The 72089-nt window shown below is 38.3% G+C and overlaps 4 protein-coding genes and 2 pseudogenes across 4 annotated transcripts; 2 read left to right on the forward strand and 4 right to left on the reverse strand.

Annotated features, from left to right (window-relative positions):
* Positions 1-5801: 5801 nt before the first annotated feature.
* Positions 5802-11378, forward strand: LOC113355508 (protein FAR1-RELATED SEQUENCE 11-like). Its single transcript, XM_026598379.1, has 6 exons — positions 5802-5961; positions 7632-8387; positions 8522-8762; positions 8982-9425; positions 10003-10319; positions 10795-11378. Exons 2-6 carry the CDS (start codon positions 7672-7674, stop codon positions 11066-11068), a joined length of 1992 nt encoding a protein of 663 aa, XP_026454164.1. The 5' UTR covers positions 5802-5961; positions 7632-7671; the 3' UTR covers positions 11069-11378.
* Positions 11379-12033: 655 nt separating this feature from the next.
* On the reverse strand, positions 12034-14987 carry LOC113355507 (annotated as a pseudogene).
* Positions 14988-14992: 5 nt separating this feature from the next.
* On the forward strand, positions 14993-23006 carry LOC113359136. Its single transcript, XM_026602815.1, has 14 exons — positions 14993-17237; positions 17330-17449; positions 17549-17766; positions 17842-18052; positions 18169-18406; positions 18485-18635; positions 18720-18990; positions 19714-21066; positions 21163-21282; positions 21414-21631; positions 21720-21930; positions 22048-22285; positions 22370-22520; positions 22604-23006. Exons 1-14 carry the CDS (start codon positions 15734-15736, stop codon positions 22880-22882), a joined length of 5283 nt encoding a protein of 1760 aa, XP_026458600.1. The 5' UTR covers positions 14993-15733; the 3' UTR covers positions 22883-23006.
* Positions 23007-23244: 238 nt separating this feature from the next.
* On the reverse strand, positions 23245-27075 carry LOC113359137 (annotated as a pseudogene).
* A 428-nt stretch (positions 27076-27503) lies between these two features.
* On the reverse strand, positions 27504-27926 carry LOC113359138. Its single transcript, XM_026602816.1, has one exon. The coding sequence runs from the start codon at positions 27924-27926 to the stop codon at positions 27504-27506; it is 423 nt and encodes a 140-aa protein (XP_026458601.1).
* Positions 27927-66072: 38146 nt separating this feature from the next.
* Positions 66073-71350, reverse strand: LOC113355510. Its single transcript, XM_026598380.1, has 2 exons — positions 70337-71350; positions 66073-66500 (listed from the first exon to the last, which is right to left on the reverse strand). The coding sequence occupies exons 1-2, from the start codon at positions 71204-71206 to the stop codon at positions 66369-66371; spliced, it is 1002 nt and encodes a 333-aa protein (XP_026454165.1). The 5' UTR covers positions 71207-71350; the 3' UTR covers positions 66073-66368.
* Between the last annotated feature and the right edge of the window lie 739 nt (positions 71351-72089).

A 72089-nucleotide genomic window follows, 5' to 3' on the forward strand; every position in this document is an offset into this window, starting at 1 on the left:
ACATTGGCTATTAATTTTGAAATAATTTATGTATACTAGTATGCGTGGCCCGCATTACTTATAGTCATGAAGAAATTGTCGCTTTAAATAGAGATTCAAAATATATTTTGGCAGCTAGTTGGTTTTATCGGGAAACGAAAGTTAGTATTTCTTTTTTTTGAGATAAAGATTTTTGTTTCATTTTCTTTCCTCACTCGAAATTACGACTTTGCAACATTGTTAAATTAATATTGAAACAGATTATGCATGATAATATGATATGTTATTTGAGTTCTTTCTTTCTTCTTGGTTTGAGGTTTGAAAACAATCATCAAAGTGAGTTAAGCTAAAACACGTATTGTTTGGGAGAGAACACAACTATAAGAGGAGAACACGAACTTGAATAGAAGAAGTTCTATTGATATAACTTGTGTGTGCAATTGATCTTTACAAGATACATATATATATATATATATACTAACTCTTCCTTGAACTCCAAGATAGGATGAATTCCAAAACTAGAACAATTTCCTAAAATACAAAAGACTTCCAAACCTAGAATAGTTTCCTAAAAATACAAAATACTTCCTTAACAAGATATACGTGTTTTAGGCAACACACGTATTGTATGCCTTAACAACCTCCCGCAAGCGTAACGGGTGATCTTGAACCGTTAGCTTGAACCTTAATAGAGAAAACCGATCTTTAGACAAAGCTTTTGTAAAAATTTCGGCAATTTGATCCTTAGAAGATATAAACCGAACATCAAGAAGTTTCAAAGCAACCTGATCACGCACAAAATGGTAATCAATATCAATGTGTTTCGTCCTTGCATGAAATATAGGATTAACAGTAAGATATGTGGCACCAAGATTATCACACCATAGAACTGGAGGTGATTGAGTAGAAACACGAAGTTCGGATAGAAGTGATTGAATCCACATAATTTCAGCAGTAGCAATAGCAAGACCTCTATATTATGCTTCAGTACTAGAACGTGACACGGTTTTCTGTTTACGATCACTCCAAGATATAATATTACCACCCAAGAATACACAATAACCACTGGTTGAACGACGATCTTCAAGAGAACCAGCCCAATCGGAATCAGTATATGCGCTAAAGGATAACTGTAGAGAAGAAGACGGCCGAAGAAGAATACCAAACGTAGATGTTTCTTTAAGATAACGAAGTATACGCTTTACTAAGCCCCAGTGAAACTCAGTGGGTGCATGCATAAATTGACAAACCTTATTAACAGCATATGCTAGATCTGGACGAGTAAAAGTCAAATATTGTAAAACTCCAACAATACTACGGTATTCAGTAGCATCAGTCAACAAGGTACTGTGATCAGAAGACATGTCCCCAGAAGTACTAAGTTGGAGTGTGAATAGGCTTAACACCATCCATTTTCGCACGAATAAGGAGATCATGAGCATACCTTTGTTGAGAGAGAAACAAACCAGAGGATGTACGAACTGCTTCAATGCCAAGAAAGTAAGACAAGAAGCCAAGATCTTTGATTGCGAATTCTTGTTGTAGACGATCAATGATAGACTTAATACTTGTAGAGTTAGAACCTGTAACAATAATATCATCCACATAGACTAGTAAATAGATAGTACCAAGAGAGACGTTATAGAGAAATAAGGACGAGTCACTCTTCGAAGTGACAAAACCAATTTGCAACAAAAAGGTACAAGGCTGTGATACCACGCACGGGGAGCTTGTTTGAGACCATAAAGAGAACGATGCAACTTGCAGACATGCGTAGGAAAACGATAATCTACGTAGCCCGGTGGCTGTTTCATATACACCTCTTCTTGAAGTTCTCCATATAAAAGGCATTTTGCACATCAAGTTGATGAATTGGCCAATTGGAAGACAAAGCCAATGTAAGAATAATACGAATAGTACATGGTTTAACAACCGGACTAAATGTTTCAGAATAGTCAATACCCTCTTGCTAATTATAGACTTTTGCAACTAATCGTGATTTTCGATGTGCAATCGTACCATCTGGATTGCGTTTAATACGAAACACCCATTTACATCCAATAACGTTCATAGAAGAATTATATGGTACTAACGACCACGTACCATTCCGAAGTAGCGCATTAATCTCATCATCGGAAGACATACGCCACTGGGGATCTTTATGAGCCTGTGAAATACAAGTAGGTTCGAGAAGAGAATCACATACCAATGCATATTTGGAATTTGGTTTAAAAACACCAGCTTTAGACCTTGTCACCATTGGATGAGTGTCAGAGACAGAAGACGGAGACTACAGACGAAGAACTGGGGAAGAAAAATCAGTGGCGGCTGTGGCGGCTGAATCAGACATAATAATGGGAACTGTCGGCGGCTGTGACGGCTCAGAAACATTATGGCTGACAGCTGATGATTGGTTTTGCTGGATAATCATTGGTTCTGGCGGATGTGGCGGCTGAGGATCATCATTACTGTCGGCTAATGATTGACGATGTTGGAAGCAGCTGGACGAGCTGGGCTTGACAGGGAGGAGAATTGCTGGGCCGAAGATGGACTGGACCGAGTAGGAGGACGTGAAAATTGGAAGAAGCTGGACGAGAGAAGCTGGAAGCAGCTGAACGAGTTGGTCCGGATGCTGCAACGTTAGCTACAGGCTGAGAATGCAGTGACTTTGCTTGGTTCTCAATACGAAGTTCACACGTGAGAAGATAGGTGATAAAATCCTCTAGTTTCATGGCTCCCATGGAAGTTGTAATAGAGGTAACAATGGCATCATATGCAGTATCTAGGCCGGCAAGAATGCAGTGACGTAATTCAGACTCAGTGACAACAACATCGGCAGCTGCAAGGTTGTCAACGATATTGCGAGCTCGATCAATATAATCTCGCATAGAAAGAGATCCGTTGCGTAAAGACCAAAGTTCACATTGCAAGTGATGGATACGAGCATCTGATTTTGAAGAAAAGAGAGATTAAAGAGAGGACCAAACAACATGAGAACTTTGGAGACGATGAACTTGTCGAAGAACAGCAGGAGTTAGCGAGGAAAAAATCCATCCAAGAAGAATACGGTCTTGCTTTATCCAAGGAGCATATGCCGGATTGGGTGTATCACTGTTGGGAAGAGTTGGAGACGGACAAGGATTGTCACCTGTGATAAAACTATCGAGTTCACAACCTTGAAGATATGGGAGAAACTGAGCACTCCAGAGGGAGTAATTGGTGTCATCAACCTTGAAGCCATCATTGATCGAGAGGAGTTGAGTATGGTTGAAAGGACAGAGGAAGAAGTAGATGCAGCGGAAGACATAGGATCAATAAGCTGATACCAAGCTAAAACACGTATTGTTTGGGAGAGAACACAACTGTAAGAGGAGAACACGAACTTGAATAGAAGACGTTCTATTGATATAACTTGTGTGTGCAATTGATCTTTATAAGATACATATATATATACTAACTCTTCCTTGAACTCCAAGATAGGATGAATTCCAAAACTAGAACAATTTCCTAAAATACAAAATACTTCCAAACATAGAATAGTTTCCTAAAAATACAAAAGACTTCCTTAACAAGATATACGTGTGTTAGGAAACACACACGTATTTTATGCCTTAACAAGTTATGAGGATTGTTTTTCTATTATAAGATTAGTTTCGTTTTTTCTTCCTAGATTTGAATTCTTTTTGTTTGACACTGGTTTTGTGATAAGAATCAAGAGCTTTTCATTGAGATGGGTTATGGCAATGAGTGGAGGCTTTGGAAAGTGGTGTTAACAAATGAAGATTTTTAGAGGGTATCCTTGAATTGTCTTCATAACTTCCTTATCTTATGCAGTTAAGGGCTTTGTAGCAAGTGGAAGTCATAATTGATTTTAATATTCCTATACGAGCATCAATTGGATTAATCTCTTTGATGGTCATGTTAGTATTGTGGTTTCCCAACCCTTTTATTGGTTTTCATGCTTGATTATCAGAGAAGATGCTTGTTTTTATCCTTTTTGGATTGTATGTTAAGGCAAGAAGCAATTTTATCTTTGGAAGATGTAGTTTTAATGGTCAAGATATGGAACCTTGCAAAGGACATCCATGAGCTACATTCAAACCAGAATAATTCAAATGATAATCTTAAGCATGCACCAAGCAAATATCAGTGCAAGTTACTTTAATCAGCGAAGTCCATCAATCTCTATCAAGATTAGAGAGCGTGCCTTGTAAGCAACACAAGCAACAAAATCACCGCCCACAGTAACATTGTCAACAAGGACCCCATGAACTTCTTAATCAATACATGGTATCACGATTATGAGAAATGAATCTTAAATTGTATGTTTTATCGGACGGTGGACTATCCACCGTTTCTCCTGACAATAATTTATTATTCTGCTTGTTTTTTTGTTTGTTTGTTTGTTTGTTTACCTGTAAAATTTTGATTTATAAAGTGTATTAGTTCTTTAATCCTTGTCGTAGTAAGTTGTCGTAACTTAAGTTGTAATAGAAGTCTATTATTAGAAGTAATAACCTATGCCTTCTATGGTAAATACCACCTGAAAAAGACTATTAGCTATATAATTCTCCCTTTGTCCCGGATAGCTACAACGTAATTGAGTTTCTAATCAATTATTTTTCCTCGTGTTATGAGCTCTGACTGTGGAATCCTCATATTGTTTTTTTCTAGCACCAAAACCTTCAAGACATAAAGTAAAGATTACTTCAACCCACAACCAAAACTAAAGGCTCATTTAGATGTTATGGATCAAGCTGAAAAAACAAGAGAGAGACATATATCGCTGGGGCAGTACACCTTAGTATATGGATGCAAATGCCTGATTAGAACCTTCAATCATTTTCATCGAATCCCTAAACCCCAGTTAAGTTACTATAAACACTATCACGTCCATTAAAAGTACAACTTTACTTATGGAAAACATTAACCGAACGCCTTTCGACCTTTGAATCCAACATCTTCCCTCGATGCCACTTTGATCTAAACACTGCTATTCACGTTTTGCTCCAATTTCATGTTGACGTAAATTCGTGTCCTCCAGTCTAAGTGTAATTAATAAATCTAGGGGTGTCACATACCCCCGTGTAATAGCTCATCGGTACTTTAATAAATTTCAACCTTTTAAAAGAAAAAAAAATGAAAGTGAGGTAAAATTTTGAGAATATCAAGTGGCTATTTGGACTTTGCATACCATATAAGAAGTAACTTTTCGACTTGATTAAGTCGAAAAGTCAAAAAGCAGTTTAGAAACCCTATTCAAAATGAGTTTTGACGACAAAACATTATACACTTTTTTTCTTTACTTTTGACTTCTTCTTTTCTTTTGATTTTTGAGTGTCACGTACAAAGTTATATAGGTAATTTGGACTTAAGAAATTACTTTATGACTTTTAGAACAAAAAAGTTATCAGTTTGTGAAACAAAATGTTTTTGTTTTTTGTGGAAATGATTTCTGCTTCTAGAAAGATATTTGGGTATACTTTAGAATAATTTCTCAAAATTTGAAATTAGTTTGGCAAAAAAAAAACTCTGGAAAGAGGAAGGCGACACAATTTTAAATAACTTGTAAAATCAAAATAGTTACTTTTTTCTTTTCTTTTTGTGAAGATCTAACATTTTTGCTTATGACTTCCTGAAATGACATGCTTTTAGGCCACCTTGTGAAGTCACTTTTCCCCAGCTACTCGGATTCACTTCTACTTCTTGGAAGCACAAGCATTTTTACTAGTGAAATTTGATATCCTCATCAGTTCTACTTCAGTTGCACCTTTGAAGTTTTCAACCACAGTGGCAAAATGGTCAAAGTCCAACGATATCATGTTACTACTAAGAAATGAGATCGTCCAAAACGAGGCTTCTTCTTTAGGATAACGGAGAGTGGTTTTCTTCGCATACCTGCGCACGTTAGGGTTCACCACCTTACAAATCAAAAATTCATCACCATTTCCCTCTTCTTTCTTCTTTCATGGATCTACTCAGGTACTCTCTCTTTAATTCAAAATAGTTTTTCTCAGATTTGAAAACATTTTTTTTATTCTCATTTTTATTAATTTTTATGTTGAGATTTTTAATTGGTGACAATTTATTTATTTCCTGGTAATGTGAATTCATCTGCTCAAAATTGGTTAATCTAACTAGGTTGTCTTTGTAATTTGTAATTGCTATTGTTATTGAGATGCAATATGTCTTGCTGTTAATTTTAGGTTTAAAATCTGTTTAGTTTAGGCATTTGTTTTTACTGTATCAAAGGTCCTTCTTCCTCACTGTTTGTATCTATGTAGAGACTCATAGCACTTTGTTTAGTTGCTGGAGGTTTCGTTATGAGATGTATTTTGTTGAGCTGTCTTCGAGGTTTTTATTTAGAGATTAGAGATACTCTGGAGTAGCTTCACTTAACTTGAAATGACATTGCAAAACACAAACCAAATTGGAGGAATAGAAAAGAAAATATGCTATTGCTGTCTTGTTTGGGGGAACTTTACTTGCATTTGTGACAAAAATGAAATGGAGAGTGGAATTAGATTTTCTTTCATATAACCATAATTCTAAAATCATCTTGAGATGCCTGAAGAGCTTAAGCAAGGATGGAGTTACGTTGGAGTCATTTTCTCTATTATAACTTATTCTTGACATTTATGATGATTATTTTGGAATGAGTTTGTTTCCATTAGTATTCAGTTTTAGTCTCTGATTAAAGAACATAAATGGGAGTATGACATTTTAGTCAAAACCTCCCAGGTAAAGACATAGATAATTAAAAAACCTATATGTGGATTGACCTGATTTATCACTTCCCATAATTCTAGATAAGGGAAGAGGATCATTACCACCGGAGGTGGCAGTACTAGCATCATCCCACTTTGCCAGCAAATAAACACAAGAGATTCCCTTCTCTACTAGGGAACCTTAAATCCGCTGTCTTCACAAATTTTCTGTAGTTTCTCCCAGTGAACAATAAGCTTTCAAAGGCACCTAAGACTTATCTTTTGAAGCCAAAATCAGAAGAGCAGAGCTGCAGAGTCACATTCCATCCCAATCTGAGTGATGTGTTATTTTAAAGTCTTGTAGCATAGCATGTAAACAGCCAATTTTCTTTATTGATGCCAATTGAAGCACAGACCAGCTGGTGCCCATTTCAGTATGTTTTATTTTATTGTTTTATAGAAAAGAATACCTTTTGCTTTTTGTCCAGCCATAAAGAGAAGGATACCACCAAACAGGAGTTATTTTTGATGGCTTTCTTGCCTTTAACTTCCCTAGGTTATATTTTGTTGTGTGTCATTATTGCTCTGTGTCCTCTTTTTTCACTGAACAAAAGTTAATGGCATCGGTTTCTCTCCTCTTTATAGGTAACTTATCTCCTGATATCCCCGGAGAAAGTTTAATCGACCATAGGCCATAGTTTAGTGAAAGTATTTGCTGTTTGTTAGATTAGTATGTTCACTAGCTTGGGAGATAGACAAAAGGAAATTTTGATATTTTAATGACCAGTGAAATAACGGTTTACTGGTTTTCCACTTTTGGTATGCCTATCATTTTGATAGGGAGGCCTATGGAAGCGTAAAGAAAGTGCCCGTATTAATTTCTCTTCTTATATCTTTGGTACTTAATTGAGAATAAATCTTTGAAAATTTATACATATCTTCCAGAACAAATAAGGCGTATGAAGAGAGAAGCTAGCCAGACCAGATGATGGAGAATTATGAGGACTACTCGGACCAAAGATCATTGTCTTTGGATGATGCCAGCAGTGCTGACGAATCACCGCACGACATTGAGCTATCTCTAGAGTCGTCAGTTGATGCAACTCCTTATATTGGCCAAAGATTTGTCACTCATGATGCTGCCTATGAGTTTTACAGTGAATTTGCCAAGAGATGTGGCTTCTCGATTAGGCGTCACAGGACAGAAGGCAAAGATGGGGTTGGCAAAGGACTCACAAGAAGGTATTTTGTTTGCCACCGGGCTGGTAACACTCCTATCAAGGCCTCAAGCGAGAGTAAACCTCAACGGAACCGCAAATCATCAAGGTGTGGATGCCAAGCATATATGCGAATCAGCAAGAACATGGATTCAGGAGTCGCTGAATGGCGTGTAACAGGATTCACCAACCACCACAACCACGAATTGTTGCAACCTAACCAGGTCCGCTTCCTACCTGCTTACCGCACAATATCCGAGACTGACAAGAATAGGATCTTCATGTTTGCCAAGACTGGAATATCTGTGCAGCAAATGATGAGGCTTATGGAGCTTGAGAAGTGTGTGGAACCAGGATACTTGCCATTCACAGAAAAAGATGTGAGGAACCTACTTCAAGCACTAAAGAAAATCGATCAGGACGATGACAGCGTTGATCTACTAAGAATGTGTAGGAATATCAAGGATAAAGACCCCAATTTTAGGTATGGAAAAGCAATTTCAGATTGACGTAGTCTTTTTTTTATATTGAGCTTGTGGGCATACCTTCTAATGCACACAACACGTGGTTATTTTCTTTAAAAGATTTCTTTTTATCAGTTGAAAATGAAAATTTCAGGTTCGAGTACACACTTGATGTGAACGAGAGGTTAGAGAACATTGCCTGGTCATATGCGTCATCAATCCTTTCCTACGATATCTTTGGCGACGCTGTAGTGTTTGATACCACACATCGCTTAACCTCCTTTGACATGCCCCTTGGAATATGGGTTGGCATGAACAACTACGGCACACCATGTTTCTTTGCCTGTGTGCTCCTACGAGAAGAAAATACTCGCTCATTCTCTTGGGCCTTAAAGGTAAATGGTTTTAGAATCATTTTCACTTTTCAGCTTGTGTTCGTGAGGTCTGGCATGCCAAATTAAACTTACTTCGCACACACTAAGCATTTGGTCGATTATTGGATATAGCATATTAAATCCTTTAATTGAGTAGTTTGAAAAACCAATATCATAATATTGTATGTAAGAAAGTATGACTCTTATTCTCTCTCTTGTATTGCTCTTCAAAACTGACAGGCATTTTTGGGCTTCATGAATGGAAAACCTCCACGAACAATCTTGACAGACCAAAATGTTTCACTTAAAGATGCGATAGAGATGGAAATGCCGAGAACTAAACATGCCCTCTGCATTTGGTTCATTGTGGCAAAGTTCCCTTCTTGGTTTAATGCTGTTTTGGGGGAACGGTACAATGAGTGGAAGAATGAGTTTTATAGGCTCTATAATATGGAGATGATTGAGGACTTTGAACTGGGGTGGGGGAGCATGGTTAACTCATTTGGCTTACATACAAATAGACACATCTCCAATTTATTTGCCTTGCGAACGCACTGGGCGCTACCGTACTTGAGAGACCATTTTCTTGCGGGGATGACAACAACTGGGCCCTCAAAGTCAATTAATGCTTTTATCCAGCGATTTCTAAGTGCACAAACTCGGTTGGCACACTTCGTTGAACAAGTATGCTTCTTTCTCTTTCACTTTCTAGGGAGTCTAGAGTAGAAACTGAATGTCTGGTTATTTGAGATATTATTCTCATAAAGCTTGAGATCTTTTTATTGTTATAATCTTCATGGTGAAGTTTTTGTTTGTTTGTGAGAGCGTTTAGATTTTTTTTTATGATGCATATGCATATGAGAGAGAATGGAGATTATCTATTACAATTAAAGTTGAAATGTGAAAAGAGACAGCAATAGCTTGTTATCTTCAGATATAATATGCTTTGCTTTTGTTGTTTTGTGCCTAAACCAGACTTGCTTGCAAACTGCTCTGTTTTTTCAGATCATTTTCTCTTCGTCCTGTTTACAACAGCGACATTCATATTCTGTTTTCCACACTGTATTGTATTTATTATATGAAAAGAAAATATTTGTTCACTTTCTTCTATTTTTTATCAAACTAGGAATCGTCGTGGTTCTCCATTCAAACCGAAAATCTTCATACAGTGTTCAAATGTTTGCTAATGGTTCATGCTTGTGCAAAGATATAAAAGTGCTGACTGTTGTGGTATCTTTCTGTTCCCCCCCTTACTAAATAGGCTGCTGTAGCGATCGACTTCAAAGATCAAGCAGGGGAACAACAAATAATGCAACAAAATCTCCAGAACATTCTTCTAAAAACAGGGGCTCCCATGGAAGCCCATGCAGCATCGGTTCTCACGCCTTACGCCTTCTGTAAGCTGCAAGATGAACTTGTTCTGGCAGCACATTATGCATCGTTTATGTTGGAAGAAGGCTATTTCCTTGTGAGACACCACACAGAAATGGAAGGAGGCCACAAAGTGATTTGGAATTCTCAGCAGGGTAACATAAGCTGTGGCTGTCGTCAGTTTGAGTTCTCGGGTATTCTCTGCAGGTAAGAGGATCCAATGAATTAATCCTGGTTCAGTTATTGAACTATCAGAACCCGCCAACTAATTTATTTTCGTAACTGCCTACATGATTTACCTTTGTGAAATGTTGGTTTTGATTTTTGAATTTGATTCTCATAGTAATCAGTATATAAGAGGAAAAGGATAAATTTAGTATTTTCTAGAGGTTTTTATTCCTATCTGTCTGGTTTAGTTTCCTCGGGATATGGATATCTATGTAACTCCAGGACCTGAACTTGTTTTTTGAGTACTGGAATATGGTAGAATATTCATTCTGCTGACATGCGCTAAAGAAACCCATTATATGATTGGGGGACCTTTAGAAGTTTGAAATGGACACAAGTGTGTCAAATCGACAATATTACCTTTAAATATGTAGAGCCGGTTACCAGGGAGATTGGCTCCGATTGTGTTTGTTGTTAAAAAGAGGCCAACTGATTATCACCTTGTGGTTTGCAGGCATGCTCTCCGGGTTCTTTCAGCGATGAATTGCTTCCAAATTCCTGAACCGTATCTGCCGATTCGCTGGTGTAGGTACTATAATACTGTACCCTCAAAGACCCTTCAAGGTGGCCTGAGCGATTATTCTGACCAAGTTCAAGCTCTGCAATCTATGGTATCAAATCTTATCACCGAGTCTTCCAAATCGAAGGAACGCTTAGATTTAGCTACCGAGCAAGTTTCAGTCCTCTTGTCGCGAATTAGGGAGCATCCAACGTCAGCACAAAGGTAGTGACTGACTCTGACTTTCACAGTTTCATCAATGATTCCGTCCTTTGTGACAGGCAGTGGATCCTTTTCCTGTTTTTTGTTGTTGTAACATTTTGGGTTCCTTTTCCGTTTTTGATTTATTATATTGGGATTCGTAGTTAGCATAGAGTTTTTGCAAGAGAATAGGCTGTTATTTCGCATGCCATTTTAACTGTAATTGCACTATGTGCTCTCCTTTCCGCTGATTCTTAGAGTAAAATGTACGGCAGGAATTTTACCTGTACAGTTAAGTGTAGAGAATCTAGGCCGAATGGTTTGGATGAAGTTATTTAGTTCCTCACCTGTCTTGAAAATTTGCAGTTCCTCAATAGATGACTTACTTCTACTTTCTGTTCTGCACATAGGCAACACCGATTTTCCATGGTGTTGCGACGCCTTCTGTTGAGATTGTCTACAGTTGGTATGGCATTATGAAGTGCAGAGGAAACATAAAACTGTATTTTTGGGTTACGTGCTTGAGAATTCTACAAATCAGATAACTACCATAAACTGATTTGATAGAGAAAATCTTACCTGAATTGCAAACAATTGAGCGATTCAGGTGAGATAAAGTTGGAGAATTCCCAATTTGGTTTGCAGGAGCTGCTATAACCTCCAGTTCTTCAGCATTTGGTAAATTCTTGTAATTGATCTTCCAAGCACCATTACAGATTTGATCCCTGATTTTTTCCTTTTGGTTAACTGCCAGCTTGTAAGCTCTTTAGGGAACAGATTTTTGAGTGAATTTTCTGCTGCCCATTAATCCCACCAGAAGTATATGTGATATCTTTGTTTTTTGAAACTCAAAATGACATTAATGACACGGATACGGAGTGAGGCAGCTGAAATATCTAGAACTCCATATCCAAAATTGTTAAATAGACTCTAATGTATGTTAGGGTCGTGAAAATAATCTCTTTCAAGGAAGATAGCTAAATTTCTGCATAAACGAATTCCAAAAATGAGAGGTAAGCGCTGCTTTACAACTTCAATTTTTTCATGTCGATATTCAAAGAAAAATTGTTTGCTAGTTACAAGTCTTCCAAGAGATTGAACAGCATAATCAAAATCATGCGTAAGAAAATTCCTCATCTTCACAATTGCACAACCACTTAATCTCTTCCATCAGTTCTTCTAATCTTTGGTAGACCTCTTCATGTTGAGGGTGTGACCGGTCTTCAGCATTGAGAGAATGAACCTCATTTTTCACTTCAGTCCAACTCCAACCAGGAACCTTGTTCACCATTCTCTCCTTCATCAACCTCTTTATAGAAGCCTTTTCCTCCCAACTTCCCAGATGACTATACATGCTAGAGAGAAGTACATATGTGCAGTGCTCATCAGGCTCCAAGATTAGCAAGTGTTTCGCTATCTTAGTAGCCAATTCTATGTCACCATGTAGCCTACAAGCACCCAACAGGGTCTTCAATACCGTTGCGTCAGCTTCAAATGGCATGGACTCAATTAACTTTTTTGCTTCTCTCACATGTCCAGCGCGTCCCAATAGGTCAACTCCACATGCAAAATGCTCCATTCTAGGTGGAACACCATATTTAGGTTGCATATTGTTTAGATAACTCAAACCTTTTTCCACCAAACCAATGTGACTACATGCAGTGAGAACTGCAACGAAGGTTATGTGATCTGGTTTTACATTCTTTTCATTCATCTCCAAAAAGAGATCAAGAGCGATTTTACCTTGTCCATGTTGTGCATAGCCAAATATAATTGAGTTCCACGTAATTGTGCTGCATCTTGGAGTTGCATTGAAGGATTTCCTTGCATCTTCAACAACCCCACACTTGGAGTACATAAATATGAGTGAGCTTGATACAAAGCCATCTGACTCGAAGCCTGATTTAAGGACTAAGACATGAATTTGCTGACCTAGTTGTAAAGTGGCCAAATCTGAACAAGATCGGATGACAGCTGAAAAGGCAAAGTGGTCAAATGGAAGAGGCCTGGATCGCATCCATCCAAAGAACTTCAGAGCATCTTCACTCAACCCATTCTGTGAGAATCCAGTCAGGATTGAATTCCAAGAGACGTTGTCCTTGAGCTCCATGCTGTCAAAGCAATTTATTGCATCTTCCATAGATGTGTTGCTCGATTTCAGATACATAACAATCAATGAATTACATACAGGTACCGCCTGGTCTAAACCCCTTTTAATCGCCAACCCATGCAAAGATTTCCCTTCCTTGTGATGTTTCAGTCCAAAACAAGCACTAAGAACACTACTGTATGTGTACATGTCCGGTTCAATCCCATATCTTTGCATCTCGATAAAAAGTTCAACTGCAAAGGACTTTGTAATCATGAACCACGTAAGCAGCTAGCATGGAATTCCACGTGACCAAATCTCGGATACCATCTTCATCGTCAAATACCTTTTGTGAATCTTCAATGGACCCACACTCAGAATATGAAGTAATGGTTGCATTGCGTGCAGCAGTATCAATTAATCGACCACATTTTATCATCTTGGCATGGATTTGCATCGTTACTTTATAGAACTTAGGATCATCAAGCAGCGTCAGAAGGCTAGAAAATGTTACATCATCCGGTCCAGTACCGTGTCTCTCCATACGATGAAAGAGGAAGAATGCAGTCTCACGATCACCTATTTGTGCATAACCTGTTATCAATGCATTCCACGAGACAGAATTTGGTTGAGGTATGCACTCAAACACTAGATAAGCATCTTGAATCCTTTTGCATTTTGAATACATATCTAAAAGCGCACTAGCTGAGAATACATTCCACTCGTAACCCATCTTAATAATCATAGAGTGAACTTGTTTCCCGACGTTTAAATCATTAATCCAAGCAATTCCCTTCAAAATGCTTCCAAATGTAAACTGATCATAACTAAACCCATCTCTTTTCATGGCTTTAAAGAGCTCCCAACTTATATTATTCTTTCCAAGATTTACATATCCAGTGATCATTGAATTTCAAGAAACGATATCTCTTTGGGTAATTTCTTCAAACTGTTTCCGAGCGAAGTTTATTTGCTTGCATTTTGAATACCCACTTAAGATATTGTTTGCAATGTAAGTATCTACGACAATTCCCGACCTTATGGCTTCACTGTGACTTATTGATACATCATACAAATCTGGGCTTTGGGTGAGCTTTAGAGATTTCTTCCATGTATAACCACCATAATTGTTAACAAGATATGAAGGTGAAAAATAGGTTTTCTTCACCTTTCCAATGCAAAACATGTGAGATTTTGTAGTTACTCCACCGAACCCAGCCGTCCATTAGAGATTACAAGCAGAAATCAAAAATGGACTCATCATTCTTTGGCATCGAAAATAAATAAATAAATATAAACATACTGCATATGGCCAAAAAAATCTTTAAATGACGAAAATGGCCAAAATGCTACTCAAGGTACCAGAATAAAGAGAGACGTTTAAGCCACATCTTATTTCTAAACAAAACAGCATATTTTGTTCTTTACGGGAAAAAAAAGAAAAGAAAAGAAAAGAAATGGAAGTCTCCTTTCCAATTCAAGCAAGTGGTGTTCATCTTATTGAGAGAGAATGATTTCGAGCAATAATGCTGTGGCTCGTTCTAGATTTTCTTCGAGCAGCACCGTGAAGATATCTACAGGCTGAATTCATGACGGTAGGATTAGTCTAGACTTGGTGCTGGTAAATGGGAATTTCCCTTGCTGCAGTACATGGAGATGGAAATCAGCGCAAGCAGTGATGTGTTCTACAATGGGTATGATCTGTAAGTGGTGTTGAATGTTTTTAATGGCTGAATAGCAACTCGCAGTGATGATTTTTACCCAATCCAGCGGAGAATTGATGATGGCGTTAGTTGGAGATTTCAATGGGTAATGGAGATGCTAATCAGGCTTCTATGGTAATGATGATGGCTAGTGTGTTTTTCTCATTCATAGCAATGGAGCCATACAACAGCAAGAAACCTGTTTGGTAAATGGTCTGAAAGAAGAGACTTGAACGGACAGAATGAAGAAGATGAGTATGAGGGCAGAGATGGGGGTTAATGAATGGTTGATGATAGCCATGAGTTCTTGGCCTGGACTGAATTCGAATGTTTGATCCCATGAGCATCCAACGTCGGCAACAAAGGTAGTGACTGACCCTTACCTCCACAGTTTCATCAATGGTGGCAATGAATCCTTTTCCTGTTTTTTGTTGTTGTAACATATTAGGATCCTTAGTTAGCGTAGAGGTTCTGTGAGAAAATAGGCTGTTATTCGCATGCCATTAACTGTAAATGCACTATGTGCTCTCCTTTCTGCTGATTCTTAGATTAAAATGTCAGGCAGGAAATTTACCTGTACAGTTAAGTGTAGAAAATCTAGGCCAGATGGTTTGGATGAAGTTATTGAGTTCCACACTTGTCTTGATAATTTGCAGTGTCACCATAGATGACTTAATGTTTTTCTGTTCTGCACATAGACAACACTGATTTTCCATGATGTTGCAAATCCTTCTGTGGAGATTGTCTACAGTTGGTGCGGCATTATGAAGTACCAAGTTAATGACATGCGAAAAAGACTATAACCCAAAATTAAAATATACCAAGTTAATCGACAAGAAATGACAAGTCCTTTCCTCAATAGATGACTTACTGAAACAAAAGTCTTTACCATCATTAATTTATGATGAGGACCAAGTTTTCAACATGGTGGACCAAATTAAACAACCCCCAGAGACGTCTGCAACCACACAACCGCAAAATGATAGATGACTCACAACTCCAAGTTTCAACTTGGTGTACTCATCATTCCATATTCTTGGTCTTCTGGTTTTGGAAAGATCAAACAGTGCTGTGTTTCTGTCAGCTTTGTTACTCTGGAGAAATGAAAATTCAAAGGAATCATAACCCATGTTTTTCTCTTCTGTGTTTTCTCTTCTTCTTATTATTCAGCACCCATGTTACAGTTTTTGCAGCTGATAGAATCACTTTAGGTGAATCTCTGACTGGAAATCAAACAATCATATCAAGAGATGGAAACTTTGAGCTGGGTTTCTTCAAACCAGGTAAGTCTAAGAATCATTACATTGGCATATGGTACAGAAAACTCACAGGTCAGAGTCAGACTGTTGTTTGGGTTGCTAACAGAGATACACCTGTGCTTGATCCCTCTAATTCAAAGTTAACACTTTTGGGAAATGGGAATTTCGTCATTACTAATCGAACTGAGAAATCACCACCAATTTGGTCTACTAATTCTCTGAATGCAACTGAAGCAGTTCTTGGTGATGATGCAAATCTTGTTTTAAGAGATGGGTCTAATCCATCTCTTGTCATCTGGCAGAGTTTTGATTATCCAACTGATACTTACTTACCTGGTGGAAGAATTGGGTTCAACAAATTTACCAATAAAACCTGGTTACTTACTTCATGGAGAAATCAAGAAGATCCAGCTCCAGGAATTTTCACACTAGAATTAAACCCAACTGGAACAAGACAATATTTTATAAGATGGAATAAATCAGTACAAGTTTGGACAACTGGGGAATGGAATGAAATCAATGAATCATATCCTTGGATTCCTACGAACATGACTGGAAATTACATTGTCAATGAAAGTTTCATTTCAAATGTAAATGAGAGTTACTTAACTTATACTCTTTTTAATAGTTCGGTTCTTACGCGAATAGTGATGGATGTTTCTGGCCAACTCAAGCAATATACATGGACAAACATGATGAAGAAGGCGAGTTTGTTTTTGTCTGTACCAGAACAATTCTGTGATGTTTATGGTGTATGTGGACCTTTTGGCAACTGTAACCAGGATATAATGAAGTGCGAGTGCTTACCGGGTTTTGTCGAACGATCTCCTTTAGACTGGAATCTCCAGGGTACAACTGGTGGGTGTGTAAGAAATATTTCTTTGCAGTGTGGGAAGAAAGACGGGTTTTCGCCAATGTCAGCCTCGAATTTGCCAGATAATCCCGTTAGTCCACAAGTCAATAGCGCCGAAGAATGCAAAGCGGCTTGTGAAAGTACATGCTCTTGCAATGCTTATGCTTACCGAGACTCTAAGTGTCAATTATGGGATGGAGATATGTTGAATGTCAAACAACAATCAGATGGTAAAGCAGGAAATCTCTATCTCAAATATTCAGCTCCAGAAATCCCCGCACCCATAGCTCAAGGTATGTAATATGAAGAAGATGCCAATACTATAGACAAAAACCTTATGCTGATATGCCTAACATGATTGTGCTTATGTCTTTGATATTTTCAGTCAGAAAGAGTAAGGCAACAATTTGGAAGATCATCATACCTGTTTCCATTTTGGTGGCATCTCTCATGGGAGTGTTAGGATACATTTATCTGTTCAAGAGGAATAAGTCTAGTGAAAAAGGTAAATAAACATTTATCTTACCAAAACAACAGTGCCAATGTTGTCCACCTAGCTGTTCAACCATATATTCATTTTCCACGCCTATTCATGATTGCACAGGGAAATTGAAACGACTCCAAAAGGTGTTGCCTGATTTCTTGAAAACCAAGGATATCTACAACGACGTCACTCTAGATACAAACTTGTTTAACAATAGTAAAACGGAAGAAGAAACGCGGGAGTTGCAGATATTTGACCCTGCTTGTTTAGCTATTGCTACAGATAACTTCTGCTTGGCAAATAAGTTGGGAGAAGGGGGGTTTGGGCCAGTTCACAAGGTATGCTTACATATAATATAGCTTATTGTGCATTTCTAAATAACAATGAATATCAAATGTGCATTGGATCTGCAGGGTAAGTTGCAAAACGGTCAGGAAATAGCAGTGAAAAGATTGTCACAAAGTTCTGGACAGGGTATTGAAGAGTTCAAGAATGAGATTACATTGATCTCCAAACTTCAACACCGTAACCTTGTGAAACTGTTGGGATGTTGCATTGAAGGAGACGCGAAGATGTTAATATATGAGTACATGCCCAACAAAAGCTTGGATGCATTTCTGTTTGGTACATGTCTTTTTTTAATTTGCTATCAAATGCTGTCCATCTTAAACATTCTGAATTATGCTGTCAAATTAGTTGGTTCCACCACGTCTAATTTAAGATCTCTGTATTGTTGGCAGATCCCAGGGAAAAAGCACGGCTAGATTGGGATACACGCTTCAATGTTATTGGAGGGATTGCTCGAGGGCTTCTTTACTTACATCGCGATTCTCGGTTAAGAGTTATACATAGAGATCTCAAAGTCAGTAATATTCTGTTAGATGAAGACATGAATCCAAAAATTTCAGATTTTGGCATGGCACGAATTTTTGGCGGGAAACAGACAATAGCAAATACCACCAGGGTTGTTGGCACATTGTAAGCACTGGCCTAGCTACTTCATCTTCATTGTATTTTCAGAATGTTCTTTTAATGCGTCTTCACAATCAAATGCAGTGGCTATATGTCTCCAGAATATGTAACAAAAGGGATATTTTCGGAGAAATCAGATGTCTTTAGTTTTGGGGTCTTGATGCTGGAGATCCTGAGCAGTCAGAGGAATAACAGCTTCTATGATCCCAAAGGGCCCCTAAACCTTTTACTCCATGTAATTGAGCATATACTCCACAAATTCGTTTCTACTGATTTATTTGGAATTTGAGTCATTAAATATTTTAAAGTTGTGTTTCAGGCTTGGAGTCTTTGGAATGAAGGCAGATGGTCAGAGATTGTCGACGAGGCTTTAGGTGATGCATATCGTCCATCAGAAGTGATGAAATGCTTTCATATAGCGTTGTTATGTGTTCAGAATAGAGCAGTAGATAGACCTAGCATGGCGGAAGTGGATCTCATGCTTGGCAGCGAAACTGATCGTCCATCTCCCAAAGAACCTCCATTTACTACTCACCCAACATCCTCAGTACTGATCTCAAACAACAATGTCAGCTTTACCAAGGTTGAAGGTCGATAGCATAACATATATATCAACTATCTTTCAAATTTGTACTAAATTCATCATGTGTGGCCATTTCATTGTTGTCAATACGTTGTAGTGAAAAAAAAATAATTCATAGTAGCTAATTTTGTCAAATATAAACATATGTTTAAAGTAGATTCCTCTGCAGTTATTTTTCTTGCAACAAAGATGATGAAATGCTATACTGGCATCCAATGTTAGCACAAAGGTAATGATTCCGGCCCTTGGATGAAGTTATCGAGTTCCACACCTGTCTTCAAAATTTGCAGTTCCACAATGCATGACTTGTTTCTTTCTGTTCTGCACATAGAGTTGGCAGAGCTGTTATAACCTCCAGTTCTTCAGAATTTGTTATTGTATTCCATTCCACCAAATGCTTAATTTTTCCGGGTTCCTTTCGGAAATTCTCTTCCTTGATTCACTCTTCTCTATCTCCATGTCCATTCTGCCATTGAAGCATGATTAGTGAGATTTAAGCTTCATAGTGCCAAACCACCAAATTCTTTTGGTTTGCGCAGTACTATCGTGATTGTAATTCATGAAAAATATGGAATGAATGAAGTTAAAGAAATTTTTACCTTTGAACCAATGTGTCAGTTTATGATTGAAATCATTAATTTATGACGAGTCCCAAATTTTCAACATGGTGGACCAAATTAAAAAAAAAAACCCAGAGACACACAACCACAAAAAGATAGGTGACTCACAGCTCCAAGTTTCAACTTGGTGGACTTAATATCATTCCATATTCTTGGTCAGCTTTGTCACTCTGGAGAAATGATAATCCAAAGGAATCATAATTTTCTTCTGTGTTTCCTCTTTTTATTATCATTCAGAACCCATGTTACAGTTTTTGCAGCTGATAGAATCACTTTAGGTGAATCTCTGATTGGAAATCAAACAATCATATCAAGAGATGGAAACTTTGAGCTGGGTTTCTTCAAACCAGGTAAGTCTCAGAATCATTACATTGGTATATGGTACAGAAAACTCACAGGTCAGAGTCAGACTGTTGTTTGGGTTGCTAATAGAGACAAACCTGTGCTTGATCCATCTACTTCGAAGTTAACACTTTCCGGAAATGGGAATTTGGTCATAACTAATCAAACTGAGAAATCACCACCAATTTGGTCTACTAATTCTCTGAATGCAACTGAGGCAGTTCTTGGTGATGACGGAAATCTTGTTTTAAGAGATGGGTCCAATCCATCTGTTGTCATCTGGCAGAGTTTTGATTATCCAACTGATACTTGCTTACCTGGTGGAAAAATTGGGTTCAACAAATTAACAAAGAAAACCTGGTTACTTACTTCATGGCGAAATCGAGAAGATCCAGCTCCAGGAATGTTCACACTAGAATTAGACCCAAATGGAACTAGACAAATTCTTATAAGATGGAATAAGTCGGTACAAGTTTGGACAACTGGGGAATGGAATGAATCGTATCCTTCAGTTCCTATGAAAATGACTGGAAATCACATTGTCAATGAAAGTTTCATTTCAAATGTAAATGAGAGTTACTTAACTTATACTCTTTTTAATAGTTTGACTCGTACGAGGATGGTGATGGGTGTTTCTGGCCAAGTGAAGCAATATACATGGACAGATACAATGAAAAAGGATAATTTGTTTTGGTCTCTACCAGAACAATTGTGTGATGTGTATGGTATTTGTGGAGCTTTTGGCACCTGTAACCAGGACACAATGAAGTGCGGGTGCTTACCTGGTTTTGTCGAACGATCTCCTTTAGACTGGAATCTCCAGGGTACAACTGGTGGGTGTGTTAGGAATGTTTCTTTGCAGTGTGGGAAGAAAGACGGGTTTTCGCCAATGTCAGCCTCGAATTTGCCAGATAATCCCGTTAGTCCACAAGTCAATAGCGCCGAAGAATGCAAAGCGGCTTGTGAAAGTAAATGCTCTTGCAATGCTTATGCTTACCGAGACTCTAAGTGTCAATTATGGGATGGAGATATGTTGAATGTCAAACAACAATCAGATGGTAAAGCAGGAAATCTCTATCTCAAATATTCAGCTCCAGAAATCCCCGCACCCATAGCTCAAGGTATGTAATATGAAGAAGATGCCAATAGTATAGACAAAAACCTTATGCTGATATGCCTAACATGAATTTGTGCTTATATGTCTTTGATATTTTCAGTCAGAAGCAGTAAGGCAACAATTTGGAAGATCATCATACCTGTTTCCATTTTGGTGGCAACTCTCCTGGGCGTGTTAGGATACATTTATCTGTTCAAGAGGAATAAGTCTAGCAAAAATGGTAAATAAACCTTCTCTTCTTTTATTTGCCAGGGTATTGCATCTTAGCAAAACAACAGTGCCAATGTTGTCCACCTAGCTGTATTGATGAATTACCTTGCTCATTTTCCACGCCTGTTCATGATTGCGCAGGGAAATTGAAACGACTCCAAGGAGTGTTGCCTGATTTCTTGAAAGCCAAGGCTGTCTACAACAACGTCATTCTGGATACAAACTTGTTTAGCAATGGTAAAACGGAAGAAGAAACGCGGGAATTGCAGATATTTGACCCTGCTTGTTTATCCGTTGCAACAAATAACTTCAGCTTGGCAAATAAACTGGGAGAAGGGGGGTTTGGGCCAGTTCACAAGGTATGCTTGCATATAATCATGGTATAGCTTATTGTGCATTTCTAATTACCCATAAAAATCAAAATGTACATTGGACTATGGTCTATAGGGTAAGTTGCAAAACGGACAGGAAATAGCAGTGAAAAGATTGTCACAAAGCTCTGGACAGGGTATTGAAGAGTTCAAGAATGAGATTACATTGATCTCCAAACTTCAACACCGTAACCTTGTGAAACTGTTGGGATGTTGCATTGAAGGAGACGCGAAGATGTTAATATATGAGTACATGCCCAACAAAAGCCTGGATGCATTTCTATTTGGTATATGTCTTTTCCATTTGCTATCAAAGGCTGTTCATGTTAATAAACATTTCTGAATTATGCATCCAATCGAATTTCTACCAAGTCTAGTTTTTGAGATCTCTGTATTGTTGGCAGATCCCAGGGAAAAAGCACGGCTAGATTGGGATACACGCTTCAATATTATCGGAGGGATTGCTCGGGGGCTTCTTTACCTGCATCGTGATTCTCGACTAAGGGTCATACATAGAGATCTCAAAGTCAGTAATATTCTGTTAGATGAAGACATGAACCCGAAAATTTCAGATTTTGGCATGGCACGAATTTTCGGAGGGAAACAGACTATAGCAAATACCACCAGGGTTGTTGGTACATTGTGAGTACTGGACAGCTAGCTTCATACATTACTTTTTCAAAATGTTCATTTGGATTTTTAATGTGTCTCCACAATCAAATGCAGTGGGTATATGTCTCCAGAGTATGTAACGAAAGGGACATTTTCGGAGAAATCAGATGTCTTCAGTTTTGGGGTATTAATGCTGGAGATTCTGAGCAGTAAGAGGAATAACAGTTTCTATGATCCCGAAGGACCTCTAAACCTTTTACTCCATGTAAATAAGCATATACTCCACAAATTCCTCGGTACTGATTTATTCAGGATTGAGTCATTAAATATTTGAAACTTGTGTTTCAGGCTTGGAGTCTTTGGAATGAAGGCAGATGGCCAGAGATTGTTGACGAGGCTTTAGGTGATGCATATCGTCCATCAGAAGTGATGAAATGCTTACATGTAGCATTGTTATGTGTTCAGAATAGAGCTGTAGATAGACCTAGCATGGCGGAAGTGGATCTCATGCTTAGCAGCGAAACTGATCGTCCATCTCCCAAAGAACCTCCATTTACTCACCCAACGTCGTCATCAGTACTGATCTCAAACAACAATGTCAGTTTTACCAAGATTGAAGGTCGATAGGTAATATATCAAATATCTTGCAAATATGTACTAAGTTCATCATGTGTGGCCATTTCATTGTTGCCAATACCTTGTAAAACATATGTTTAATCAGCAAAAATTTCCCTCTTTTTCCTCGCGAAAATGCAAGAAAATAGTGTAGAATTTGGATACTAAAATTAGATACAGGAAAAGAAGATGAAACCCTAACCCAAATAAACAAAATCTAAAATCTTGACAGAAACACCTTTCAGATTCTTCTGAGACCCAAATTCAACACTCCCAGTAATCTTCAACTTACATTCTTTACCAAGGTTCACTTCAAAAACATAATCTTTTAAACCTTGAAATTCTCTGACATTTCATATGCTGATGGTGATGACTAATTCTGTTGTTCAAGAAGATGAAGAAAAATTTACCTCCTCAGCTTACATGTAACTTGGACGGGGAGAGTAGTTAGTATATCTCCCATTTTATCGACCTTCAACTTTGGTAATGGTAACATTGTTATTTGAGTAGAAAAGTTTCTGAAAATCATCTCCGGGTAAGTAAACGGAGGCTCTCTGGGAGATGGACGATCAGTTTCACTGCTAAGCATGACATCCACTTCCATCATGCTAGGCCTATAAACTGCTCTATTCTGGACACATAACAACGCAATATGTAAGCATTTCAGCACTTCTGATGGACGATACATATCATCTAAAGCCTTGTCGACAATCTCCGACCATCTTCCTTCACTCCAAAGTCTCCAAGCCTGAAACACAATTTTCAAATGTTTAATGACTCGAGTCCCAGACAAATCAATATTGAGAAAATTTGTGGAGTATATGTAAGCCTCATTACATGGAGTAGAAGGTTTAGAGGTCGTTCGAGATCATAGAAGCTGTTGTTCTTTTTGCCGCTCAGGATCTCTAGCATTAATACCCCAAAACTGAAGACATCCGATTTCTCCGAAAATGTCCCTTCTGTTATGCACTCTGGAGACATATAACCACTGCAGTTGATTGTAAAGACACATTTAAAATGAAATGAACATTCTAGAAACATAATGACAGTTAAGAGTTACGCAGTCTTACAATATACCAACAACCCTGGTGGTATTTGCTATTGTCTGGTTCCCGCCGAAAATCCGTGCCATGCCGAAATCTGAAACTTTTGGGTTCATGTCTTCATCTAATAGAATATTACTGACTTTGAGATCTCTATGTATAACTCTTAATCGAGAATCGCGGTGAAGGTAAAGAAGCCCCCCGCGCAATCCCTCCAATGATATTGAAGCGTGTATCCCAGTCTAGCGATGCTTTTTCCTTAGGATCTGCCAACAATAGAGATCTTAAGTTAGACGTGGTAGAAATTCGATAGCGACAAATGCAAAATAGTTGGAAGACCGCACTAACTAGTATGACGGCATAATTCAGAATGTTTAACATAGACAACCTTCAAGAAGGAAGGATCCTTCGCAAAATAGAAAAGAAATATACCAAATAGAAATGTATCCAGGCTTTTGTTGGGCATGTACTCATATATCAACATCTTTTCGTCTCCTTCAATGCAACAACCCAGCAGTTTCACAAGGTTACGGTGTTTCAGTTTGGAGATCAATAAAATCTCATTCTTGAACTCTATAATACCCTGTCCAGAGCTTTGTGACAGTCTTTTCACTGCTATTTCCTGCCCATTTTGTAACTTACCCTGAAAAACATGGATGATTATTGTTAATTAAGAAATGCACAAGAAATTGATCATATATATTACATTTAAACATACCATGTGAACTGGCCCAAACCCCCCTTCTCCTAATTTATTTGTCCAAGAATAATTATTTGTAGCAATGGCTAAACAAGAACGGTTAAATATCTGCAGCTCCTGTGTTTCTTCTTCAGTTTTACAATCATTAAACAAGTTTGTATCTAGAGTGATGTCGTTGTGGGTAGCTTTGGTTTTCAAGAAATCAGTGAACACCCCTTGGAGTCGTTTCAATTTTCCTGAGCACACATGAACAGGGGAAGAAGATGAACAGATGGTTAAACTAAGTAATTCATCAATACAACTAGGCTGGATTCATTGGTGATAGTCACTCCTGTTTACCTCTTTCACTAGCCTTATTCCTCTTGAACAGATAAATGCATCCTAACACGCCAATGACAGTTGCTGTCAATAAGAGAACAGGCAAGATGATTTTCCAAATTATCACCTTTCTCTTTCGGACTGAAAGTACTGAGGACGTCAACACAAATACATATTAGCCATAGGGCTAAAACATCATAATATTTTGAAGACATAGGGTGAGATCACCTCGCATGCAAATCCAGGTGCCAAACTAAATAAATCTGATATAAGTAGTTTTTTTAATTAATAAAGAATTTGTTGCTGATGAGTTTCGAACTCAGGTCATTGACATCATCACCTATAAACTTTGTGATGCAAGTTGTTATGGTTATTAATTTAGCACACTAGCTCGACTGACAATTTTTTTTATGAAGTTATCAGTTTATTGAAGTTTTACTGTACATACCTTCGGTTATGGGTGCAGGGCTGAGTACGCGACTGCGGACATCGAAAGCTGAGAGTTTGAGATAGAGATTCCCTGCTCTACCATCTGATTGTTGTTTGACGTTCAACATATCTCCATCCCATAATTGACACTCAGAGTCTCGGTAAGCATAAGCATTGCAAGTACATGTACTTTCGCAAGCCAATTTGCATTCTTCGACGCCATTGACTTGTGGAGAATGGGGATTCTCCGGCAAATTCGAGGTTGACATTGGCAAAAACACATCTTTATTCCCACACTGTAAAGAAGTATTCCTAGCACACCCACCAGTTGAATCCTGGAGATCCCAATCTGAAGGGGACCGTTCAACGAAACCTGGCAAGCACTCGCACTTCATTGTGTCCTGGTTACAGATGCCAAAAGGTCCACAAATACCATAAACATCACACAATTGTTCTGGTAGAGAGCAAATTCGCCGTTTGCGTCGTATCTGACCATGTACATTGCTTGATTTGGCCAGAAACATCCATCACTAATCTTGTAAGAATCGATCTACTAAAAAGATTATAAGTAAAGTAACTCTCATTAACATTTGAAATGTAACTAAGATTGACAGTGTAATCTCCAGTCATTTTACTAGGAAGTAAAGAAAATGTGCGTTTTTGTTCATCCCATAGCCCACTTCTCCAAAACTGTTCGGATTTATTCCGTCTTATAAGAGTCTGATCTGTTCCAGCTGGGTCTAATTCTAGTGTGAAGATTCCTGGAGCTGGATCTTCTTGATTTCGCCATGAAGTAAGTAACTGGGGTTCCTTGGTCTTTTTATTCAACCTAATTTTTCCACCAGGTAACCAAGTATCAGTTGGATAATCAAAACTCTGCCAGATGACAAGAGATGGATTAGACCCATCTCTTAAAACAAGATTTCCATCATCACCAAGTACTGCTTCAGTTGCATTCAGAGAATTAGCAGACCAAATTGGTGGTGCTTTCTCAGTTTGATTAAGTATAACCAAATTACCATTTCCGAAAAGTTTTAACTTCGAAGTAGAGGGATCAAGCACAGGGTTATCTCTATTAGCAACCCAAACGACAGTCTTAACCAAATCAACTGAGAGTTTTTTATACCATATACCAATATAATGATTCTGAGACTTACCTGGTTTGAAGAAACCCAGCTCAAAGATTCCGCCTTTTGATATGATTGTTTCATCTCCAGTTAATGATTCACCTACAGTGATTGTATCAGCTGCAAAAACTCTAACATGGGTTCTGAATGATAATAAGAAGAAAAGAAAACAGAGAAGAAAACATGAGCTGTTATTCCTTTGCTTATTCATTTCTGCACATGAACAAAGATGGGCATTAATCTTTCGAAAAACCTGAAGACAAAGAATATGGACTGATATAAGACTCTGAAGTATTAATTGAGTACATCCCATAATACATACTCTATCATATAACAAAACCATTAAAAGTCTGGTCGAAACGTTGAAAGTAAGGGCTATGTAATTTCTGCCAAGATGAAAACGCTGGTAGTCAAAAATCTCGTTAAAATCACATTACAAAAACTTGGAATTTCATTCAAAGTCTTATAGTTACCTACAGCTGAAAAGTCCTGATCAACCATGTTCAATGTATCATCACTGTGCATATCACATCCAACTGCGGTGCACACTTTAGCTCCTAACACCTGGGCATCACTTTCAATATTCATCTCTTCTCTCCATGCTTGCTCTTAGTTTCAATCGTGGCACCTTCTTTCTTCTTCCGTCTTGGTCTTGTCTTAGAATTGTCTTCTATTACTCTCCAGCCACAGAACCAATTCCTAACTAGCATAATCAAAACATGTATCTACAAGAAAATAACAAATTCGCATAGTTGAAAGTTGGCACTACAAAATTGCAAAAGAGGTGTATGATTCAGAGTAGAAAATACAAAGGAAGTTCTGAGATTCATGCATTGACTGGCATTACAAATAGCAGTACCAACAGCACAAAAGACTGGGATGCAGTTCTAAGATTCATTGGCATTAGAAACAGCAATATTTCCAGAAGAAAAGAGAAAAGAAAAAGAAATAGAAACCCACTATGTATTGAATCTATTGATATATTCTATGAAAAAACTACAATGACAGAAATTATCTTAAGAATCAGATATCAATTGATTATTATTAAGATGTGAACCACATTCAGGTTTTTCATCAAAATTAGATACAGGAAAAGAAGCAGACACAGGACCAACAAAGAACTCTAAATTCCCATCCCCATTGTTAAAAACTTCTGAAATCCCAACCCAGATAAACAATATTTTCACAGAAACACCTTTCAGATTCTTCAAAGACCCAAATTCAACACTACCAGTAATCTTTTTCTGGTAATGCAGATAATAACCATTTTCTTCAACTTGAAATTTGCATTCTTTACCAAGATTCACTTCAAATCTGTTGTCTTCGTGTAAAACATAATCTTTTACACCTTCTGGTAAAATCCCTTTTGGGAAATTGAAACTCTCCAACATATCATATGCTGATGGCGCTGCTGCTGCTGATGATTCTATAGAAACCATTGAATTCAAGAACAAGAAAATCAAACAAAAGTATAATGTTAGGGTTTTCATGAAGATGATTTTTGCCATGTTTTTTGTTGAGGTGGGGGTGTTTTTATAATGGAAGGTGTTTTGAATTGAACAGAAAACTAACCTAATTGTTGTCTGGATTCTTAATATAGAAAAATTTCTGTTTCAGAAGAAATTGATGTGCAGAGGAGTCCAAATCCTAGATGAACAAGTAAAGGAAGTATTTTGTTTAGGCTTGTCTCTGTTGGATGCGTTGGCATTGACCTGATTTACAGGTGTACATCACAATTCATAAGAGCATCTCCAATGCTAGGGGTGAAGGTAATCCTAGGTGGAGGTCCTATTAATACCTTTTTGTTGTGGGTCATTACTATGTGGCTAAAAAAAATGAAAGTTATACTTTCTACCTCAAATTTCATCTCCAATGCCAAGATATTACTACCCTAGAACTTAGAGACAAATTAATTTTGGAATAAAGAATTGATTATGTGTCAAAAGACCTTGGGTCATGGAGAAGGTAAAGATATGACTTTCTCCTTTACCCTTTCTTATGAGATGGCATCCATGTCATGCTTTTACCTTACCTTGACCTTGGCATTGGAGATAAATTCTTGGTTAGAAAAGTGCTAAATCCTAGGTGTCTTGTCTTTTTAAGACCTTCACCCCTAGCATTGGAGATGCTCTAACTAGTGCATTGTTTTCTGGAAAACCACCCACCGCCCAACGGAGTGCCAGCTGAGGCGCAAGCACGGAGGCTCAGGCCCTTAGAGGGATTTCTTTACGAGATCCCCAAATTCTAGGGAGGATTCCATAAATAAAAAAAAATAAGGAGAATTCGGAATCACCCACCCTGCCGGAGTGCCATAAAAAGGGCACACATTTGGTCTCAGGTTCGGGGATTCTTCTATAAGATCCCCATTCCAGAGAGGAGATTGGATCCGGAGACCTCAGAATATGGGTCAGACTTTTGGCCAACTAGGCAGCTAGACTATTGTGAGTTGGTTGAGCATGAATACGTTTTCTTTGCAACATTCGCGAAAGGATTAAGGAGCAAATGAGATCTAATGGTTTTGTCTATGAGTAGGTAGTTTCTATTTGTTTTCTTCAAGGATCAGCAAAGATATCAAAGTGGTATTTGGAGTTTATTAAAACAAAACTTGGGAACCAGCCGAACATGGTAGGCAACTGCCTATGCTTCGCCTAGGTTGGTTCCACCTACGATCCTATCAGCATTTGTATATGTAGTCGTTGATTAGTCGAAGGTTACATGGTTCATGAATGTAACATTCCTAGTCGTTATAATTGGGTAAAAAAACATACTAGCCGAACCAACTCCAAACTGTAAATAATAACTTCTGATCGACTTGTACGATGAGACTTTATCCCCTTGATAGTGTTGACATTTATGCGAGTCTTGATTCCTGTTTTGATCTATTTTACCTGCGTAATTTTAATACAATGTTGGTTATTTCATAATCCCGATGTTCTAGTCCACAATTGATGTAAAACACGACAGTTGGGTCAAGGGAAACATTTGAATCCAACAACGTTGTTAGGACTTCATCCTATTCTGAATGCATTATTTCATTGTCCAGCACCAATTATTTAAGAAGGGACAAAATATTTGCTGAAAAGAATCAAAAGGATTTGGGGCTTAATGATACACTATTCTTTTCTGTTTTCTGAATTTCATCCTTTGAGTATTTTTTTTCACCCTCCCACTCTGGCATTTTTTTTCCTTTGAGTATCCATTTTCCAACATATTTCACTCGTCAATACCACTCTTGGATTGAAAACACTCTCTTCTCAGTAGTCGGCTCTTAACCTTTCTCTCAAACCATACACGCAGGGTATTTATCGACACGCTGGGTATTCATAGACAAAATGAATTACAACATATATTCAAGTGCTTCTCGAACTGTTATGCTTGATTTTCTTCTTCTTGCACGGGATAGTTTCTCTCCAAGGCTAACCTGATATAGCTCGTGTACTTTCCTTAATGATGAGCTGTCATATCTTGAGCTTGTCCGAAGCTTTGGCATGTCGCATCATCTTCTGCAACTATATTCAATCTTGTTTGTAGCTTCATTAAAAGCTCCGACTTGATTTTGAACATGGGATATCAAATTCAAGAAACCATTGAATTCAAGTATATCAAACCTTTTGCCTGAATTTCAAACTATAAAAGATCATCTCTTTCAAATTATTCCCCAAGAACCCCATCTTGAACAATTAGAAAAAGCATCTTCCAGTGCTCCCAAAGGTTTCAGGCTGGTCTTGGACATGAAATTTTGTGAACCTCGCACAGAAATTCTCAAGACCAGTTGATCCTGTTGAGTTCTCTAATGGGATAGAGGAGTATAATTCTCAACTCTCAACTCTTGAAAATAATGGTTACAATGTTGTCATACTTTAGGAAAGGTTTGATATACTTGGAAGGATTTCATTTGGCCTAAATTCGAGATGATTGCGGATCATCATTAAAAGCTGAACAACAACAAACAACTCTAACAAGAGTTAGAATTTCATCAACATCATCAACATCACCTGATGATGGCTCTTACCACCATTCTTTTGAACTTTCTCCAGAATTTCAAACCAAAAGAGATCATCTCTTTCAAATCATGACCCAGGAACCTCATCTTGAACCATTAGAAAAAGCATCTTCTAGTGCTCGCAAAGGTTTCAAGATGGTCTTGGACATGTATTTTGTGAACCTCACCAAGAAATTCTCAAGACCGGTTGATCATGTTGAATTCTCTAATTGGATAGAGGAGTATGATTCTCAACTCTCAAACCTTGAACATAATGGTTACAATGTTGTCAGACTTTGGGAAAGTTTTGATATACTTAGAAGGATTTCTTTTTGGCCTAAATGTGAGATGATTACGGATCATCGTCAATAGCTGAACAACAACAAACACCTCCAACAAGAGTTAGAATTTCATCGTCATCATCAACATCACCTAATGATGGCTCTTACCAACATTCTTTCAAAGTTTCTCCAGAATTTCAAACCACAAGAGATCATCTCTTTCAAATCATGCCCCAAGAACCGCATCTTGATCCATTAGAAAAAGCATCTACAAGTGCTCGCAAAGGTTTCAAGATGGTCTTGGACATGGATATTATGAACCTCGCCCAGAAATTCCCATCCCCATTGTTAAAAACTTCTTAAATCCCAACCCAGATAAACAATATTTTCACAGAAACACCTTTCAGATTCTTCAAAGACCCAAATTCAACACTATCAGTAATCTTTTTCTGGTAATGCAAATAATAACCATTCACTTCAAATCTATTATCTTCGTGTAAAACATAATTTTTTTACGCCTTCTGGTAATATCCCTTTTGGGAAATTGAAACTCTCCAACATCTCATATTCTGATGCTGCTGCTGCTGATGATTCTATAGAAACCATTGAATTCAAGAACAAGAAAATCAAACAGAAATATAATGATAGGATTTTCATGAAGAAGATTGTTTCCATGTTTTTGTTGAGATGGGGGTGTTCTTATAATGGAAGGTGTTTTGAATTGAACAGAAAACTAAACTAATTGTTGTCTGGATTCCTAATTTAAAAAATTTTCTGTTTCAGAAGAAATTGATGTGCAGAGGAGTCCAAATCCTAGATGAACAAGTAAAGGAAGTATTTTTTCCTTTCTCTGTTTAGGATTGTCTCTGTTGGATGCGTTGGCATTGACCTGATTTACAGGTGTAAATCACAATTCATAACTAGTGCATTGTTTTCCGGGGAAACCACCCACCGCCCAACGGAGTGCCAGCTGAGGCGCAAGCACCGAGGCTCAGGCCCTTGGAGGGATTTCTTTACGAGATCCCCAAATTCTAGGGAGGATTCCATAAAAAAAATTAGTGAGGAGAATTCTTTCTTCTGACGGAATCACCCACCCCCGCCGGAGTGTCATATGAAGGGCACACATTTGGGCTCAGGTTGGGGATTCTTCTATAGGATCCCACATTCCAGAGAAGACATTGGATCCGGAGACTTAAGGATGTGGGTCAGACTTTTGGCCAACTAGACAGCTAGACTATTGTGAGTTGGTTGGGCATGAATATGTTTTCTTTGCAACATTCACGAAAGGACTAAGGAGAAAATGAGATCTAATGATTTCGTCTATGAGTAGGTAATTTCTATTTGTTTTCTTTAATGATCAGCAAAGATATCAAAGTGGTATTTGGAGTTTATTAAAAAAAAGCTTGGGAACCAGCCGAACATGGTAGGCAACTGCCTATGCTTGGCCTAGGTTGGTTCCAACTATGATCCTATCAGCATTTGTATATATAGTCATTGATTAGTCGAAGGTTATATGGTTCTGGAATATAAGATTCTGGTGCGCGTCGTTTACGCAACAAATTAATTACTTCTTTCCACACAATTAACTGGTAATATAGTGGTAAGGAGTTCGTGCCCACGCAGAGCAAGGAGTTTCTAGTTGTTAAAAATAACCGAAATGGAGGTTTTTATATTTTTAATCGAAGTAACTAATAAGATGAAAATAATAAATACTAATTTGATAACAATAAGAGAAAGATGATTAGGGAATCCTTCGCAGTCACTGAACAGAAGCCTAATTAATTACAAATTTGTTTCTTGTTGAAATTGAATTGTTACCAACCGTAGAATAGCAATAAGCTTTGCTATCCCCCAGATTCCAGAAGTTCACTGGATACAGAAGCGCTCGACTACCAGATTCTATCCAACCAATCCACCAATAATAAGCTCTCAAGGTGTAAATTAGTAGAATGCTTTACAATCCGTGAATCAGGTTGATCCTAGCTTCTTCGGAATAGTCGAATGCCTTCTTCGCCTACATTCTTAGAGGACGTTATATAGTTGTTACACCATTTCTCGTCAAAGCAATTTTCAAAGTGATTGAAGCATATCATGACTTTCTTCACTAGGTAAAGATAAACTTGATCGAAGCGAAAATCTTACCAACACATATTTATAGATATAGATACGCGAGGTATACTCGGCTCGAAATACCAAATGTGTATAATCCAAGTCTATATATATATATAGCATACGACTTCTTATCTCAAAGAGTAGGAGATAGAGTAGATAGACTTTTGAGTGACGGATAAGTTCAAATCTTCACATACCTTTTTGTCGAGAAGTTCCACCGGTTCCTTGAGTAGTTCTTCTTCTTGTATGATGAATCGCCATGAAGTCCTTGAGCTCAACTACACTTTTCTATCCTAGTCGGAGACTTAGCTATAAATAGACTAGAAATCAAGACTTATAGTTTTGATCACTAACATTGACAAACATGCTTGAGATAGCAACGCATGCGAGGTCGACCGAGAAATACTCTAACAATCTCCCCCTTTGTCAATTTTAGTGACAAAACTATCAATACATATGGAATACAAAAAAGATAAAAAAAACTTTAGTGGCTCCTATTCCATAGTATAATCTTCAACATTTCTCGAAATCTTCGTCACTTCCATGTACTCCAATGATCCCAAAGGTTGTAAGTTTAGTATCACCATTGTTGAATATTTGTAGCTATAACAATGAGAAAGCATCGGTCTCGATCATTGTTATACAGTGTCATAGTATTATTACACAGTGTCAAAGTCCAATTGTATCAAAACTTCAACAATAGTACTATGGTGATATGTATCACTCCCCCTTAGTCAATACTCCATCTCACATGGAAACCACTTCCCCTTACACAATGATCCGAAAACCATATGTAATTGTAGTGTGAACTACATATTAATTCTCCCCCTTTTTGTCAATAAAATTGGTAAAGGTACAAGAGCGGGATCATAATGAAATTTCCGTAAGAGACATTTCATGACCAAAAGAATAATACATACCAACTTAATTCAGATGCAATCATATAGCCGAAGCTGATAGCAGTCATCAAGGAGTTTAAAGATACAAGTTAACCCCTCTAATATTCCACAGTCGCACTCCCCACAAAGATATAGCAATTAAGCACAAGTTCAAAAGAACTCTCCCCCATTTGATGTCATTCCCGAAAGAACAACAAGAGCGACCTTGATTTCAAAAGAAAAGAAGGATTTTAGTGGACACCAAAAACCATGAGAATGATTTTCTATATCGAAAAACTCAATCAAATTAATCACAAGTAAACCCATGATTAATTTAATCGGAATATGCAATCAAATTAAACACACAAGGTGATCAACTTAATTGATTATGCTCAACATAAGAAAACTTACGGACCATATGACTAACATAACCATTAGATAATGATTAGGATAGTCGTTCATATACTCAATACAAAGGCTTATGGAATATATGAATACTCAGCTAGACTAATCACAAGAAACCGTAATTAATCTAATTGGAATTCACAATCAAACTAATCACAAAAGTAATCAATTTAATTGTCAATTGTTTTGCTCGACATAAGAGAATTTACGGAGCAATAACTAAATAACCAAACAAGATGATTAATTTAGTTCAAAATGCTCGACATAACATACCTCATGGAACAACCAACAAAGTCAATCATAAAATAATCAACTTCGTTGTATCGTGCTCAACATAGGACACATTATGGAGCCTCACAGTAATACATAGGATATGGATCAATAAAGATCTTTACCGTGGAATACACAAGGATTCATTCTACTTCCATCATTATATTCATAACAACATTAATAGACATAATCCTTGAAAACAAAAGATTTTAACCTATCTTCCATCAAAGAATTGACAATATAGGCTTAACTTTTGTATTTGTCAAAAGTCTATTCATCCTTTAATCAATAGTGAATACCAATTCATGAACGACTTTACTTTTGACAGTATAGGGGACCTTCAAGTTCACGGACACAACCATACATATCTCATAACAAATTGCAATATAACAAATCACAAAGATTAATACTGCAAAAACATCATCCTCCAAATATTTTTAGAATTTTAAACCCCAAAACCTAAAAAAGAAACAAGAAGATGAAAAAATAGCTATGTGTAGTCACAATCATTGCTATTTAAGCACTAGTTATTCTTCCAACTAAACCAAAAAGAAGACATAGTAGGAAACAATGTCTTTGAGAAATTCTTTATCATTCCCGAACTCTTTGTCTTCAACAGCCATTGGAACATAAGGTTCGTGAATGAAAGAGTTGATATCAATGAACCGTCTTGGTTGATGATGTCGAACCAGGGCCTTCTGAATTTCCAAATATCTTAAAACGCAAGACTTTATTTCACTAATCTCCTTTCTTACATCCTTCAACTCATCAAGAACATCGGAAAACTTCTGAGAGTTAGAAGGGATAGCCCTTGGCTTTCTTGTATTCCTCCTCTTTCTTTTCAATGAAGGAGTTACTGGAGATTTTTCTTTTTCCTTGATTGATGGCTTAACAATCATATTGACATCTTTTTCATCCAAATACATGATTCTTAGAAAATAATTATAAACAATTGGTTTTTGTGAGTATAATTCACAATCTCATTAAGTAGTCTTAAGATATTAAGGATATCATAGAGGAAAAAGGAATGTAGTGTTCGCGACCTTTAAACAGGTTCGTGGACGTCCAACTCTAAACCCTATAAAGAGTAGAATTGTCGATATAACCCTTTATTTTATTTGATAGACATGAAAAATAACCCAAAACAAAAAATTTCCTAAAGCCTGAGAGGTACACAATCTTATCTCTTTTGATCAGGCACTTGAGACAAGATTTATCGAACAACACAATCAATTTGTGTTGTAGTAAACAATAATTTGTCCACCATTTTCCTCTTGAGAAGAATCCTATACTTTTGTCTATCAAAGCGATTTGACCATACTTTCTTCTCTAATGGTGTTATTTTGTCTTTGGAAACCAACTTCTTAGACGAAGATAAAATCATACATACCTCAGCAGTCTTCTGAGCAAGTTTTAGCTTCCTTGCCAATCGATTTGCTCTTCGTTGAAGTTTGTTGGCGTGCCTCACTTGATGTTTTTAATTTTAACATCTTGATAGTTCATGACCTTTCTGAGAACAAAACGAGCACGTCAAACTTGGATATATTCAGGCATCTGTGGTGTGAATGCACCTAGACACATAGTAGATCCTGAAACATTACAATAAGAGTTTCCAAAGGATGGGTCAACTGATTCTTCCAGCTTGATTGGATTCACTTCTTCACCGAAACCATCAAGATTGATATATGTATTGCTACAGTTATCAAAATCAATGTTTTCACATAAAAGACCGACACTTGATTTCCTATCTTCATCAGAATCATAGATCTCAGACATCTCATCAAGTGTTACAACAAGACCTTTGTTCCCAGTGTATTTTCTACGATTTGGGCACTCGTTTGAAAAATGACCAAAACCTTTACACTTAAAGCACTGAGGGTTATCCTCGTCATCAGCCTCGTCAGCATCCCTGTTTTTAGGAGGAACGCGATTGTGAGGTTTATCTGATGACCTAGGTCTGTTTCTTGAAAACCGTTTACTTCTCTTCAATAGAAGATCCCTAAACTGTCTTGTGATCAAGGAGACTGATTTTTCAAGATCTTCATCCGAAAAAAATCATCCTCAGACTGATCATCCTTAGAGATATAAACACTTTTACCTTTATCAAGTAATTTAGTGTTCTTCTGTGCTTTAAAGGCATCATCCTTTTCGATTTTGGATGTTTGTTCATGATCAAAGATCTTTAGCTTTCCAACCAATGTATTTCTGGAAAGATTATCAAGGTTATTTCCCTAAACGATGGCATGCTTATTAGATTCATATCTAGATGGCAGCGATCTAAGAATTTTCATCATAATGTCCTTTTCAGGAATATTCTTACCCGATGCAAAGGATGCATTAGCAATTTCAGACACTCTGCGATTAAACTCATCAAATGTATCTTTATCTTCTATACGAAGGTTCTCCCAATCGGAATTAAGATTTTGAAGTCTAGCTTCCTTTTCACTGGAGTTACCTTCAAATACGGTTTCTAAGATATCCCAAGCATCTTTAGAACTAGTGCAATTTGACACATGGTGCTGAAGAATTGGGGTAATGGCATGTATGGTTGCATTCAAACCGTCGGAATTTTGCTTTACAGCAAGTATCTCGGCAGGATTGTATTCACCAATATTCTTGGGAACGTTTACATCTCCATCTGCCACAACGGGATCATCATAGCCATTAACAACATATACCCATGATTGAAAATCACGTGCTTGAAGAAAAGCTCGCATAACAATTTTCCACCATAAGTAATAAGAGCCATCGAAGACTGGTGGTATGTTAATAGATATAACACCTATGTCCATAGAGTCAGATCGCTACAAACACAGACTTTTGAGGTATTGAACGTGTTTGCCTGCTCTGAGACCAATTGAAAAAACGGGGGTCTAACAACACCACCCAATATTACGCTTAGCAATCTGTATGGACAAACTCCGAAACACTTTCTAGAGAATCAACTAGACAGTCAGACTCAATCTAGGTAAAAGTATCTCAAGGAGTTAATATCTCAATCTCTCGATTTAATCTTACTCAAGCAAACTGCGAGTCTTAATTAAAGAGAGATAACTTGGATGGTACCAAAGACCAATATCCAAGGATCAATCAATATCAATCAACAACCGTTAGGTCGGACTCTCCAATTGATTGATCTAATGCACAACCTGTATTATTTCAATTATAAAGATAAAACAATATAATGCGGAAATTGAAATAACACAGACACCAAAAATTTTGTTAACGAGGAAACCACAATTGCGGAAAAACCCCGGGACCTAGTCCATATTGAACACACACTGTATTAAGCCGCTACAGACACTAGCCTACTCTAACCTAACTTCGGAATGGACTGTAGTTGAACCCCAATCAATCTCTCACTGATCCAAGATACAGTTACGCTCCTACGCCTCTGATCCCAGCAGGATACTGCGCACTTGATTCCATTAGATGATCTCACCCACAACTAAGAGTTGTTACGACCCAAAATCGCAGGGTTTATCAATAAACAAATCTGGCTCCCACAGACAAGTCTATCAAAGGATCAATCTGTCTCCCACAGATAAACCCTAAAGGTTTTGTTCCGTCTTTTGATGATAATCAAGGTGAACAGGAATCAATTGATAATCCGGTCTTATATTCCCGAAGAACATCCTAGATTAATCAATCACCTCACAACAATCTTAATCGTATGGTAGTGAAACAAGATGTTGTGGAATCACAAACGATGAGACGAAGGTGTTTGTGATTACTTTTTATATCTTGCCTATCGGAGATATCAAATCTCAAGCCAATCAATATGATTGTCCTCGTACAATAGAAGATGCAAGATCAGATCACACAACTACGATAAAAGTAGTATCGGTCTGGCTTCACAATCCCAATGAAGTCTTTAAGTCGTTTAACCCGGTTTGAGAAAAGAAAACCATAGGGTTAAAGGAGAATCGACTCTAATATGCAAACTAGTATCACGCGTAAGGTGTGGGGATTAGTTTTGCACAATACTAGATGTCTCATATATATAGTCTTTCAAATCAGGGTTTTGTCTTGGTTACAAAGCAAACAATATGCACCGTTAGATGAAAACCTGATTTAGATTCAAGCTAATATTTCTCAACCGTTAGATCGAAAACTTAGCTTGTTATACACACTAGAACTACACGCCTCTAGGTTTGTTAACCGTACCCAAACGTGTGTATTGTTGGTTCAATAATAGTCAACCAAAAGGTTATCCATATGAGCATTTCATATCAACCATGTTCTTCTTCACCATAACTAGTTCAAATGACTCAGATGAACTAATTAAGAGAGTTGTTCAATTGCAAGGAAATCTCATGTAATACACAAGACAAAATTGAAGCAAAGATGATTTGATGCACTCGAATCGGTTCATGAACTTTTATAGCCACGGTTTGCAAACTGCATTCCTTAGTCTTTATAAGTTTAAGTTCAGAAATCATCTTCAGATATATAACCTTTCTCAAGTTCGCAGTCTAGGTTCGCGGACTTAAGCAACCGGTAGAGTTTACAAACTCCAGCAAAAAATCTCGGCAAAGACTTTCCGCCGGTTCGCGGACGCAACTAGTTCTTCAACTCCAGCAGAATTTCTCGGGATAAAAAGTTCGGCAGATCGCGGACTGATTTCGCGGACATGGCTCACGCCATTCTCCGGTTTCTCTTGATCAACAAAGTTCGCAAACTTTGGTTCAAGGAATAGGACTTATACATAAATGTGTTTCCACAACAATGTTTATGTCCACCATTGGTTATGTAATCTAAACTCTCATTTCAATCATTGAAACATTCTTAGAGGACGTTATATAGTTGTTACACCATTTCTCGTCAAAGTGATTGAAACATATCATGACTTTCGTCACTAGGTAAAGATAAACTTGATCGAAGCGAAAAGCTTACCAACACATATTTCGAGATATAGATACGCGAGGTATACAAGGCTCGAAATACCAAATGTGTATAATCCAAGTCTATATATATAACATACGACTTCTTGTCTCAAAGAGTAGGAGATAGAGTAGATATAATTTTGAGTGACATATAAGTTCAAGTCTTCACATACCTTTTTGTCGAGAAGTTCCATCGGTTCCTTGAGTAGTTCTTCTTCTTGTATGATAAATCACCATGAAGTCCTTGAGCTCAACTACACTTTTCTATCCTAGTCGGAGACTTAGCTATAATAGACTAGAAATCAAGACTTATAGTTTTGATCACTAACATTGACAAACATTCTTGAGATAGCAACGCATGCGAGGTCAACCGAGCAGTGCTCTAACATAATGGATAATAGATCTATTATTATGACTTCAGAGTTTTATCATGGAATCTTCAGGAATTAGGTCTGACCTAAAACGAGACCACTTAAACCATCTAAATAGAACACATAACCCAGACATTATTTTTTTTATCAGAAACTAAAGTAAAGATGCAATGTGTTGAGAAACGTTTCAATAAAATGAAAATGAAGGACTGGTTCATCAATTCTTCAATTGGTAGATCAGGTGGCTTTGCTATTGCCTGGAACCAGGGAGTTCTGCAAATCTCATCTCTTTTAAAGCCAATGTTTTTAATTTCCATGTTATAAAAGATAATATGAGTTTTAACATATCTTTTGTGTATGGAGATTTAGATAAGAAGTTAAGAATTGAACAATGGGAATTTATTTCCAATTTTAGTGATCTAAATAGTCCTTGGTGTCTGATAGGTGATATGAACTTTATTCCTCACAGAGATGAAAAGGAAAGAGGAAAAGATACTAACTCTAGTAGTCTAGCATATGTGTATAGTTGTATTCAGAAACTAGGACTAGTGGACTTAAAATTTACTGATTACCTTTTACTTGGACAAACTGAAAAAGCGGGGGTACAACAACCACACCCAATATTTCGATTAACAATCTGGATGGACAAACTCCAATATACTTTCAAGAGAATCAACTAGACTCAATATTAATAAAGTATATCAAAGAGTTCTAATATCTCTATTTCACAATGTAATCAGCAAATCGAATAGATAGAGATCCGTGATCCTGATTATTATGTGAAATAACTTGAACGGTACCAAAGACCAACGTTCAAGTGTCAAACAATGTAAATCAACAACCAAAGGTTGTATATTCTAATTGATTGATCTTAACGCACAACATGTGATATTTCAATTATATAACAAAATATAATGCGGAAAAGAAATAACACATACACCAGAATTTTGTTAACGAGAAAACCGCAAATGCAGAAAAACCCCGGGACCTATCCAGATTGAACACACATTGTATTAAGCCGCTACAGACACTATCCTACTACAAACTAACTTCGGTCTGGACTGTAGTTGAACCCAAATTAATCTCACACTGATCCAAGGTACAGTTGCACTCCTTACATCTCTGATCCCAGCAGGATACTACGCACTTTATTCCCTTAGTTGATCTCACCCACAACTAAGAGTTGCTACGACCCAAAGTCGAAGACTTTAATAAACAAATATGTATCACACAGAAAAGTCTACGGTAATAGATAAATTTGTCTCCCACAGAAATATCTACAAGGTTTTGTTTCGTCTTTTGATAAATCAAGGTGAACAGGAACCAATTGATAACCCGGACTTATATTCCCGAAGAACAACCTAGAATTATCAATCACCTCACAATAATCTTAATCGACACGATGAAAGAAGATATTGTGGAATCACAAACGATGAGACGAAGATGTTTGTGACTACTTTTATATCATGCTAACCGGAGATATTAATCTCAAGCCAATCGTTGTGATTGTACTCAACACGATCGAATCAGTAAGATCAGATCACACAACTACGAGAAAGTAGTATCGATCTGGCTTCACAATCCCGATGAAGTCTTCAAGTCGTTAACCTGGTTTACAAGAATAAACTTAAGGTTAAAGTAGAAACGACTCTAGCTAATATAACTAGTATCACACAGGAGGTGTGGGGATTAGGTTTCCCAGTTGCAAGAGTTCTCCCTTATATAGTCTTTCAAATAAGGGTTTGCAATCAATGTTAGATTAGTAACAAAGCATTCAATATTCGCTGTTAGATGAAAACCTGATTAGATTCAAGCTAATATCTTTCAACCGTTATATCGAAAACCTATCTTGTTACACACAAATGAAATGCACGATTTTAGGTTTGAGTAACCGTACCCAAACATGTACATTTGTTGGTTCAACAGTAGTTAACCAAATGGTTAGCCATATGATCACTTTCGTATCAACCATATTCCTCTTCACCATAACTAGTTCAAATGACTCAAATGAACTAGTTATAGAGTTGTTCAATTGTATAAATCTTATATAACTATACAAGACACAATCGAAGCAAAAACGATTTGATTCACTCGAATCGATTCATGAAGTTTATAGACACGGTTTGCAATTTACATTCCTTAATTAATATAAATATAAGTTCAAAAATAATCGTCTTTAGATATAACCAACTCAAGTTCTCGGAAGGAGTTCTCAAACTCCAGCAGATATTCTCGGGATGAGAACCTCCGCCAGTTCGCGGACTGGGTTCGCGGACTGAGCTCACAACTCTTGTTTCGGTTTTCGTGATCAACAAAGTACGCATACTTTGGTTCAAGGAATAAGGACTTATACATATATGTGTTTCCACACAATGCTTATATCCAACAATGGTTATATAATCTAAACTCTCATTTCAATCATTGAAACATTCTTAGTGGACGTTATATAGTTGTTATTCACAAACCATTTTTCGTCAAAGCCATTTTCAAAGTGATTGAAACATGACATGACTTTCGTCACTAGGTAAAGATGATATTGGCCAAAGCGAAAGCTTACCAACACATATTTCGAGAAATAGATAGGCGAGATAAACTCGGCTCGAAATAGCAAATGTGTATAATCAAAGTCTGTATAGCAAAAAAAAATTTGTCTCAAGATAGGAGATAGAGTAGATAGACTTTTGAGTGATAGATAAGTTCAAGTCTCCACATAGCTTTTAGTCGATGAAGTTCCACCAATTCCTTGAGTAATCCTTCGTCTTGTATGATGATCTCCATGGAGTTCTTGAGCTCAACTACACTTCCTATCATAGTCCGAGACTTAGCTATAGTAGACTAGAAATCAAGACTTATAGTTTTGATCACTAACATTGGCAAAAATGCTTCAGATAGCAACGCATGCGAGTTCGACCGAGCAGTGCTCTAACAATATCCCCCTTTGTCAATTTTAGTGACAAAACTATCAATACATATGGAATACAAAAATAAATAAATAAACTTTTGCAACTCTTATTCCACATGCTTAATCTTCAACATTACTCGAAATCATCGTCACTTCCAAGTACTCCAATGATCCCAAAGGTTGTAAGTTCACCATCATCGTTGTTGAAAATACGTAGCTATAACAATGAGAAAACAAGTATTCTCAATCATTGTTATCTAGTGTCATAGTATCATTACACAGCATCAAAGTTCAATTGTATCACAACTTCGACAACAATACTATGGTGATATGTATCACTCCCCCTTAGTCAATGTTCCATCTCACATGGAAACCACTCCCCCTTACATAATGATTCGAAAACCATATTTATTTGTAATGTGAACTACATATTAATTCTCCCCCTTTTTGTCAATAAAATTGGCAAAGGTATGAAAACGGGATCCTAATGAAATTTCCAAAAGAGACATTTCATGACCAAAAGAAAGCATATATCAACTTGTTTAGATGCAATCATAAAGCCAAAGCTAAATGCTTTCATCAAGGAGTTTATAAAGATACAAGATAACCCCTATAATATTCCACAACCGAACTCCCCACAAAGATTTGGAAATTAAGCACAAGTTCAATTAAGAACTCTCCCCCATAATATGTCATTCCCGAAAGAACAACAATATCGACCTTAATTTCAAGAGAAAAGAAGGATTTATTTGGACATAATAAATCACATGAGAATATGAATTTGAATCCAAATAATACTCAATTAAATTAACCACAAGAAAATGCATGATTAATTCAATCGTAATACACAATTCAATTACCACAAGAGTGTGATCAATTCAATTGGTCATGCTCAACATAAGAGAACTTACGGAGCCTCACAGTATATACATAAAATATGGATCAGGGAAGATCAATACTTCGGAATAAACAAGGATTCATCCTATTTTCCATCACTATCTGCACAATGACATATAATAGGCTTCATCCTTGTAAACAAAAGTTTTATCCTTTCTTCCATCAAAATATGACATAAAAGGCTTTAAATTTTGTAATGCCAAAAGTTCATTCTATCTTCCATCAATACATTCATATCGACATAATAGAGATAACTTTTGAACAAGTATGGGACAGTCACAGGTTCACGGACGTAAACAACATATCCCATATCAATTTGCAATATATAAAATCATAAAGATTAAAATTACAAGAAAAATCATCTTCCAAAAACTTAGAATTTAAATAAATAAATATAAAAGACATGAAGATGAAAATCGTTGGACATAGCTATGTGTACTCACAGAAATGGCTATTCCAAACTCTAGTGATCCTTCTGAAAATCAAGTATAAATTCTCATAAGAAGTTTCCTAGGCATCAAGATAAACTCGTAATGCGCATATAAGATGATTTGTCCTTAGAGGGTAGAATCAATCTTTTTTGCCCGGATTTACACCAAGAATAGCTACCAAAGGCGTATAAAAAGATTTTCTTAACAAAGAATAACATACAAAGTCAATCAATAACATGCATCATAGTTTACACAAGATGATTGTGCACATTCAAGAATCTCATAGTAATACGTACTACTTCCCATCTTGAACTTTCTTCTTTGTGATTCACCAACAACATTTTTGTAAAAGCTACAAATGAGCTTATAAGAGTGGTACTCCAAGAATCCAAGTGCGACGAAACGGAGCAAAACACTTCAAAAACAAGAGACGAGACAAAGACCAATTTTAACTCATTCTAATTCAAGAATTATCATATCCATTTTTAATATAATTCAAAGAGGAAGATAATGAAAAAAGAATGATGTCATTCCGAGTTCGGACGAAGAAGTTACGGACAAAACAAATTTATTGAATATCGACGTCAAGTATGCATACGGGTTTGCACACAAATTTTCGTATCCTGGAGCAGTATGCAAACGGGTATGCATACTTAAACCCCTGGATTCTGATTCGACATGATGTTGTTCATACTTAGCATGTGTACCATGAAGTCCAAACATCCCGAACTACTATTTTCATACCTAAACATTTAAGAACCTTAAATATAGATCAAGTAAGGTAGAAATGAACGATAAACATGGTACATGGATCATTATAAGTACTCTAAGCAAATAAAAACACAAATATTGCTCAAGCTTATAGACATACCTTTTTAGAAGAATCCAGACGAATTTTACAACTTTACCGAAAATAATTTGCGCGCCCTAATTCTCGTGCTTCCTTCACCGTATTCATAGCAGGGCAATCCTTGGTGAGGATGCACTAACAACACAGTCAAGTTGTGTTGAGTTGAAAAATGTCTTGCTCACCATGGCACCAAGAGATAGTTTCTTTCCAGTAACTCTTAGATCTTCTAGTGTTGAGAAACACCCAAGGAACTGTTTTTATAAGTCTATCAAAGAACTTCAAGAGAACCCAAAAAGATTTGTGTTTCTAATTTCTCGATTTCCAACTTATAAAAACAGTTTATGCAGACAGTTTTAGTACTGCGAAGGGAAACTCTTTTGATAAAAAGAGACGTCCTAGCTTCTTCATAAAAGAAGACAATACAACTATCTTGGTAGGAAGCATCAGGAGTTGAGCAATGAATTGATTCATGCTTTGAGGTGATACACTCAGAAGACTGAGATTCAAACTCCTCTTGTAATTCGTTTAGTTTGTTAAAACTAATTGGATTACACAGAGAAGGAGCATTGCTCTCACTGATTAGTAAATCAATATTAACCTCAACATAAATATTATTCATCATAACTTGATTTATCCTGTCAAGAGATTCTTTTTCTTTCTGGAGATATAAATCAACATCAGAAGATAAGCTTTCAAGTTTCTTTTCAAGACCTGAATACACTTCAAGAGATTTTAAACCTGATGGAGGTTTAGATAGAATTTCTTCTACAGATTTTATTAAATCAGTCATGGAAGAAGGTTCTAGAATCCCTGGATCTGGTGGTGCATTTATTGAGATAACATTTTTGTCCATATCAAATCATTACAAACACAGACTTATAAAGTCTTTAATGTGTTTTCCTGCTCTGATACCAATTGAAAAAGCGGGGGTACAACAACCACACCCAATATTTCGATTAGCAATCTAGATGGAAAAATTCCAATATACTTTCAAGAGAATCAACTAGACTCAACCTTAATAAAGTATATCAAAGAGTTCTAATATTTATATTTCACAATGTAATCAGCAAATCGTACAGGTAGAAATCCGTGAGCCTGATTATTATGTGAAATAACTTGAACGGCACCAACGACCAATGTTCAAGTGTCAATCAATGTAAATCAACAACAAAAGGTTGGATATTCTAATTGATTGATCTTAACGCACAACGTGTGATATTTCAATTATATAACAAAATATAATGCGGAAAAGAAATAACACATACACCAGAATTTTGTTAACGAGGAAACTGCAAATGCAGAAAAACCCCGGGACCTAGTCCAGATTGAACACACACTGTATTAAGCCGCTACAGACACTAGCCTACTACAAGCTAACTTCGGTCTGGAGTGTAGTTGAACCCCAATTAATCTCACACTGATCCAAGTGTTTGAGGGTGAAAACGGTTTCTGCTGATTTCGGTAATTTCGTGTGTGTGGATGAGAAAAGAGTTTAAACCCTAAACAATGTACTGAAAGGGAGTACTTTGATTCGAGAGATCAATCTGTACAAATCCGACCTAAACCAAGAAATGTCCGTTCCAGACTTGCTTCGGTCACAAAGTGAACGAGAAGGGTTGGTCTTAGGAAGGGAAGCAAAGAGAGTGTTGAGACCAGAATAGTTGATTCTGGAAGAGTAATTGTTTGATGACTTGTATTAGAAACTGAAACGCTAGCAGATTGGGAAGCTAACAAGTGATTTCTGAGTGTTGTAGTTTCCTGACCAAAACTTGTTGTTTGGTGGAAATAGGTGAGACCTATTTATACAAGTCGCAACAAAACATACCCTGGTCTCATAAGAATTGGAAACAGTTTGAGTAAATGGAAGGAAACGGTAACGGGTAACGCCTAGAATTGATGTTTCCGTAATGAAGAAAAAGTTTCACCATTACTCATTGTATTTACTAACCGCCTCATTCGTATGACACTTTCTCGTAACGGGCATAGTGTACGCCGCACGTTGTAAACCGCCAAACCAATACCCTAATTAGCATCCCCCAGTTTGTGACATATGTTTATGTCTCGAGTGTTTTCGTGGAAAACATGTAGCATGTTGCTACATGTGGCGTGGCCAAAGGATTTAGCGTTTGTAGCCAAGTTGGTGCCGTGACCAAAGAATAGGCTTCGTAGCCAGGTTGGTGCCGTGACCAGAGAGTTAGCATCGCAGTTAAGTTGGTGTCGTGACCAAGAGTTAGCATTGCAGACAAGACATTGCCACGAGTCGTTTGGTGGCAGGTTTCTACGGATGAGATCTACATCTCAGGAGGAAGGTAGTCGTAGATCGTTGCAACCCTTCGTTTGGCAACCAGCGGCATGGTTGCAGCGCTTGCATGCTCTTGGCACGACCAAATTAGGGTTTTGGCGTTGTGGCCAAGAGATTTCCATAAATTGTTTGGTGGCAAGTTTGTATGGCTGAGATTCGTATCTCAGGAGGAAGGGTGGCCATTGATTGTTACAACCCTTCGTTTGCATGCAGTGACATGGTTTAGGCGCGACCGAGCTAGGATTTTGGCATTGTTTAGGCGCGGCCAAAAATAGGGTTTTGGCATAGTTTAGGTGCGGCCAAAATTAGTGCTTGGCATTGGGCCAAAAGTGGCCATGCGTTTGATGGCAAGCTTGTACGGCTGATATTTGCATCTCAAGAGGAAGGGCGGCCGTTGATTATTGCAACCCTTCGTTTGGCAGCCAATGACATGTGGTAAGGCCGGCATGACTTTGGCATGTTTTAGGCGCGGAAAAAATTAGGGTTTTGGCATAAACCGTGATGTTTGGCCTTGGGCCGGAATTTGTCATGCGTTAGGTGGCGAACTTGTACGGCTGAGATCTACATCTCAGATGGAAGGGTAGTCGTTGATTGTCGCAACCCTTCGTTTGGCAGCCAGCGTCATGGTGGTAGGACCGCATGGCTTTGGCATGTTTTAGGCGCGACCAAAATTAGGGTTTTGGCATAAACCGTGTCGTTTGGCCTTGGACCGGAAGTTGCCATGCGTTAGGTGGCGAACTTGGACGGCTGAGATCTGCATCTCAGATGGAAGGGTGGTCGTTGATTGTTGCAACCCTTCGTTTTGGCAGCCAGAGACATAAAGGAATGGCCGGCATGTCTTTGGCACGGTTTAGGCGTGGCCAAACCTGGATTTTGGTATAGTTTAGGCGCGGCCAAAAACTAGGGTTTTGGCATAGTTTGGGCGCGACCAAAATTAGGGCTTGGCGTTGGGCCAAAGGTTGTCGCGCGTTATCTGGCGACCTTGGATGGCTAAGATATGCATCTTAGATGGAAAGGTAGACGTTGATTGTCGCAACTCTTCGTTTTGGCAACCAGCGGCATGAAGGAATGGCCGGCATGGCTTTGGCACGGTTTGGGCGTGGCCAAACCTGGATTTTGGCATAGTTTAGGCGCGGCCACTAGGGTTTTGGCATAGTTTTTGCACGACCAAAATTATGGCTTGGCGTTGGGCCAAAGGTTGCCGCACGTTAGCTGGCAACCTTGGACGGCTAAGATCTTCATTTCAGATGGAAGTGTGGCCGTTGATTGTCGCAACCCTTCTTTTGGTAGCCAACGACATGTGGTAGGGCCGACATGGCTTTGGCACAGTGGTGCGGCTGGCATGGTTAGCATGCCTTGGCGCGGAGATGTGGCTGGCATGGCATGCCATTGGCACATGTGGCACGGTTGGCATGCCTTGGCGCGGAGGTGTGGCTGACACGGCATGCCATTGGCACATATGGTGCGGCTGGCATGGTTGGCACGCCTTGGCGCGGATATGTGGCTGGCACGGCATGCCATTGGCATATGTGGCATGGTTGTCATGCCTTGGCGGGGAGGTGTGGCTGGCACGGCATGCCATTGACACATATGGTGCGGTTGGCATGGAGATGTGGCTGGCACGGCATGTCATTGGCACATGTGGTGCGGCGGGCATGGTTGGCATGCCTTGGAGCGGAGATGTGGATGGCACGACATGCCATTGGCACATGTGGTGCGGCTGACATTGGTTGGCATGCCTTGGCGCGGAGATGTGGCTGTCACGGCATGCCATTGGCACATGTGGTGCGGATGGCATGGTTGGCATGCCTTGGCGCGGAGACGTGGATGTCACGGCATGCCATTGGCACATGTGGTGCGGCTGGAATGCCTTGGCGCGGAGATGTGGCTAGCACGGCATACCATTGGCACATGTGGTGCGGCTGGCATGGTTGGCATGCCTTGGCGCGGATATGTGGCTGGCACGACATGACATTGGTACATGTGGTGCGTCCGGCATGGTTAGCATGCCTTGGCGCGGAGATGTGCCTGGCACGACATGCCATTGGCACATGTAGTGTGAAAATTAGGGTTTGGCCTATCGAAACCCTAATTAGCATTAAAAAAAAGGTACTCTGGTAATTTTCTCGCAGACATATTAAAAGGTTCAATAAATGCGCTTGGTGGAGACATTATTACTCAAGTTCTTTGACGTCACTGTCTGACTAGGGTTTTACGATTTTAATCCTAAGATAAATACCACCATCAACATTAAGTCCCATGCTTATCTCGGAACAGGAGCATTTTTGCGAGGTAAGCATGAGATGGTGAAAGACAAGGACAGAAGTGAAACGTAAATTATGCAAGATGGTTAGGAAAATCTGTCTAACCTTTTTCGGAAAGTAAGAAGAATTCGTGATCCTCGTATTTGGCGGCTTTGCGTAAATTCTGTTCGTGGTACTGCAGGTTAGGCTAGGATGGAGCCGCTAATGTAGATTTGGTGTGAAGGGAAATCCACTAGCATTGGATCGGCTTGGAATTGAGCCGTCAGCATTGGTCGGGTTGGAATGGAGCCGTCAGCATTGGTCGGATTGGAATGAAGCCGTCAGCATTGATCAGCTTGGAATGGATCCGCTTGCGTTGCGCGGCTTGGAGTGGAGCTATCTTGTGTTCCTCGGAAGGATGACGACTGGCTTCAGTTCCGTGGAAAGTTGACGACTGGCTTCAGTTCCGTGGAATGATGGCAACTTTGTCTCAATTAGGGTTTGGCATACCGAAACCCTAATTAGTGCCCTTTACTAGAATCTCTGTAGAATTTTCATACGGACTCGGATTTTGACGGTCCGCCCTCCATTCTGAACGGAAAAAAATTTTCTATCTCCCATCGCGGGAATATTTAGGTTTTGAGCTCGTTCAGGAGGTAAAAACTGCCCGACAGTAAAATTCAGGAGGAATGTTACGGGCCCGAGGTGGCATAGTCGCGCCCAGTCACCTATTCCCGTTCATGGAGCAAGAAGGAATCTTTATTCTGTTCAAACTATAGAAACTCTGTCCGCATGAAAAGAGGTATCGACCCTCTTATATTGCTCTTCTGGATCTGTGCTTTCATCTGCAGTGTCTCTCCAGTGGATTCCCAAATTTACCAAAACTCCACTGCATTCTTGGGATGGATGGATGAAATATATGCTCGGCAACGATCATGTCAGGTCTAATCTTGGAGATTGTTGTTGCGTTGTCGGTCTATCCTTGACTTTAGGTTATTCAGTGTATGGACCTTTTGATCGTGATGATTGATATATTGTGGATGATTGTATGGTAGAAATATTCCGAAGACACGGGACGAAATATATGAGTTGGGAGACATTTGGTTGCCGATGTGCTTCTATCAAGTCTTCAAGGACTTTGTTCCAAGAGACATCCTTCGAACCAGCTTATAAATCTTGGACGATCGTATGGAATGGGATGCGGTGAGCAGTCCCCAGTTATATTTCTGTTAGATCCGATGGCATGGCCGAATATTTGAATGCATCTTTGTTGCGTGCTTTTGGAGTTTTCGATGCACATGTACGGCTTCATGTTGAGAAATTCCCGCGGATCGTAAAACTTCGGCAGTGATGATGTTGAAATCAGAAATAACCAGGTTGAGGGGAGTGAAAGCGTCTCATGATGGTAGTCCCCATGTGTAGCCTACTTTCATCGCATCGCCTTGAATCCATGTCCACGGGATTTGATACAAGCTTATTGTACTCTTCTGGATGTGACGCTGGGATGCACGTGGACGAAATATTCTTGATAGCGAAGAGGCAGGAATGAGATAGTTATGTTGTTTATCGTGGCTCCCTCTGTTTCTTCAATAAAATGTTTCAGCCGCGTCTCTGGAGTTATCTCATGAGTCTTTGATGGTTATCGGGATGGACTGCGATGAGCAGTCCCCAGTCGCATTTTTCTTTAGTTTCTGAAGTTGTTTTCCTCTGAGCAGTCTTGGGACCCGCTGCGGCCTCGTAAAGTGTTGAAGGCGTCTTCTAGACAGAGAGGTGATGATATTCTTGCGCTACACCCTTGAAGAGTAGATGACCTTGTTTTGGTTATGGTCTTTTGGTTGACCGTGTCTTCTGAGCTTTGACAGTGAAAGGATTATGTGTAGATCCTCAGTCCCCAAGTATGGTTTACATGTTTCCATCTTGTATGGTCATTGGGTTGACCATGATAAAGACATCACCATCGTGCGTTCTTACTGGTGATTTTTTACTTCTTACACGTGAAACTAAAATATGGAGGAGTACGAGTTACCTTTGGAGTGATTGCTGCTGCGGTGAAGCTCTGGATGGTATAAAAAAATGAGCGACAACAGTTCTTGGTAGCAGATGTAATCAAAAGAGACTACATTTTTGTGGGAACAAAGTAGGTTGGCTAAAATTGTATGGGCATCCATGGAAGTAAAAGGATTGGCTGGATGCGTAAGCGAGCAAACTGTCCACGGTCACGAGTTTTGGAAGGATTGATCAAAAGGTGGCCATGACTACGAAGATTGGATGGCTTCGATCATGGTCCTTGACATGGAGAGTGTGGTGGCACGACCCTTTGCAGGAAGGTGTGGTGTTGAAGCGGCTTCAGCTCTTGGAGAGGACGTTGAAACTGCGCCTTGAAACTCTCAGAGCCTTGACGGTTACAAAGTTGAAGCCGGAGACTGCGTCACTCAGCGTTCTGTCAAACTCGACATCCCTCAAGTGAACAGTGGTTAGGAGTCCCCAGTTCCATCTACCGATCGTGCTTTGCAGGAGAGGTTGGGGTTTGGGAATGACTTCCCTGGATGGAAACAGCTGCTTTCCTGATGCAGTGCGGTTGAAGGATGCAAATATGTCTTGACGCTACGCCTTGGAGAAATATAGAATCTCACATAACTGTTTTATCATAGACTGCACGATTTTGTGAGCGAAGTCCCCAGAAATCATGCATCTCCTAACGGGAAAAGGGTCTCTGTGAATTCAGAAGGGTTGCTGATTTCCTTTGCCTCGATTTTGGAGAAGTCGTTCCTGATCTTTACGTGAGATGAAATTGGATTGTTGATTCCCTTATACTAGGCGCTCAAGAGAAACGCGAGCCCCTTTATCTATAAACGCACGTCCTGCTGAAATGCCTGCATCGGATGTTAAAAGTATTCCTTATCATCTCCCTCTTGGGTTGACGTGACTCTTATGGTGGTCGCTCCGTCAGTGTCTTGAGAAAATAGGTATCTCTTTCCGAGTTATAAACACGCCTGTCTGAGCTTTACGAGAACCTTTTTTCTTTCCATAAAATCAATGGTAAAAGGAGTTCGGCTTCTTCCGGCTCTTCCAGTATATTTCCCTGATGGTGGAGTAGCAGCGTCTCTGGTGACGGTTGGAGCTGTCATAATTGAAGAAACGTTGGGGTGGCGGAAGCGGCTCTGGTTATGGTGATCGTAGGTGTATCGTGCAGAGATGGTGGTCACGGAGTGCTGGAGCCATGGCACTGTTTTGAAGGGTGAGGATAGCACTGCTTTGGCTGGTTGTGGAGCAGAGAAGATGGCGCTGGAAGGGTGCAAGCTATTAGCGCTGGAAAGGATGCAAGCTGCTGGCGCTGGAAAGATGCAAGTTGTTAGCGATGGAAGGATGCAAGCTGTTGGCGCTAGAAAGATGCAAGTTTTTAGCGCTGGAAGGATGCAAGATGCTGGCGCTGGAAAGATGTAAGCTGCTGGCGCTGGAAGGATGCAAGCTGTTAGCGCTGGATCGGCTTGGAATGGGCGCTGGCTTGGCGTGGGCGTTGGCTTGGATTTGGTATGGCGCGGACTGTTGGCTGGGCATGGTGCGGACTGTTGGCTTGGCACGGCGCTGGCTTAGCGTGGCGCGGATTATTGGCTTGGCACGACGCTGGCTTGGCACGGCGTTGGCTTGGCGTGGCATAGACTGTTGGGAACCGTGAGGCTTGTTCTTACGGGCCCAGTTGTCTCTTTCCATACGTATATCAAATAGGAAATCCTTTCCTTATTCAAATTCTAAAAGTGTTATGCCTATAAAAGGGGTTGGCTCTCCTCTTTTTTTTTGAAAGAAAAACAAAGCGCCTGGTTTATGGTTTTATTTGAATTGATAGATAACTGTTATCTACGAGGGTTTTGGATTATTCTTTTGGAATGAATTGTTTTAGAATAATGTTGTTTAGGTTATGACTGTAAGTAGCATAAGTACCCCGGGAAAGCTATGGAATTGTGAATGTTGTGCGACAGTAGAAAGCATGAAATGAAACATGGGAACAATATGGCTACCGGTTTTTATCCTCTCTGTGAAGATTTGAAGTAGTATACCATGTATTTTGCCTAACAAGACTTACTCGGTTTTTTGGATCTCCTAACGGAACTGGATCTCCCGGGTGAAAGTCCGAGTTTTGTGGAAGCATCGCCGTGATCGCGAGAAGTCCCCAGTCACTCCTTGTCGTGTGATAGCTGAAAATTGAGCCATTGATTCCCGAGCGGATTTTTTTGCTTCTACCATCTTGAAATCGGCGTTTGAAAGATAAAATCAGGAATTGAAAGTTGATATTGTAACCGAGAGATTAATCTCCCACTGCGGTCGCCAATTGTTTGAGGGTGAAAACAGTTTCTGCTGATTTCGGTAATTTCGTGTGTGTGGGTGAGAAACGAGTTTAGACCCTAAATAATATACTGCAAGGGAATACTTTGATTCGAGAGATCAATCTGTACAAATCCAGCCTAAACCAAGAAATGGCCGTTCCAGACTTGCTTCGGTCACAAAGTGAAGGAGAAGGGTTGGTCTTAGAGAGGGAAGCGAAGAGAGTGTTGAGACCAAAATAGTTTATTCTGGAAGAGTAGTTGTTTGATGACTTGTATCAGAAATTGAAACGCTAGCAGATTGGGAAGCTAAAAAGTGATTTCTGAGTGTTGTGTTCTCCTGACCAAAACTTGCTGTTTGGTGGAAATAGGTGAGACCTATTTATACAAGTCGCAAAACGTACCCTGGTCTCATAAGAATTGGAAACAGTTTGAGTAAATGGAAGGAAACGGTAACGGGTAACGCATGGAATTGATGTTTCCATAATGAAGGAAACGTTTCACTATTACTCCTTGTATTTACTAACCTCCTCATTCGTATGACACTTTCTCGTAACGGGCGTAGTGTACGCCGCACTCTGTAAACCGCCAAACCAATATCCTAATGAGCATCCCCCAGTTTGTGACATGTGTTGATGCCTCGAGTGTTTTCGTGGAAAACATGTAGCATGTTTCTACGTGTGACGTGGCCAAAGGATTTGGCATTTGTATCCAAGTTGGTGTTGTGACCAAAGAATAGGCATCGTAGACAGGTCGGTGTCGTGACCAGAGAGTTAGCAACGCAGCCAAGTTGGTGCCGTGACCAAGAGTTAGCAACGCACCAAGACATTTCCACGAGTCGTTTGGTGGCAGGTTTGTATGGATAAGATCTGCATCTCAGGAAGAAGGGTATCCGTAGATGTTGCAACCATTCGTTTGGCAACAAGCGGCATGGTTCCAGCGCTTGCATGCTCTTGGCACGGCCAAATTAGGGTTTTGGCATTGTGGCCAAGAGATTGCCATAAATCGTTTGGTGGCAAGTTTGTATGGCTGAGATTCGTGACTCAGGAGGAAGGGTGGTCGTTGATTGTTGCAACCCTTCGTTTGCATCCAGTGGCATGGTTTAGGCGCGGCCGAGCTAGGATTTTGGCGTTGTTTAGGCGCGGCCAAAACTAGGGGTTTGGCATAGTTTAGGTACGGCCAAAATTAGTGCTTGGCATTGGGCCAAAAGTGGGCATGAGTTTTATGGAAAGCTTGTACGGCTGAGATTTGCATCTCAGGAGGAAGGGCGGCCGTTGATTGTTGCAACCCTTCGTTTGGCAGCCAGTGGCATGTGGTAGGGACGGCATGGCTTTGGCATGTTTTAGGCGCGGCCAAAATTAGGGTTTTGGCATAAACCGTGATGTTTGGCCTTGGGCCAAAAGTTTCCATGCGTTAGGTGGCGAACTTGTATGGCTGAGATCCGCTTCTCATATGAAAGGGTAGTCGTTGATTGTTGCAACCCTTCGTTTGGCAGCCAGCGGCATGGTGTTGGCATGTTTTAGGCACGGCCAAAATTAGGGTTTTGGCATAAACCGTGACGTTTGGCCTTGGGCCGGAAGTTTCCATGCGTTAGGTTGCGAACTTGGACGGCTAAGATCTGCATCTCAGATTGAAGGGTGGTCGTTGATTGTTGCAACCCTTCGTTTTGGAAGCCAGCGGCATGAAGGAATGGCCGGCATGGCTTTGGCACGGTTTAGGCGTGGTCAAACCTGGATTTTAGCATAGTTTGGGCGCGGCCAAAAACTAGGGTTTTGGCATAGTTTGGGCGCGGCCAAAATTAGGGTTTGGCGTTGGGCCAAAGGTTGTCGCGCGTTAGTTAGCGACCTTGGACGGCTAAGATCTTCATCTCATATGGAAGGGTGGCCGTTGATTGTCGCAACCTTTCGTTTGGCATCCAGCGGCATGTGGTATGGCTTACATGGCTTTGTCAAAGTGGTGTGGCTTGCATGGTTAGCGTTCCTTGGCGCGGAGATGTGGCTGGAACGACAATGCCATTGGAACATGTGGCATGGTTGGCATGCCTTGGCGCTGAGGTATGGATGACACGACATGCCATTGGCACATGTGGTGCGGCTGGCATGGTTGGCACGCCTTGGCGCGGAGATGTGGCTGGCACGGCATGCCATTGGCACATGTGGCATGCTTGGCATGCCTTGTCGCGGAGGTGTGGCTGGCACGACATGCCATTGGCACATGTGGTGCGTCTGGAATGGTTGGCATGCATTGGCGTGGAGATGTGGCTGACACGGCATGCCATTGGCACATGTGGTTCGGCTGGCATGGTTGGCATGCCTTGGCGCTGAGCTGTGGCTGGCACGGCATGCCATTAGCACATGTGGTGCGGCTGGCATGGTTGGCATGCCTTGGCGCGGAGATGTGGCTGGCACGGCATGCCATTGGCACATGTGGTGCGGCCGGCATGGTTGGCATGCCTTGGCACATAAATGTGGCTGGCACGGTATGCCATTGGCACATGCAGTGTGGAAATTAGGGTTTTTCCTATCGAAACCCTAATTGGCATAAAAAAAAGCTACCCTGGTAATTTTCTCGCAGACATATTAAAGGGTTCAATAAGTGCGCTTGGTGGAGACATTATTACTCAAGTTCTGTGACGTCATTGTCTGACTAGAGTTTTACGATTTTAATCCTAAGAAAAATACCACCATCAACACCAAGGTACAGTTGTGCTCCTTACGTCTCTGATCCCAGCAGGATACTACGCACTTGATTCCCTTAGCTGGTCTCACCCACAACTAAGAATTGCTACGAACCAAAGTCGAAGACTTTAATAAACAAATATGTATCACACAAAAAAGTCTACGGTAATAGATAAATCTGTCTCCCAGAGAAATATCTACAAGTTTTAGTTCCGTCTTTTGATAAATCAAGGTTAACATGAACCAATTGATAACCCAGACTTATATTCCCGAAGAACAGCCTAGAATTATCAATCGCCTCACAATAATCTTAATCAACGCGGCGAAAGAAGATATTGTGTAATCACAAATGATGAGACGAAGATGTTTTCGACTACTTTTATATCTTTCCTATCGGAGATATTAATCTCAAGCCAATCGTTACGATTGTACTTAACACCATAGAATCAACAAGATCATATCACACAACCACGAGAAAGTAGTATCAGTCTGGCTTCACAATCCCAATGAAGTCTTCAAGTTGTTAACCTAGTTTACAAGAAGAAACCTAAGGTTAAAGGAGAAACGACTCTATCTAATACAACTAATATCACACAGGAGGTGTGGGGATTAGGTTTCCCAGTTGCTAGAGTTCTCCCATATATAGTCTTTCCAATCAGGGTTTGCAATAAATGTTAGCTTAGTAACAAAGCATTCAATATTCACCGTTAGATGAAAACATGATTAGATTCAAGCTAATATCTTTCAACTGTTAGATCGAAAACCTATCTTGTTACACACAAATGAAATGCACGATTTTAGGTTTGTGTAACCGTACCCAAACATGTACATTTGTTGGTTCAACAGTAGTTAACCAAATGGTTAGCCATATCAGCACTTTCGTATCAACCATATTCTTCTTCACCATAACTAGTTCAAATGACTCAAATGAACTAGTTAGAGAGTTGTTCAATTGTATAACTCTTATATAACTATAAAAGACACAATCGAAGAAAAAACGATTTGATTCACTCGAATCGATTCATGAAATTTATAGCCACGGTTTGGAATTTGCATTCCTTAGTTAATATAAATATAAGTTCAAAAATAATCGTCTTTCGATATAACCAACTCAAGTTCGCGGACTTAAGTTCCAGGAAGGAGTTCTCAAACTCCATCATATATTCTCGGGATGAGAACCTCCGCCAATTCGCGGACTGAGCTCACAGCTCTTGTTCCGGTTTTCCTGATCAACAAAGTACGTATACTTTGGTTCAAGGAATAAGGACTTATACATATATGTGTTGCCACACAATGCTTATATCCAACAATGGTTATATAATCTAAACTCTCATTTCAATCATTGAAACATTCTTAGAGGACGTTATATAGTTGTTATTCACAAACCATTTTTCTTCAAAGCTATTTTCAAAGTGATTGAAACATAACATGACTTTCGTCACTAGGTAAAGATGAACTAGGAAAAAGCAAAAGCTTACCAACACATATTTCGAGAAATAGATAAGCGAGATAAACTCGGCTCGAAATAACAAATGTGTATAATCAAAGTCTATATAGCTAAACGAATCTTGTCTCCAGATAGTAAATAGAGTATATAGACTTTTGAGTGATAGATAAGTTCAAGTCTCCACATACCTTTTAGTCGATGAAGTTCCACCAATTCCTTGAGTAGTCCTTCGTCTTGTATGATGATCTCCATGGAGTTATTAAGCTCAACTACACTTTCTATCCTAGTCCGAGACTTAGCTATAGTAGACTAGAAATCAATACTTATAGTTTTGATCACTAACATTGACAAACATGCTTGAGATAGCAACGTATTTGAGTTCGACCGAGCAGTGCTCTAACACAAACAAGAGAATAGGAAAAAATAACATACATGAGAGAATAGATAGGTCATTAGTAAATCACAAATGGTTGGAATTGTTTCCAAGATCTTACACAAATCATCTAACTAGAGTTATGTCAGACCATGCACCAATAATGCTAGAAACTTTACCAAAAACATGAAGAACTAATAGACCATATAGATATATGAAATGCTGGAAAGAACATAAAACTTATAGTGCTCTAATTGAGAATTCTCTAGAGGACAGTAGAAACAAAAACCATGATATGAATGACATTATTATGAGATTAGGTGTTGACCTTAGAATTTGGAACAAAAAAGAGTTCGGTAATATTTTTTAAAACATCACTGACATCTTAAATGAAATAGAAATAGAAAACATGAAGCCATATAATTACGCTACTAAGAAAAGATTAGAAACTCTACATGATGATCTAAATTCTTGGTATACAATAGAGAAAATGTATTGGGGTCGATGTAAAAGAAAAGTGGATAAAAGAGAATGATCATAATACCAGATTTTTTCATCAAACTGCTTCAGAAAGACAAAGAATCAATAGCATTTATGCGTTGAAGGACAATAGTGGTATGCAGATAGAAGGTCAGGAAAACTTGAATAATCTTGTTACTAACTTCCTTAAAAGTATTTATATGACTAATGACAGTAAAATTGACCAAATTGTTAGTAAGATTTTAGAAGATAAGATTAACCAGAATGATAACACTAGACTTTGTAGTATCTCAGATGAGGATGAAATTAGATATGCACTTTTCGACATGAATTCTTGGGAGGGCACCTGGTCCTGATGTTTCCCCATGGTTTCTATCAGACCCATTGGATGAGCTTAAACCAGGAGTAGTAGACTGGGTGCAACATTTCTTTAGAGAAAAAATTTTTAAACAAGAAATAAATTACACTTTTATATCCCTAATTCCGAAAAATAAAACACCAAAAAATCCCAGTGACTTTAGACCCATTAGCTTAAGTAACGCTTTATATAAGATAGTAGCAAAGATAATAGAAAATAGGATTAAATCTCACCTAGATAACCTCATTTCTCAAAATCAGTCTGCATTCATACTCAAAAGACAAATAACAGATAACATTATAGTGGCACATGAGATTCTTCATACAATGAAAACCAGTAAAAGGAAAAATGGATATATGGCACTGGAGCTAGACCTTTCTAAAGCCTTTGATAAGCTTGATTAAAACTTTATTATTAAGATCCTAGGATATCTGGGTTTTTCGAATGATTTCTGTGACCTCATCTTTGCTTGCATCCCGTCTGTTTCTTATGTTGTTTTACTTAACGGTAAACCAGGTGAAACTTTCTTTCCCACTAGGGGAATCAGGCAGGGGGATCCTTTATCTCCATCCTTATTTATAATTTGTATGGAAGCTTTATCTGATCTATTACTTCATGCTGAAAAAACAGGTAAAATTAGTGGTGTTAAAGTCACAAAACAAAGCCCTTCGGTTTCTCACTTGTTTTTCGCTGATGATTATTTTATTTTCTATACTGCTAGCATTACACAGGTCCATAATATCTAAGACATTCTTAAAAATTTTAATGACTCTTTTGGTCAGCTAGTAAACCATCAAAAATCTGGTATGTATTTTAGCAAAAAGTTCAAAACAAACACTCCAGCTAGAATTCTTAAGGTAAGTATAATTACCAAAACAGATACATATCTTGGTACTCCCTTATTTTTCAATAGAACTAAATCCTTTAACTATCAAGTTATGCTAGACAGAGTTTACAACAGAATTAAAGGTTGGAAAGCTAAGTTTCTATCTCAAGTTGGTAGGACTACACTTATAAAATCTATCAGTAGTGTTATGCCAATGTTCCAGATGATGTGCTTTTTCTTTACCTAAAAGCTTGGGATATTATGTGTATTAGTAAAGCTAGTGGTGGTCTAGGCATTAGAAACCCCCATAAATTAAATTTAGCTCTCCTTACAAGATTAGCTTGGAGGTAGATAATAATCTTGATAGAAACAACAGAGGTTTATATATAAAAGCTTGGGATGTTATGTGTATTAGTAAAGCTAGTGGTGGTCTAGGCATTAGAAACCCCCATAAATTAAATTTAGCTCTCCTTACAAGATTAGCTTGGAGGTTGATAATAATCTTGATAAAATCTGGTGCAAAATTCTGAAGTGAAAGTATTTTCCTAAAACTGAGCCTCTAAGGTATAAGAAAAAGAGTAACAAATCATGGGTTTGGACTAGTATTTGTAAAGACTTAGAAGTTATAAAAGAAAATCATAACTGGGACATAGGAAATGGTGAGAACATAAATATTTGGTCATATAAATGGCTTGTAGATGGTGAAATACCAAAACCTAAGAATAATGTTATGAACAATGGTTGCAATAAAGTCTCTGGTCTGATAAACTCTAATGGTGATTGGAATAATGATTTTTTAAATAGTTTATTTGATGTTGATCATATCATGAAAATTAAAATGATAAAACCCAATACTAAGAACATTGACAAACCTAAATGGATTGGTACTCAGAATGGAGAAGTCACAATTAAATATGCTTACAACTACTTATGTAATAAGAAACACTTAGATGACAAGGTTGAATGGTTAGATATATGGAAACTTAAAGTAATACCTAGAGTGCAATTATTCATGTGGAAATTCTTAAGTGACTGCCTACCAGTCAAGGAAAAATTAGGAAGACATATTCCCTTAGATACTCATTGTGTTATGTGTAATACTGTTAAAAGTGAAACTATTATGACAAACCTAAAGGATTGGTACTCGGAATGGAGAAGCCACAGTTAAATCTGCGTACAACTACTTATGTAATAGGAAACACTTAGATGACAAGGTTGAATGGTTAGATATATGGAAACTTAAAGTAATACCTAGAGTGCAATTATTCATGTGGAAACCCTTAAGTGATCCTGCCTGCCAGTCAAGGAAAAATTAGGAAGACATATTCCTTTAGATACTCATTGTGTTATGTGTAACATTTTTAAAAGTGAAACTATTGACCATCTTTTCATTGATTGTAATTTTTCTGAGTCCATTTGGAGAGGTCTGTCATACTCTTATGTTTTTAATAATAAAAGAAGTATTGGTTTTAAAAAATGGTGTGTTGAGTGGTTAAAAGGTAAGTCAATTAGAGATATTTTTGCTTATATTCTTTGGTTTATATGGAAGTATAGATGTAGAGTTGCTTTCGATGGTATCAAACCTAACCCTGTTGATCTGATCAATACTATTAGAAAAGATTTGAACTTTTTTCAAGTTTCTAAACTGGATACTCCTCTTAATCAAGCTTCTAGTAATAAAAAAACTTGTGATCTTCCTCACCCAGGTTGTAAATCGAGAACCTGTGCTACAATGAGTAACTCTAATTACATTATGTTTGATGCTGCTTTTACCAAGCAGATCAATTGTTTTGCTTATGCTATGGTGTTGTTTGATAACTCTGGTTTCATTTGCAACTTTGCAGGAGGAATAGGAAAGTGCTCCGATTTTGATGAAGCAGAGGCTAGAGCTTGCAAAGAAGCCACAAGATGGGCCAAAGAATCAGGATTAGAAGATATTATCTTCCTAAATGACAATCTCAATGTTATTAATGGTATAAGAATAAGAAATTTTGCCGCAAATTCGAGATGTAAAGCTTTCATAGATAAAGCCCTCGACATCAACAATTCTTTTGCTTCTTCGTCTTTCTTTTATGCTAGCAAGGATTTGTAATTTTATTTCGGATATGATAGTTAAGGAACTTAATAGGATTGTTAAGAGTGACATAGATACTGGGATGTGGGACAAAAATTTGAAGTTAAATTTCCTTAAAAATGTCTGTAAGTTGAATAATGTTCCTTTGCTTGCTTAGCCTTTAATGAATTTCCTTTTATCAAAAAGAAAAATAAAAATAAAAAAATACTTACCAAGCCTATCTTTTTTAAAATAAAGTTGGGCTTCCAAGCCCATTAGTGCTTAGTTGCACCACCTCGGCAGAGACAAATGATGGAGGGGTGAAATTTTCCAAAAAATTCACATTCCTCTCGTAAGTTTGGTATTTCCCTAAATAATATAATCTCCCGTTACATTCCCAGCACATTTATTTTCTGGATTAATTGGTGGATTACAGAAACTAACTTGAGCCATATTTAAGTAAAATTTTCTACCATACTTTGGTTCATCTAGAAATATAGATGCTCGGTAGTTTTTGAGAAAATAAACCCAGAAACAATCAATTTAATAGGGCAAATCAATAGTTTCCTACAATCTTCCCCGTCAAATACCCTTCAAAGTAATATGAAAACTCAAAAGAAAATCTCAACCAATTACTCTTGGTTCAACCTAAATTCAAATTGAAAAATCTTCATTGACGCTTCCTTTAAGAAAGATGATTTGTTGATGGAATATGCTTTCATTCTATACTCAGCTAATGAAGAGACTTTCATGCACCTATCTACGGGCTCGAAGTGGAAAACGTCAGCTTTTCACACAGAAGCAAAATCCTTATTGAAGGTTGTTACGTGTAGATCTGTCAAACGGGCAAGCTAGGGTCAACCCGACCCTAGCTTGCCAACCCGTACTAGGGTTAGGGTCAACCCTAACCCTAGTACTATTCACGAACAAGCTCAAAACCCCAACCCTATCCCTAGACGGGTCAACCCTGACGGGTTGGCGGGTTGGCTTGTTAATGTTATCAATTTAAAAATTAAATTTAAAATTTAGGATTGTTTAGGATTATTCATTTAGTAAAGGTCGAACCTAGGTCAATTTGGTGTTTAACTAGAAGCCCCGCCACTGAGTTGTAAAGTGGACGTTTTATTGCCACTTAATCAACGATATAGCCGGTTACGACGCTTTAGTTTTCTTAGGCAGAGAACCCTAACATCAACTAAGCATTTTACTTTTTTTTATCATTTTATAAGTTTAAATTAATGTGAGTAAGACTAACTCACTGTTTAAATTATGCTAGTCCTTTTATCAATTTAGGACATCCCGAATAAATATGTGATTGATGAATCTAAGTTGTAATTTAATTTATTGATTGATTATTTAAAATCTAAAAATTGTTATATTTGTTTGGGTAGATCCAAAATTTGCTTTATTTATTGATTTAAAATTAACTAATTCTAATATATGTTTGCAAATCATGGATTTTAAAGAGTTGGTGGGATTGAGGGATATATTTATTAATTTTGACGGGTTGACGGGTAACCCGCGGGTTGGCCCTAGCCCGGCTTGTTTTCTAGTAGGGTTGTATATGCCAACCCTAACCCGGCCCGTTTAGACAACAAGCCAAGCCGGGTCGGGTTGAAACAAGCCGGGTTAGGGTCAACCCGCAAGCCGGGTTATAAATTGACAGCTCTAGTTACGTGGTTAAAAGAAAATATTTTATTAAGCTTGTTCATAGTAAATGACTGCAAAGCGTTAGTAGACAGTTTAAACAAGCAAATCGGTGGAAAATACCTTGCAAGAAATAAGGACAATCTTGGGCGATCTAACTCAAGCTAAAGAGAAATATATTAAGAGAAAGAATAACTCAGCAGCGGACTACATTGCAAAGGAGATAGGATTAAAAAACTATAACACATGTCAGATAACGTGCAACAAAAATTTCATAAATCTAGCATAGATTCTAATGTTTTTGATGAAAATGATTTTGTAAATCTTTTCTACTATACTTGCTAGTTAATATATGATTTTTTTCTATTAAAAAATAATAATAAAAAATAATCAAGTGGCAGGATATGAACCACCAAATCCTTGAGCCGCCACTCGTTGATGAAGCAAGTGACGCATGTGATAACGCATATAGAACCTGCTGGCCAATAAAATGATTGTCAACATCGAATTTATGAGTTTGGGTAAATTAAGGACGAAGCTAGCTAGCTAGCTCGATCATGAGGTTACAGTGGTTCTATATACACCAAGATGGGGGTCAACTGGTGGTTAAATAGGAATGATTTTTTGGGGACCATGTTTTTTTTGGAACCATAGTTCTATTTTTAGTAAGACAATTAAAAGTAAATCTAGGTCACCCCTTCTCTAGATATTTATACTAATACCTAAACTATCTTCCTGATTAATTTTGGGTAATGATTAGTGAAATCATTAGTGAAATGATTAAGCTAAAGAAGTAGAATTATTGAGAGAGTAAAATTAGAGAAGATGAAGAAGAAAAACATGAAAAATATTTTTTTTTTCCAATTCATTAAGCTTGAGTATTCAAGTGATGATCGCTCATCTGATTCTTCATCTTCATCCTCTCCTAGAGTATTTGTTAATCTTCACAATGATCTAGATATGAGTTATTTCTTAGATGGTGAATGCATTCTTTCACAAACTCAATCTCAAGATGAAAATGATGGATTTTACCAACCACAACCGGAGGAAGAGTATTTGGGTACCCAAGTATGTTTCAAACTTAGATAATTGTGGTTGAATTGGTCCAAATATTCATAAAACTGTAAATTTTTATAAAAAATTCCTGCTAGGTTCAGGTAGTTCGGTTACCAAGTGTGAAGAACATGTAACCGAACACGGAGTTCGATTAATAAATGTCAAGAACATACAACCGAACACAAAGTTCGGTTTCTTTCTTCAAACACGCAGGTAGCCGAACTTTAGTAATAAGATTTACAGAGGTATGTTCGGTTAGTTCGCAAACTTCAACGCAACCAAGTTCCCAATCGAACTGCAGGTTAAAAGTAACCTAGTATTAGAAGTTCAGTTGGTTCGCAAACTTCAACATATTTTGTGAATCAACCGAACTGGGCTTATATATGCATATATGCAATTAGGTAAACGTTAGGTTACTACGAAATTTATTTCTTGGTGAATTAGGTAGAGTTCGATTACGAAGTTTCAAAGGTAGAGTTCGGTTACAAAGAAAACTTAACATTTTTTTTTGTGAAGGAACCGAACTTATGGACTTGTATTGTTCTAATATAAGGAGTTCGGTTAAAAGCATTTTTTGCGAATCAACCGAACTCTGAGTTCGGTTAAGAAAAAAATAATTCGTGATAACCGAACTTTTTGCGACGAAACCGAACGTTTTGCGACGTAACCGAACTTTTCTCTGGAAAAAAAAACTCCATTAAACCTCTCTGCAACTTTCATTTTCAACTCATTTTGATGATTACTTCTTATTTATTCAACCAAAAACGAATGACAAGTAATGGGTTTGTGAGAATATCTTTGTTAATGTTTTAAATTAAGCTATATATATAGAGGTGGTGGTGGTTGGTGGTGGTGGTAATCGGAGGTGGTGGTGGTGGTGATAATCGGAGGTGGTGGTGGTGGTAATCGGCGGTGGTGGGCGGTAGTGGTGGGAGGAGATGGTGGTGGTAATCGGTGATTATTGGTGGTGATAATCAGAGGTGGTGGTGGTGGTGGTTATATATATATATATATATATATAGGTGGTTATTAGGTTGATTTTAAATTAAATTAGGTTAAGGGAGGTTAGTCATTTCAACGCTTTATGACACCTTTTATAACTATAGGGAGGATGACCTAATAAAACCATGGTCCCCTCAAAAAAACCGTGGTCCCTAAAAAATCATTCTTAAATGGTAAATACAGTTAGCTGCTTTGGACCATCGGCCCGTTGCTTCCTTCATATTTACTGCAGGGTAATAAGGACGACCACAAATGGGCCTGTTGTTGTTTCGCACTACGGGAAAGAGAAGGCATTTGGGATTGCTCCAGAGATTTGTATTGAGTGGTCGAATCAACAAGAACCATCCTCAGTTCTTTACGTTTCATTTGGTTCTCAGTTTACAATTATCCATCAGCTCCGGGTTTGGAGAAAAGTGGCAAGTTTTTCATATGGGTATTATCACCTTGTCAGTCGGCCTTTATTCCCAAGGAAAAAAGACAGTATCTGCCATGCAGCTGAACTGCAATTGGGTGCACATATAACAAATTCTGAAAAATTGGCTAAATTTAAATATTGCTGCACCAAAGTTCTAAAACGTAATTGACAGCAATTAGCAAATGAGAGATACAAATATTTAGTACAACTTTCAGATAACATACAAGGTATTTTTACCAACTTCACACACATTTAAGTATCCACTATCAAGTGATGGACAAAGGAAAAGTCACGGCTTTATACAAACGAAAAAGCTGTATGAGAAATATATGCCGACTGACCTTGAGTTCAGACATCTCTATTTCTCTGCTCCTCCTAATTCCCTAATTTTGTTGGTCAGGCACATGAGATATACTTTCATCTCAAACTCATCACAGGCCATGGAGTCAAACCGGCAGCTGGCACAGAAGGACGAATCATGGGGACACGTTTCACTACTGAGAATGCTTCATTGAGACGTGCAGCACGAGCCATGAACTGTGATACCTTCTGCAAGTTTGACATTCAACAAAAACATGCCAAAAACAAGGGTTAAAACCCTGGGTAGAATAGTACTAAACAGTAAGACTGCAATGGTGTTTTGAAATTATGAAATCTGTAGTTAATCAAGAAGAGAATCCACTTGGAAACTGAGGCAGATTAACTTCAACATATGGATCCAGAAAAACTAATGGTCGATTCATAAAAATTGAGCCTCTTAATAGATTTAGACAATATACCAAACTGTGCATCACATATTCCCTCTCCTTACTACTTTGTGGACGGAACTTGATACAAATAAGTGAAGAACATGTTGACTGCATCAAAACAGGAAGACCAACAATCAAACTCATCATGGATTCAGGGTAGCCAGGTAGGGAAACTATTGGCGAGACGAAAGCTTCCACATGAAAGAAGTAGTAGGTAGTTTCTAAAAGTATGTAACAGAGTGTAGCAGATAAGCAGTTATAACCTACGCAAATAAGCAGATCTTCTGATCTTTTTTTCATAATAGACTTTCTAAGTCTGTCCTCAGAGTTTTACATAAGAGCATGCAGATCTTACCATGTGCAAAGAACCTACAGATGTGTATTGTTATCAAGTAAACCATAAATTATTTATCAAGACTTATGCAAGCTAGGGTGGGAAATCTAAATTCATCTTTTATTATACTACAAGCTGGGGTATTTATGAAGACTTATGTAAACCATTTCGCAGTCAAATGAAATTTCACATGGCATATTGCATAGACACTCCTCTTCTGTTGGGACAAGGTAAATAGATCATTCGGTCCTTGCTTGATACGAAAAAAAGAAAGGCTCTTAGGATATGGTCTAGAAAATCATCCTTTTCAAGCTAACTTAAGGACCGCTGGAGAAGATCATAGAGTCGCACTGCAACTCCCATGATTACTTTTCTTCTCACCTTCCACTCCTAGATAGACATTTACTGCATGTGAATACAGTTGGATACAACTTGAATATTGAGGGACCCAAAGAAGCTCACAAGGCATCGAAGATCAATTAGTATGCCAAGCAAACAACTCATTTAATTCATTCGGTGCACAACTGAGGGATTCAACTCCTGCAACTGAAAGCTTGATCGATCAATATAATAGATCACCATATTAATCAGCCAGTACCAAGCTATGAAGCTGACTATTTTCAGTGCACACTAATAATCTCTCTTAACATGCAAACAGTCAGTCCCATATTATTTGTCTCTGTTTTTTCCTCTTTTCGGAGGGTAAATCTTTCTCAGACATGGAGTGTGGATCAAACTTATGTTTGAATTGAAATTGCTATACTGATGCAAGTTCTTCATTTCTGAATCAGATAGCTCCCTCCTTCCCCTCATACCTTCTGCATCCATGGCAGATAAGGAGCTACCTTCTCTCCTCTTCTTAGCCTTACCTATATGCTCATCCTGCATCTTTGATTCATCTCTTCAGATTTCAAACAACCACTACCTTCTCTCCTCTACTTAACCTTATTTATCTATTCATGATGCATATTTGATTCATCTGTTCTCAGACAACCTCTTCCAGAAGATGATAAATTAAACATGATAAATTCTATGAACAGTCCTAGATAGAGGTTTTATTTAACATTTAAAGATTGCATCACCATGTTCGTTAGTACTTTGGTAAACAAAGCACTAATAACTGGATGTGGACAAATTTTGTCTTCAATTACGCCAAGCACTTAAATCTGCATGAGATTGGGTCCCATTTGAGTGAGAGCTCACTGAGGGACTTTGCAAATTGCGAATCCACCCTAACAAACATAACCTAATCAGAAATTTCTAGGTGTGAATGGTAGTGAAGACCTAGTGCATTACGAAATCCAAAGTGCACTGCCACTAACCATAAATCTAGCATATATGGTCTTCGCAATAGTATCATAAAGAGTTGTTGCCCGCAGTGTTATTTGCAGTTGCTCCAGAGTGTCCATCTAGGTGTGAGAGTATGAACACATTTGCAGGCAACTACAACACCATTTCACATGTATACAGAACCTTTGGCAATGAAGATGTACGACAATTCCTTGCCAAAAATTGTTAAATGTATGGCATTGCTTGGCACCCAGTGGATATTCACAAATGCCTATACTTACAATTCATCAGGAATTTGTATGGCCTTGATGAAGGACATCTAATAGATAAGTAGTACCAGTTTGAGTGAGTTAGGATAATGTGCAACTTGCAATAGAACTCTTTATCTTATTTTAAATTCGAAGACTTAAACATTAGCCTATTCAAGAGTCATTTTTTTTAATGTAGTAAATATTCCAATTCATTGAATCTTCATTGAAGACCAAGCAAGGACATATTTGTAAAAATCACATGTTAAAGAAAAGACACGAAGTGCAAATAATCAAAACAGGTATTTTGTGTAGGATGAGTACAACGGATTTTTAAAAAGGTACAACACATTATACCTTTCCAAAAACCGTCATAACCATCCTACCTAATCCCATTTTACGATCTAGTTTAATAGCATCACCCTGTTCGTTAGTACTTAGGTAAACAGAGCACTAATTACTGGATGATGACAAATTTTTTCTTCATGTATGCCAAGCACTACATTAGAGTGAGAGCTCAACTGAGGGACTTTGCAAATTGAGAATCCACCCAAACAAACCTAACCTAATCAGTAATCTTCGAGGTATGAAAAATTGCAGGGAAGACGACTTGGTGCATTAAGAAATCCAAAGTGTACTGATCAGAAATGTAGCATATGTGGTCTTCACGAATGTATCAGAAAGAGTCGTTGCCTGCAGTGTCATTTGTGTGTGGTCCAGACTCCAGAATGGTGTCCAACTAGGTTTCAGAGTATGAAAAATTTGCAATCATAAACTCAAAAACTCTTCTGCCGAATTCCTATGCACAACACCATTTAAATGCAAACAGAATTTCTCGCCCAAACTTGTTTACGAATGGCCTTGCTTGGTATCCAGTGAATATTTGCAAATGCGAATACTTAAGATACATCAAGAACTTGTATGTCCTTGACAAAGGACATCTAATAGAAATTAGTACAACTTTGAGCGAGTTAAGAAAATATGAAACTTAGAAAACCCGGTTATCTTATTTAAATTCAAAGATTTTAAAATTGAGGAGGATCCCTTCACATTTTTGTTCTCACACTATCTCACACGTTAGGCGTCTTTTTTCTGAACACGAACCAAACGGTATCGGTTTTGAAGTTTATATTTTGGGTATATGTTCCTCTTGCAAAGCTCAATATACCTACCGAAAATGAGTGCATTCCGAGATGTACACCACCACCATCTACGAATTTGAATATGAACCGTTGAAAATCGATTGAGTCTTAGCCGTTTATATTAAGATTGGTAGATGGTAAGGTTTAGTATTTCGGAATACGCTCATTTTTGGTAGGAACATAGAGTTTTGTAAGAGGAACATATCCCTAAAATATTAGTTTCGGTTCTGTCATTGTTTAGTTTTTATTCGCAAAAATGATGTATAATGTGTGAGATAGTGTGAGAATAAACATGTGCAGGGATCCTCTCTCTTTAAAATTAGCATATTCAAGAGTGGTGAAACTTTGCAAATATACAAATTGGCGAATCTTAACAGAAGATCAAGCAAGGCCATAATTGCAGAAACTCATACCAAGCAGGAATCACAGAACCTCATACCAAGCAGGAAACATCTCAGTCCCAATGACTCTTAACTAAGTATCGTATCGTAAAATCGAAGAAGAACCGAAAACCATAGCAATTTCCAACCAATAAAATGAATAAAAAGAACAGGCGAAATGGGCATAATTGAAAACAACTGCAGGCACAATTAAGTATGAAACTGTGAAGAGTAAAACTGACCTTATCTTCGAGGGTAACGTTAAGAGCAATCCTCTGTGTCTTGTGCTTCATCCTAAACAATCTCCTCTTGAGTATCACAAATCCCACCACAGCTGCAGCAATTGAAACAGACCAAACAGGACTTACCCTAAATACACAGAATTTTAAAAGCTCCAATGGAAGTTTCCACCAAACATTTCCTCCTCTATGATCACCACCACCACCACCACCACCTTCACCTGAATTCACCACTTGAGCAGATAAACTTCCAATTCCCTCAGCAGAACCCAATTCACCTCTCCTTCCTTCACCACCATCAGCTTCAGTAGAAACCCCCAAATTATTTTCATTTCCACCATCACCAGACTCCAATTTGGCAGGAATTTCAGTTTCACCACTCGAATCAGCTAAACCCATAATTTTTTCATCATTTCCATGAACCCCAACTTCACTCTTACCATCATCAACAAACCCTAACTCATCATGTTTACATTCAAAACCTTCAAATTTCCTAGAAACAGATGACCCATCACTAGCAGAATCTGACCAGAATTCAGCACCAGCACCTTTAGTTTCAAAGGCAATACCTTGAGAAGAAGGGTCAAGCCAACTAGGGTTATCAGATTGAACTGAACCCTGATCATCATCAACAAATTCGTTTTCTTCTTGAGCTGTACTAGCTACTTCAGGATTAGCATAGCCTCTGTTGTTATAGTTAGAATCTAAAGCAAAGTAATCAGATCTTATACCACTTTCAGACTCATCAAATTCTGAAAATTCATCATCGTGATCATCAGCAGCAGGAGCAGGAGCTGCAACAACAACATCATAATCATCATCGTTTTCTGAAGTGTGTTGTAATAACTCCCAGTCTTGTAACTCTGCTTCCATGGCTGTCTGCTAATTGAGTTCAGAAGAATAATTCCTTATGAATGACGAGAGAAAAGAGAAAAAATAAAGAGAAAGAGGAAAGAAAGAAAAAGAGATGATTTTTATTATCCCTTGTTTGCAGTGGAAGAGAAAACAAGTGAAGGCGACAAGTGTGAGGTGAATCATAAATGGTGATGTAAGAGAGAAATGAGATAATGTTTTTTAACGAGTTTTATGGGTTTCTCGTTATTCGTTATGTCAAAATTGGAGGGGCAACTGCCCCCAGAAATACCAACTACCAAGAGAAATGCACGATAAAAGATTTTTTTCATTTTCACCAAGGAAGTAAATGCGGTGTTTGGATGTCCACTTAGAAGTCACTTTTTTGACCTCTGTAAGTAGAAAAATCAGAAATTAGTTTGGTAATAATTTTTCAGGACGACTTTTAGAAACAAAAAAGTCAGCCTTTTGTGAAGCAAAACAGTTTTGCTTTTGACATATGATTCTGGAGAAGCAGAAGCGCTTCTGCTTCTTGTACCAAACGCGCTAGTCCAAAAACCGAAAATTAATTTGGAAATCAAATTTCAAAATGACTTGTAAAAGCAGAAAAATTTTGCTTCTGAAAACAACTTTTTATTTCTACCATATTAAAACTATAAATAATAATCAGAAAACAACTTCCTTTTCTGATTGTCAAACATGTTGTAAATAAAAATGCAAATTTAAATAGCAGTAAAATTGTACATACGTTGGCTTTGGAAACCGGTTTTGACATACAAGAACGATTGTTTACGCTTACTGATTCCTAAACAATGCCCTTGACTGAGTTTATCTTATTTCGAGTTTATTCGTGTTAATTATAGACATTGTTTGTGAAATGACACCAATAATAAAGTTACCGGGT

This window comes from Papaver somniferum, chromosome 3 (genome assembly GCF_003573695.1).
Source record: "Papaver somniferum cultivar HN1 chromosome 3, ASM357369v1, whole genome shotgun sequence".
Lineage (NCBI taxonomy): Eukaryota > Viridiplantae > Streptophyta > Magnoliopsida > Ranunculales > Papaveraceae > Papaver > Papaver somniferum.

Coding starts and splice junctions, on each gene's coding strand:
- LOC113355508 (XM_026598379.1), top strand. CDS start 7,672: ATGATGGAGAATTATGAGGACTACTCGGACCAAAGATCATTGTCTTTG. Junction 8,388..8,521: donor GATAAAGACCCCAATTTTAG/GTATGGAAAAGC, acceptor TGAAAATTTCAG/GTTCGAGTACACACTTGATG. Junction 10,320..10,794: donor TTCTCGGGTATTCTCTGCAG/GTAAGAGGATCC, acceptor TGTGGTTTGCAG/GCATGCTCTCCGGGTTCTTT.
- LOC113359136 (XM_026602815.1), top strand. CDS start 15,734: ATGATGAGGACCAAGTTTTCAACATGGTGGACCAAATTAAACAACCCC. Junction 17,450..17,548: donor GAATAAGTCTAGTGAAAAAG/GTAAATAAACAT, acceptor ATGATTGCACAG/GGAAATTGAAACGACTCCAA. Junction 18,053..18,168: donor CTTGGATGCATTTCTGTTTG/GTACATGTCTTT, acceptor TATTGTTGGCAG/ATCCCAGGGAAAAAGCACGG.
- LOC113359138 (XM_026602816.1), bottom strand. CDS start 27,926: ATGGTTTCTATAGAATCATCAGCAGCAGCAGCGCCATCAGCATATGAT.
- LOC113355510 (XM_026598380.1), bottom strand. CDS start 71,206: ATGGAAGCAGAGTTACAAGACTGGGAGTTATTACAACACACTTCAGAA. Junction 66,501..70,336: donor ACGTTACCCTCGAAGATAAG/GTCAGTTTTACT, acceptor TCAAACTTGCAG/AAGGTATCACAGTTCATGGC.